Below are 72,089 nucleotides of genomic sequence, written 5' to 3'. Positions count from 1 at the left end.
AATTTTTGTTATTTGGTGATGTAATTTAAAGCTTTGGTTATTTTGTTTTGTTTTGGTTATGAGTGTTAACATTCGACAAGTGTACCGAATCGTATCAAGTAATAATAAAATGGTAAGACCAAGTATCGTTTCCCAAAGGACTCACGGCCTAAACAGTTATGTGATTTGTTGATTAAATTAGACTTGTAAATGAAAATATTGTTGTTGAATTACGAAAAATAAACATGAATGCAAAGTTTTGATCAATGGAATAGAAAGATGAAAAAACGGTTGATGTAGAATATGAATGATTATGTTGTTGGGGTTTCCGATTCATCCTATCCACTCTCATGTATTCAAGAATTCATCTTTCTTCATTAATGTTAATGTCACTTTCTAATTTACCTTAAACTCGATGTCTCGGTGAAGAAAGCCTACTCCTAATCACTAGTTTAATATGTCTTGTCTCCCTAGCAATTATTCATGCATTACATTCGCACAAAAGCTTAAAGGCAACCAATCCTCCTATCCCTATGTCCAGGCAATATTGCTCTTGGGAGAATTTCTTCAGTTCTAGATTTACTTATATGTGTTCATACAAATAACATCAATGATCATGCAATTGAGTGAGTTAAACAAAGTATGCATAGAGTATAGAAGAAAAACCCTAACAATTAATGAAAGAAAGCATATCAATTAAAGAATCATTTCAATACATGAGAGCTTCAAAGGAATACATCAGTTCCCCAACAACAATGAAGGTTTAGTTCACCATAGGCATGGTGAAACTAGATGAAAAACAATGAAAATATGAAAGATAGAACCCTAGAAGTTGAAGAATAGAGCTTGAGCATCCAAAATCCTCCTCCAAGGGGTGAAGAAAGTGTGATTTCGCCTCTTTCTGTCCAAAGATACTAACCCTAATTCGACTAAAACCTTATATCGTTTCCTAAGGATTACAAAAAATAGGCCCAAGCCCAAATTAATACCGCTCAGCGGAACTTTTTCCCCTCAACGGTAACTGCGGGTCTTCATAATTGACGCTCAGCTGCAGTTTTGGCCCTCAACGGTCAGTGCGAGACTTCAGAATGTCGCTCAACGGTAGAATTGCGCTCAACGGTAACTGCGACTGTTCTTTTAACCACTTTCACTTCCTTTCTTGAGTCCAGCTCCTTACTACTTCAACTTCTTTCATCTAATTCATCTCAATTCTTGCAAAACAAGGAAAAACAAGCATAAAACCCATCCAACTCTCTTATCTCCAAAACATAAGCAAATGCATGATTCCAAGCTAGTTTCTAAGTCATAAAGGTTGTTTTTTATGTCAAAATTGAGTATAAAAATAATAGTTTTTCAACTGTTATCAATGAGCACACAACATCTACTGATGGATGCTAGGTGATTGAGTATCTACTGAAGAATACTATGCTACCAGATGATAACAAATTTATGAACACTAAAAAACGGCGCCAAAAACTTGTTTAACTCTCGGCAAGTGTGACCGAATCGTATCAAGTAATAAACTCGGTAAGACCAAGTATCGTTCTCCCAAAGGACTCACGGCCTAGTTAGTTATATGGTTTCTTGATTATTTAAGACTTGTGAACAAATTGTTATAAGTTTCAAATGCAAAACACAGAAAGTAAACATGTATGCATGTGATGATCAATGGGAAAGAGGAACACAAACACTTGGAACGAATTATATGAATGAGTATGTTGTTGGGGTAATCAATTTCATCTTATCCACTCTCATATATTTTAGGAATTCATCATTCTTTTCATCAATGTTAATGCCACTCTCTAAATTACCTTAAACCCGATGTCTCGGCGAAGAAAGCCTAATCATAATCACTAGTTTACAATGTCTTGTCTCCCTAGCAATTAATCATGCCTTCTAGTGAACGAAAGCTTAACGACAACCAACCATCATACTCCTATGTCTAGGTTTATACTACTGTTGGGAGAGTTTCCCCGGATCTAGATTTTACCGTTTGTGTCCATATCAATAAAACCAATGATCATGACATCGAATGAGTTAAACAATGCATGCTTTGAGCAAAGAGGAAAAACCCTAACTAATGATGAAAGAAAGCATGTATCATAAATATGATGTTTAAACACAAAATTCCATATATGAGAGCTTCAAAGGATTACATTGATTCCCCAACAACAAGAAGAGTTTAGTTCACCATACTCATGGTGAAACTAGATGAAATACAATGAAAGAGTGAAAGATAGAACCCTAGAAAGTTGAGTAGGTAGCCTTAGCATCCAAAATCTTCCTCCAAGGGGTGGAAAGGTGTGTGTTTGCTTCGTACTCTACGAAAGATACAAACCCTAGGAAGTCCTAAAGCTTATATACTATTCTAAATATTATAGAAAAGTAGGCCTAGGCCCAAAATAATGGCGCTCAGCGGTAAAATACCGCTCAACGGTAAGTGCGTGTGTTGAATTCTTCCCCTCGGCTGCACTTTCACCCCTCAGCAGTGCCAATGAGTGTTCATTAGTGCCGCTCATCGGTAAAATGGCGCTGAGCGGTACTTGCGGCTTCTCTATCCTTTTTGAGTTCTTTTCTGATTCCATCTCTATCCTTCTTCACTTCTTTCATCAAATTCACCTTAAAACCTGCTTAAAACACTGAAATCAAGCATAAACCTGTCCAACTCTCTTATTTCCAAAAATATAAACAAAAGCATGATTCCAAGCTAGTTTCTAAGTGTTAAAGGTTGCTTTTAGTATCAATTTTAGGCATGAAAATAACAGTTTTTCAACTGTTATCACCAGACACTTACTGATGGGTGTTGATGAGAAGGTTTGCACTTACTGATGGGTGTTGGAAGAGTTATTGGGTCAGGCCCGTGACATTAAACAAGCGCTTACTGGGAGGCAACCCAGCTTTCTAACCTTATTTCTTTTGTTTATGCAATATTTGCTTCTGTTAATAGTATAGGATTTGATGTACTTAGCTTAAAACTTAATCTGTGATGAAATGGTTGATGATGCTATGATGTTTGTGATGAGTGTTGCTTTATGATGCTGATTATATTGATTGATGTTGAGATAAGGCATGATGCTGATATACAGGTGGTTGCTCACAATATTGTGAAACAGATGCATGAGGTAAACTTGTGATTATGTTATTGAGCAGGATGTTTATCTAAATGTTGGAACTTGAATTAGCCTGTGTGAGGATTAAACTCCAAAGTTTTTGTGAATGATTGCTATTACTTTGAAAACAGGAATGATTTTGCCCAGGTTTCTATGATTGAATCACTTGCTTGCATGTGTCATATGATAAAGGCCATATGTTGTTATCCCTTTTTAGCCAATGCATGATTTTAACCCAATAAAAGATAGCACAATGTGTTCTATCCTTTGAACCTTTAGCGTTAAACATGATATGAAAACCCTTTGTGAAAATCTTTACCTTGAGTTAAGTTGAGAATATTTGTGTGGTATTGATAAAGGTTGAAGTTTGGGGTTGTTGGGAAATCTGAAAAGGGAAAATAAAAAGAATAAGCATTGAGCTAAGTGTTGAGAAAATGAAAAACAAAAGAAAAAGAAAACAAAAAGAAAGAAAAGAAAAGCTCAATGCAAGCGAAAGTTGGGTTGAAAAAGAGAGATTGTGTTTAAATAATGAAATTATGAACGATTCTCTTAACTCAAGAATTTTGTGACCTAGAAAAACCAATTTTCTTCTTAGCCGAGCCACATTACAAGCCATAGAAAAGACCTTGTGATGATACTTGCTTGTGAGTATGTTTGATTGTGGTTAAATGAAAGGCAAAGGTTGATTTATGTGACATTGAGATAGTAGAGTGAATGAGCCACCTCTATATACATCTGTGTGTTTAAGATAAACACTTTTTCTTTGGTGAGGAGTAGTTCCATGTCTGCATGATTACATCTTTCCTTGATTGATCGTTCATGAGGATAGCATCTGTTGAATATTCTATGATTATGTCAGCATTGTTAACACTTTGACAAGTGTACCAAATCGTATCAAGTAATAATAAATGGTAAGACAAAGTATCGATTCCCAAAGGACTCACGGCCTAGACAATTATGTGATTTCTTGATTAAATTAGACTTGTAAACAAAATCATTGTGGTTGACTCGTGAAAAATAAACATGAATGCAAGTTTTGATCAATTGGATTGAAAGATGCAAAAGTGATTGATGTAAAATATGGAATGATGATGTTGTTGAGGTTTCCGACTTATCCTATCCACTCTCATGTATTCATGAATTCATCTTTCTTCATTAATGTTAATGCCACTTTCTAATTTACCTTAAACCCGATGTCTCGGTGAAGAAAGCCTACTCCTAATCACTAGTTTACAATGTCTTATCTCTGATGACAAATTTATGAACACCGAAAACGGTGCCACAAACTATTTTAACAATCGGGAAGTGTGACCGAATCATATCAAGTAATAAAACTAGGTAAGACCAAGTATCGTTTTCCCAAAGGACTCACGGCCTAGTTAGTTATCTAATTTGTTGATTATTTAAGACTTGTAAACAATTGATTTTAGGTTTTAAATGCAAAAGACAGTAATTAAACATGTATGCATGAGTTTGATCAATGGAAAAAAGAGTAAAACAAACACGTAATGAATGATATGGATGAGTATGTTGTTGGGGTTATCAATTTCATCTTATCCACTCTGATATATTTTAGGAATTCATCAATCTTTTCATCAATGTTAATGCCACTCTCTAAATTACCTTGTCAAGAAGGCCTATCCTTAATTACGAGTTCATACAATTCCTAGCATTCCTAGTAATTAATTTTGAAGTGCAGGAGCTTAAAGGCAACCAATATGCTATTGGGAGAAATTCCTCGAATCTAGATTTCCCCGTACGTTCCCATATCGACAAAATCAATAATCATAGCAATGAATGAGTTAAACAAAGCAAGCTTTAAGCAAAGAGGAAAAACCCTAACTAAAGATGAAAGAAAGCATGTATCTTAATATAAGATGTTAAAACAAATTCCATATATGAGAGTTTCACAAGACTACATTGATTCCCCAACAACAATACAAAGTTTAGTTCACCATATTCATGGTGAAGCTAGATGAACAATAATGAAAGAATGAAAGAGATAGAAAAACCCTAGAAAGAGAAGAGGAGAGCCGTCACCATCTCCCAATCTACCCCTAAGGGGTGAAAAGTGTGTTTCTGCTTCCTCCCAGCCAAAGATACAAACCCTAGGACGTCCTAAAGCTTATATATTATTCTAAAAATACAGAAAATTAGGCCCAAGCCCATAAACGTAACAGAAAACCGGTCCAAGCCCACTTAGAATGGCGCTCAGCGGTATTTTACCGCTGAGCAGTAATAGCGCATGATCTATTTTGCCCCCAGCTGTTGTTTTTGCCCCTCAGCGGTGATTTTGGCACCTGAAAAGTGCCGCTCAGCGCCACTCGGTCACACTTTTTCTGCGTTCTGGTTGATTTTTCAGCATTCTGGTTGACTGGTTGACTTTTCTGGTTGACTGGTTGACTTTTCTGGTTGACTGGTTGACTTTTCTGGTTTCTAGTTGACTTTTCAGCACTCCAATCATTCGGTACTTCCATTCTTCTTTCAAATCATTCAATTAGCCTACAAAATCAAGGGAATCTTGCACAAAACCATTAAATTCACTTTCAACTCTCTTATTCACAAAAATATGACCAAAAGCATGATTTCAAGTTAGTTTCTAAGTGTTAAAGGTTGCTTTTAGTATCAAATTTAATCATGAAAATAACAATTTTTCAATTGTTATCAGTCTCCCTAGCAATTATTCATGCATTACATTCACACAGAAGCTTAAAGACAACCGATCCTCCTATTCCTATGTCTAGGTAATATTGCTTCCGGGAGAATTTCCCAATTCTAGATTTCCCCGTATGTGTCCATATCGACAAAATCAATAATCATGCAATTGAATGAGTTAAATAAAGCATGCATAGAGTATAGAGGAAAACCCTAACAATTAATGAAGTAAAGCATATATAATCAAGAATCAATTCAATACATAAGAGTTTCAAAGGATTACATCATTTCCCCAACAACAATGGAGGTTTAGTTCACCATAGACATGGTGAAACTAGATGAAAATAATGAAAAGAATGAAAGATAGAACCCTAAAAGTTGAAGATCGGAGCTTCTGCATCCAAAATCCGCCTTCAAGGGGTGAAAGGATTGGAATTTCGCCTCTTTCTATCCAAAGATCCCAACCTTAGGTCGACTAAACCCTTATATAGTTTATTAAAAATACAGAAAAATGGCCCAAGCCCAATTAAACAACGCTCAGCGGTAAAATGGTGCTCAGCGGTAAAATGGCGCTCAGCGGTAAGTTCGACACTCAGAATTAGCCCTCAGCGATGACGCTTAAGCGGGAGACAGTGTACTCAACAAGCAAGCTTGGCGCTCAGCGATGAAATAACGCTGAGCGGTGACTGCGATACTTGAATTATGCATTTTTCCTTCCTTTCCTGAGTCCAACTCCTTGCTACTTCAACTTCTTTCATCCAATTCTTCTAAATTCCTGCCAAAACAAGGAAAACCAAGCATGAAACCCATCCAACTCTCTTATTTCCACAACTTAAGGAAAAAAACACGATTTCAAGCTAGATTCTAAGTCATAAAGGGTGTTTTAGATTTCAAAATTAAGTATAAAAATAACAGTTTATCAACTGTTATCAAGCACCACAATTGAATCAAGGCATTTATGCATCTTGACTGATATTCTCTATAATAAGCTGATAAGAGTGATTACTTGTCTTGAAAGAAAAGATTTTGAAATGTGTTGAAACCATTGTATTGATTGTTTGAAAGCTAAGTTACATTTTGTTTGCTTGAGGACAAGCAATGTTCTAAGTTTGGGGTTGTGATGACGATTGAATTTACCATTATTTGATACTTAATTTTGATACTAAAAATAACCTTTTTGACTTCGAAACTAGCTTGAAATCATAGTTTTGTGTGAATAATAGAGTGTAAGGTAAATTTAATGTATTATGCTAGATTTCCTTGTTTTAAACAGGAATTGAGATGATTTGGAAGAAGAGTTGAAGCAGTAAGGAGTTGGAACTCAGGAAGAGCTGGAAAAGCATCAGAAAGGAGGAACGCAGCAATGCTGAGCGCCATTTTAGGGGCCCTCAGCGCCGGATTACACTGTCTCACGCTTGGCTGCCCTTTTTTTGGGTCCCTCAGCCCAGGAAGTCCTTGTCTCGCGCCTGGGCGCTCTTTTTAGGGCGCTGAGAGCCACTCACTCGAGTCGCACCATGCGTGCTTGCCTTCTGAGCTTACCCTGAGTGTCATATGATCTTGTACGCCGCCTGGGCGCCCAAAGTGGGGCGCTGAGTGTTGATGGATTGGCAAGTGTACCAAATCGCACAAGTAATATAAAATGGTAAGACCAAATATCGTATCCCTGAAGACTCTCAGCACTAGATAGTTGTGTGATAACTCGATTAATTAAGACTTAAATAAAACGAGATTGTTGGTTTCCAATGCAAAGACATAAAATTAAATATGAATGCAAATTGATCAATAGTAGAGTAACACAAAGATGAACGGATGTTGTTTAATATGAGATGAATATGTTGTTGGGGTTTGATTTCACCAAGCTTACTCTCGTGTATATAAGAATTCTTCTTTTTACATTAATGTTAACGTCACTCACTAAATTACTCAGAACCCGATCCCTCGGCGCAATAAGTCTGCCTTAATTCCTAGTTCGTGCAATTCCTAGCGTTCCTAGAAAATTAAGTCTGAAGATCAAGAGATTAAGACGACCAAGTACTTATACCCTCATCCCTGAGAAATATTACCCTTGGGAGAATTCAACAAGAACCTGAATTGTAAGGAACCTCCCAACACTCATGCAATTCATAAATCATTCTACTAAATGAGTTAAATAGAGAAAACATTGAAACAGATGAATTTCCTAACAATTAAGGAAAAAACAAATAAACTAAGAATCAATTCAAATACATGAGAGTTCACAAGGTTACATCATTCCCCAACAACAAATAGAGTTTAGTTAGTTCCCCATAGACATGGAGAAACTAGATGAATAATGGAAAAGCATGAGATAGTGAAACCCTAAGAGTAGAAAAAGAAGCTCCCGCCTCCATATTCGCTTTTAGAGAGTAGAATAGTGTGTTGTTGTGTTGCTCCAGCCAGAGATACAAAACCTAGAGCGCTTGGGTCCTTTAAATAAAGTCGGAAAAGAGTAAAAACAGGGCCCGGTCCAAAAGAGTTGAAACAGAGCAAAAACTGGCCCTAATCCACGACGCTTGGGCGCCCCATTTAGGGCGCCCAGGCGGTGGACGTCGATTTCTGGCGCTTAAGCCTCCAAACAGGACGCCCAAGCCTCGCAGACTGCATTCTGGTTGACTTTTCTGCACTCTAGTTGACTTTTCTGCATTCCAACTATTTGGTACTTTAATTCTTCTTTCAAATCATTTTAATAGCCTACAAAATCAAGGGAATTTAGTAATAAAATCATCAGTTATAACCTCAACTCTCTTATTCATAAAACTAAAGCAAAAACATGATTCCAAGCAAGTTTCTAAGTAGAAAAGGGTGCATTTGGTATCAAAATTACATCACAAATAACCTTATTTTCAACCGTTATCACAACCCCAAACTTAGAACTTTGCTTGTCCTCAAGCAAAACAGAATGTAACTCAGCTTTTCAAAACAATCACTACAATGACTCAACACTTTTCAAAAACTTTTTCTTCCAGGACAAGAGATCACTTTTATCAACTCAGCATACACATGTCAGTCAAGATGTACAAATGCCTTATTCCAATCAAAATCAATGTGATGCTCATATACTTCAACAGATGCTATCCTTAAGAATGATCAATCAACTAGGCAAAGAGTAATCAGAAATTCAAAGAACTATTCCTCACCAAGGTAAGTGTTTCACTCAAGCACTCAAAAGTATATCACTCAAGCACTCAAAAGTGTATCACTCAAACTCACAAGTGTATAGTGGGATCTCTCAATCACTCTGCTATCACAATGTCACACATATTAATTTTGCCTTTCATTTTACCAAAATCAAACATACTCACAAGCAGGTTTTCATCACAAGGGGTTTTCTTGGCTTGTAACTTGGCTGGGCTAAGAAGAAACATGGTATTTTCAGGAATGCAAAATCCTTGAGTTAAGAGAGATATTTATGAAATTAACAATTACACACAGGTTCTCTTTTCAAGAAGATCTTTCCCAACCATTTTCCCTTGCAATGAGCTTTCTTTTCTTTCTTTTTATTTTTCTTTTCTTTGATTTTTCTTTTTCTTTTTGCTCACTACTTATTTTCCAACAACCCCAAACTTTAACCTTTTTCAATACCTCACAAATATTCTCGACTCAACTCAAGGTAAAGAATCTAAAACAGGATTTTCAAAACATGCTTAAGGCTAAAGGTTCAAAGGGTAAAAAAAATGTTTTCTTTTTAGTGGACAAAATCATGTGAAGGCTAAAAGAATAAGGGATAACAAAAGATGGCCTTGATCATATGAAAACTGCAAGCAAGTAGTTCAATCACATAAAATTTGGGCAAAATCATTCATGCTTCTAAAGTAATAGCAATTATTCACAACACCTCTGAAGCCCAAAACTCACACAGGTAAACTCTCAAGTCCCAGAATTCAGAAAAACACCCTGTTGAATTTGACAAAAATTTGTTGATGGATTGACAAGTGTACCAAATCGCACAAGTAATATAAAATGGTAAGACCAAGTATCGTATCCTTGAAGACTCTCGGCACTAGACAGTTGTGTGATAACTCAATTAATTAAGACTTAAATAAAACGAGATTGTTGGTTTCAAATGCAAAGACATAAAATTAAATATGAATGCAAATTGATCAATAGTAGAGTAACACAAAGATGAACGGATGTTGTTTAATATGAGATGAATATGTTGTTGGGGTTTGATTTCACCAAGTTTACTTTCATGTATATAAGAATTCTTCGTTTTACATTAATATTAACGTTACTCACTAAATTACTTAGAACCCGATCCCTCGGTGCAATAAGCTTGCCTTAATTCCTAGTTCGGCAATTTCTAGCGTTCCTAGAAGATTAAGTGTGAAGATCAAGAGCTTAAGACGACCAAGTACTCATACCCTCATCCTTGAGAAATATTACCCTTAGGAGAATTCAACAAGAACCTGAATTAAGGAACCTCCCGACACTCATGCAATTCATAAATCATGCTACTAAATGAGTTAAATAGAGCAAGCATTGAAATAGATGAACTCCCTAACAATTAAGGAAAAAGCATATAAATTAAGAATCAATTCAAATACATGAGAGTTCACAAGGTTACATCATTCCCCAACAACAAATAGAGTTTAGTTAGTTCCCCATAGACATGGAGAAACTAGATGAATAATGGAAAAGCATGAGATGATGAAACCCTAAGAGTAGAAGAGGAAGCTCCCGCCTCCAAATCCTCTTTTAGAGAGTACTATAGTGTGCTGTTGTGTTGCTCCAGCCAGAGATACAAAACCTAGAGCGCTTGGGTCCTTTAAATAAAGTCAAAAAAGAGTAAAAACAGGGCCCGGTCCAAAAGAGTCGAAACAGAGCAAAAATTGCGCCTAATCCACGACGCTCGGGCGCCCCATTTAGGGCGCCCGGGCAGTGGATGTCGATTTCTGGCCCTCAAGCCTCCAAACAGGGTGCCCAAGCCTCGCAGACTGCATTATGGTTGACTTTTCTGCACTCTGTTTGAATTTTCTGCATTCCAACTATTTGGTACTTTAATTCTTCTTTCAAATCATTCTAATGGCCTACAAAATCAAGGGAATTTAGTAATAAAATCATTAAATATAACCTCAACTCTCTTATTCACAAAACTAAAGCAAAAACATGATTCCAAGCAAGTTTCTAAGCAGAAAAGGGTGCATTTGGTATCAAAATTACATCACAAATATCCTTATTTTCAACCGTTATCACTGAGCGCCAGTTTCATTGGCTTTAACCTATTTTCTGTTATTTTTATGTTCTATTTAAGGACTTGGACGTCCTAGGAATTGTATCTTTGGACGAAATAGGCATAGAAACACACTATTTGATCCCTCGGAGGCGGATTTGGATGCGGAAGCTCCTATCTTCAACTTCTACGGTTTTATCTTTCATTCTTTTTCCATTATTCATCTAGTTTCACTATGTCAATGATGAACTAAGTTATATTTGTTGTTGGGGAATGATGTAAACATTTGTAAACTCTCATGTATTGAACTGATTCTTGATTATATATGCTTCTTTCATTAATTGTTAGGGTAATTCTTCTTAGCTCATTGCTTGGTTTATTTAACTCATTCATTAGCATGATGTATGATTTGCATAGTACCGGAAGGTATCTTACAATTCAGGTTTTGGAGAATTATTCCCATAAGCAGTATTGCTCAAGAATAGGGGTATGAGTTCTGGTTGTCTTAAGCTTCTGTTCGTAAGAATTAATTATTAGGGATGAAGAAAGATGTTATGATCTATAAATAAGGATAGACTTTCTTCGCCGAGGAATCAGGTTTTAAGTATTTTAGATAGTGACATTGACATTAATGAAGAAGTAGAATTTGTATATACATGAGAGTAAACTAGGTGAAATCTAACCCCAACAACATATTCATCCCATAATCTCAAATCCGTTCATCTTTGCACTTTTATCCAATTAATCAAATTGCATGCATATTTACTTTTCTGTATTTGCATTTTAAACCAAAAGATCTTGTTTTCAAGTCTTATTTAATCAAGAAATCACATAACTGTTTAGGCCGTGACTCTCTAGGGAAATGATACTTGGTCTTACCATGTTTATTACTTGATACGATTCAGTACACTTGCCGGAGTCTTAACAGTTACATCTTCCCCAACAACAAATGAGTTTAGTTCTCCATAGTCATGGAGAACCTTAGTGTACAATGGAATGAAAGTGAATCATATGTTAGGTAGTGGCAATCCCCACTGATGTTGTCCTTAACAATTTTTCTAGAGGACAAAGCCTCCCACAAACCAACCACATCACTGTTCAATGTCGATGCCACCATAGAGCTAGCCTCACCATCGTTAGTGTAGGGAACGTCGTAGTTGATGGAAGAGGCAATGGTGGCGTTCTCATCGCATGCAACCATAGTCTTATCTCCTTCAAAAGATGTCTCCACCTTTTGTCGTTGGGATTAAGGTCATCGTTGATGAAATCGTTTGGCACTACTTTGTTGTGCGCGACGATGGTGGCAATTCAAGGCTAGAGCTCACAATGAAAGTTCGATTGAACTCGTTATTTGTTATAGTGAAACTATGGTGGTCAACAACGAGGTTTGGCATTATGGTGAAGCTGATGCTGGTGCACGATTATTGTCGATCTACGTCGGCAAGGTGTAGTTAAATGGTAGCTTGATGGTGGCAACATCGATGTAGTGGGTTTGCTGGGAGAATATGGAGATGAAGATGATGATATGACAACCTAACATTGGTCAGATTTGTGAGTAGTGGATAAATTCCATGTGTTAGTCTTTGGTTTTCCAAACTGAGAGAGTTAAGATACTACCATGTGACAACTTCTGATTGGCTAGCTTTATGAGTGGAGATTGCTTAAAAAGTGGAGTGTATAAGTAAATTATGGGGTATGAAATTTTTCTAGAATTTGCTAATTTTGGCCTTATTTTGAAGGTGTTTTATAACTTTAATTTGTTTATTTTCAAACATTAGAATATTGAAGAAAATGTTTTATTCAACTAAAAAGCTATTTTTGAAACATTTTTATTCAACTTTCAAACACTCCTCGCCAATAGCAGAAGAGGTGGGAACGATGTTTGATAGGGTTGATATGTTGCCATCTTCTTATGACTATCCAACATTTGGATCATGATGTTGTTGAACTTGTTTCTTCTTAATGTAACCACCATTGGAACTTACAACATTTATTGAGGAAGACATTATTAAAGCAAAGGGAAAAAGCTTTTTTGACACCTATTATCCAAAAAACTTATAATAAAATCATAATGTATAAATGCTCATGGTAGCATTGGTAGCACGAGTGAGATAATTATCAATAATCATGATCTCATGTAAAGATAATATAAAATGTGGAGGCAAGATCAAATTTTACTTGGGTCCTCAGTGAATGTCAAATGTTCTTATGGTTAGAATTGAATCCCTCGTGTTCCAAAGGAAGAAGATTCACTTATAAAAGACTTTTTGACACTCAAGTTAGTAAGAGAGTTCGAATCTTTATCAGTAAAAAAGAGAGTATGAGATAATTATGTTCATTTTCTAGTGAAATACTGTGTATTTATAAAAATTTTAGGTCTTACAAAGATTTGTTGTAAAAAATGATAATATCAACAAAATATCAAATAATATATTTACCATTTATATGTTAAATTAGTAAAATAAAAACGTGTAATATTATTATAAAAATTTAAGATATAAAATGTTACCAAAATTTTTAAATTATTAAAAAAATATATTAAAATTAAAAATATATGATTATATAAAAAGTTTGAAAATGTTACAAATTTTTAAAATCAATTAATGAAATTATTAAAAAATTAAAATAAAAGGTTATATATATATATATATATATATATATATATATCAAAATTTAGAAAGATGAAAAGGAATTAAAGAAAAAAGGAAAAGAGAAGTCGTGCATAAAGAACATGACATCTATATAAAAGAACATAAAAATAATATAAAAATTAAAAAGTCATCATAACTATGTATAATTTCAGTGTTTTTTATTTACGGAAGAAATCTCATCACTTCTACTACCTAAGTGAAACATAATTTGCCCACCTCTTCCATGATTTTAATTAAATATATTATTAAATATAATTATATTACACGATTTCATCTCCACTTATCTCAAGTTATCTCTATCACTTCTTCCCAATAATATTGTAGCATATAGATACATACATTCACCCATAGATGTAACCTTTTTAAAATTAAACCCAGATCCGTCATTTTAAAATCAAATTAACTGCTATTAAAATTGAAATAAAAAATTATACATGTTCTAAACATAGAATCTGGTACTACAGGAGATAAACCGGCACGTGAAGGAGACACGTAGACGAACACATTGACACAGCGAGGGACACCTCTGAAGAAGAAGGAAAAAAAAAACGCACAAATGGCATTGCATCATATACCATTCTTCTCTCAGACACTTTCTCTCACCTTCACTTCCAAACCCAAACTCAACAACAATAACAAAAACCGTTTCTCCTTCTTCACTCCCTCACTCTCTTCCACTGCTCTCATGGCCACTTCTAACAAGGTCTTGCTTCCAATTGCAGAGGGCACCGAGCCCATGGAGGCTGTCATAATCGCCGACGTCCTCCGCCGCGCTGGCGCCGACGTCATAGTCGCCTCCGTCTCCGCCAGCCTTTCCGTCCTAGCTCGCCACGATGTCAAGATCATCGCAGACGCCCTCGTGTCGGACGTCGTCGGCACCTCGTTTGACCTCGTCGCAATCCCTGTACCTCTCCTTCGATGTGTTTTTCTAGAGATTGTGTTCAACGTTGATAATCGAATTTAAGACGTTTTCCATTAATCGATTAGCTATTAGTTGTGCATTGAATTGTTATTTAACGTCATGGATTGATTGATTTAATTCAGATTAGTCTATCGTTGAGTTCATGAAGAGTGTCATGCATGTGTGTGTCGTTCAATCACAAGTATGATAATGATTTCTCATTAATTGACTGTGTAAAAAAATTTACACTGACAAAGCATCACTATTAAACAGTTTTTAGAAGGTAAGAGGTAAACACTGGCGTTTAAAATCTTAGGGACTAATATGCTGTTTACTAATTATTATTGTTGTGATTTGTGCGTGTAGGGAGGGATACCGGGTGTTGAAAATCTGAGGGACTGTAAGGTTTTGGAAGCGTTGGTGAAGAAGCATGTGGAGGAAGGACGGCTTTATGCTGCGGTGTGTGCTGCTCCTGCGGTAGTGCTTGGGCCTTGGGGTTTGCTGAATGGATTGAAGGTAAGGTTTGCTTTGCAGTCCACTTTGTTATGTTGTGTTGCTGGTGGTGATGGTTGTGGTGACTCTGTGTGTGTGGTGGTTGGACAGGCCACTTGTTTTCCTACATTGATAGAGAAATTGGCCTCTTACGCAGCCACTACTGTCGAGTCTAGGGTGCAGGTGGATGGGAAATTAGTGACCAGTCGAGCGCCGGGAACTACCATGGAGTTTGCTGTTGCGCTGGTTGAGCAGTTAATGGGAAAAGTGAAAGCAGAAGAAGTTGCTGGCCCTCTGGTGAGGATTTCATTCGTGCCTTGACAATTCTACTTGTTTTTTAAATGCAGAAAAATGTAGTATACACGAACCTGTTGCATTTCAGGTGACTGGTGGGTGGAATTAATCTAAACTATATAATTATATGTGGGTTATCAGATTAGGTTGAAATGATATTGATCATCACCAATGTAAAATTAAATGGTCCTGATTAGTTCTTCTCTCCTGTCATGCTATCACCTGATAGCTTGATACCCTTTTTATATCTACAAGGTTGGTGTCTGCTTATAACTGATAATATGCTTAATCTGTCAGTATCCGGGGGAATAATCTGGGAATTAATATGGTTGGAAAATCCTCTCTGACATGTTTTGTGATATTTGGAAAAAGAATAGATATGTGTTTGGTATTTGAAGATAATAATTCGAGGAAAAGAGTTCGATATATGAACATATTTGAGGCTTGGTCTACATGTCAAAGATGAATTTGCTGCTGAAACCAGGCAGAGAAAAATATACTCAACAAAAGCTGTTGTAATTTATGATTAAGGTCTTATTTGTATAAGTTCCTCCATAAATATTAATAGAAGTAAAGAATTAGATGGTGAAATGAATTGAGGTTCTCCCAAGAGCTAAACCAACTCATGCACTTCACTTTGGAAAAATTAAAAGGAGTGCTTCTTTAAAAGTTAAGTGCTTGAGTTTATCCAAACAAGGTCTAATATTGTAAATTTTCCGAGCTGTTGCGATTAATTGCAAAAGATGGATAGCCGTGGAATTCAAACATCGAGTGTTCATAATTGGATGAAGCTAGATGTGCTTTGCTCTGCGCTACCATTGTGTGTTAAAAAAAATGTGACACAAATAATTGGACTCTTCAATTCACTATGGTTATGTTCATTGAACCTTGACACTCTTTAAATAGGTGTAAATAGAGCTTTGAATCAAGTATAAATAATAAAAACTAAAAACAAAATATCAACTGACTCAAAATAAAAATAACTACTTAATCTATTTCTATCATAAATGAACAAAATAAAATAATATTGCACCTAAATAAATGAAAATAAAAACTATCTATCTCTATTTTTTTTCTCTCAAAATCAAACTAAATATTACTAGACTCGAACTAATAAAATAAAACTCAAACAAAATTACTAATAAACCCCTAAAATTTAAGTTTGTCCTAACAAAACACTCCATAAACTTAAACTTTTCATCCTTTATTCGGCTTTTCAGGTGCATCATCCAACATTGAGCTTGTTTCTTTCTATCAAATTTGAGTTATTCTTTTTCCTTTTGGCCCTCCTATCTTTTACCTTGGTTGACCTCTTTAATGCTTTGATTTTCTTCTTGTATACTCACTTCACACTAATTGGTCGAGCTTCTTTGGGTAAATCTGTCACCTCCCACGTTTTGTTGTTTTCAATTGAGCTAATCTCCTCATCCATAACTTTCTTCCATCTTTCATCAAGCACGAATTCTTCAAATTTTACATCTTCTGCACCTATTAACAAACATGCTACATGTACCTCATCAATGGAGTTATCCAAGCTCTTGTTAGTCATATCTTGCTTCAAGCACCTTTTCTGCAAGATCTTCAGCCCCAGTTCATACAACTGGTTTTTCTTCGCTTTTACATGGGCTGCTAGACGACCATGCTTATCCTTTAAATACAATATCTGGTCCTTCACAAAAACTGAATTACCTTTTTCAATTATCTGACCCATTCTTAAAATATTGCTCTTAACTCGGGAACATAGTAAATGTCCCTAATCTCTCCAACTCGTCCATCCTTTTGCATATGCCAGATTGTTCCACGCCCTTTCATGGCCACCTTGGAGTCATCTTCGAAAGACACAAATTCGTCCTTCATCTTGGTGAGTTTATCAAAGTTCTCATCTCAACACATATGGTTGCTAGCTCTAGTATCTAGATACCATACCGAGTTGGTAGAAGTCTACTCAGCCTTTGATTTCAAGCATGGTCCAAGATGAAAAAGATTAGAAATGATATGGATCGGTAATGTTAGGGTTATATTTCATCGACTTCACTCATGCATTTAATCACTCAACTCTTTTCCATTATAATGCCAAAGTTAACCGACAAGTTTACTCAAACCCTAATTCCTTAGTAGAACGAGCGTAGGTTTCTTTATTAAGAATCAATCCCTTGAACCCTAATAAACAAACCTATTTTAGTAACTAGGGCTTAAGACAATTAATGAATCAAGCTCTAGTCCTAAATACAAGCTTCATTAGGTATCTTGTTTTCCAATACCTAATGAACCAAGTATCAAGCCATGGGTGATCGAACCAAAGCATTAAGCACAAAAACAAAAATAGGAACATTCAATGGAAATAAAAAACAAATTCTATCACATATAAGATACGCTTATTGGTAATGTATGAGCGAACTGTTGCACATGGGTGCATTGGGTCTTCTACTACTGAATGTTTAAGATGCAATAGAAGTGCTATTTTTTAATGCTTTATTACATCAGATCCTTGCTATGATGTAAATTATTTTCCTTTCTCTCATCAGGTTTGTGGGTAATTGAATGTTCAGGTCATGCGTTCCAAACATGATGAGGAACATACTTTCAAGGAGTTTAACCCAGTGCAGTGGACATTCGACAATCCACCCAGGGTGAGGTGTTGACATTTTTGCTGTAGAATTTCTGTGTATTGACAAGAATATCTCTGAACGGAAGCTGATCTATCATTATTTTGAATTTCGTTGGAAGGAGTTTGTATACACCCTTCAAATTTAAATTTTATCATTGGTATTTGCACTCATCTTCTTTTCAGATTCTTGTACCAATTGCTTATGGTTTTGAGGAAATGGAAGCTGTGATTATCATTGATATTTTGCGAAGAGCAAAGGCAAATGTTGTGGTTGCTTCTGTTGAGGATTATCTAGAGATTGTGGCATCACGAAATGTTAAACTGGTGGCAGACATGCTCCTTGACGAAGCAGCCAAACTTTCATATGAACTTATTGTCTTACCTGTAAGATGTCTTCTTATTTTTGTCCAAGTACTGAATTAGTACATAACATTTAGTTTACGTATATATTCAACTTTCTACAGGGTGGACTTGGTGGTGCCCAAGCATTTGGAAACTCAGAAACCTTGGTGAAATTGCTGGAAAAACAAAGAGAATCAAACAAATATTATGGAGCAATTTGTGCATCGCCCGCCTTAGTCTTAGAGCGCCATGGTTTGCTCAAGGTATCTGTTTTCTGGGTCAATCCATGATCCTAAGCATGATTTAGTAAAATGACAATATACGTGCAATTCTCTTAGTTGCATGTAACTTGATATAAGTGCATTTGGTTTGGTTTTCTGTAATCAATTTTGTCACTTGGCCTGCAACAATCAGCAGGGTTTAGAAAAACATGCCTGACAAACTGCACATGATGTTCACGTTCATTTAGATACTCTCTGTTGCTAATTCCCCTGTGGAGTCTTCATTCTAATTATTTTGTGGTTATAAAATGCTTGCTTGCCCTAAATATTTCCTTAAACTTTATTTCAAATGTATGCTTGTCCGATTGTTCCATGGTGTTAATTCGAGATATGGTTCTTTATTTTCTTCAATACAGGGTAAAAAGGCCACTGCCTATCCTGCAATGTGCGACAGGTTATCTGATCAGAGTGAAGTAGAAAACAGAGTGGTAGTTGATGGGAATCTCATTACCAGTAGAGGCCCAGGAACCTCCATTGAGTTTGCATTAGCTATTGTGGAGAAGCTGTTTGGACGCCAGTTAGCTCTAGAACTTGCAAAGGCAGTAGTGTTCGCGCGCCCGTAGGATTTATGAATGCGAAGCCTTTTGTACCGACGCATTATTATATATTTGTGTATGAATAATTGAGTATTTGTCCTTGGCTGGTTCCCTGAGTTGTAAAAGAAATCGAAGAAAGTAGTTGTTGGTAACCTTGATTTCTCTTTGGTAGTTGCTTTTCATATGTTGTGGAATCTAAATTACTTAAAAGAAAAATATATTTCACTCACAACCCTTATTAGATAACCTTATTATAATAATATTAATATATATGTCACATTAGACTTGTCAAGATAGGATAGGTAATTTATCACTATTCTTGCTTAAGTGGAAGGGGAGAGTTCCACTGGATCTAAGCTGTGGTTATAAAACTGGTTTAGACAGGGAGATGTTAATTTTCTTTATTGTTTTTGGTTGAATCTATACGTTTTACCTTATAAATTAAAATATGCAACTTAGGGCTAGGCTCAGAGTTATATTGCATTTACTTTTTTGGTTGTTTTTGTTATTTACTTTGCAATTCCAAAAATACTGTCAAGACACCTGATATTCTCTGTTTCTAAAGTTTTGTGCTAGAGTTTGAGAAAAAGTTTCTATCTGTTTATAAAGTTTTGTACTAGAGTTTGAGAACAAAATGTTTTCAAATTTTTCTGAACAAACATTTGAAATCAGGAAACAATTTGAAAGTAGGCGATTTTGTTGTAAAGTTAGTAATAAAATGAAAACATGAAATAAAAATGCATAGTTTTAATGAGACTGCAGGAATAACACACCCGAGGGAAAAAATTGCCCATTCTGTTCATGGTATACACTGGAGTTTTGAGGTAGCAAAGGTGAGGTAGCACTGTAGTTTTGAGGTAGCAAAGGTGAGTTTGTGTTAGGGTTGGAAGGTATACGAGAGAAAAAGGTTTAGGAGAGAAGGAGAAGACCGAAGGGGAGTAGCAAAGACCATGAACCTATTGAACCTATTGGTTGAAGAGTGACTATCCGGAAGAAGGGGAGTAGCAAAGACCATTAACCTATTGAACCTATTGGTTGAAGAGTGACTATCCGGAAGAACAGTTAGGATAGACGAGAAATATTTAGTAGTAATTACAATAATTAAAGCTATATCCTAGAAAAATATTCAGTATAAGTTAATTACAGTAATATATCCTAGAAAGATATTCAGTATAAATTAATTATAGTAAAGAGAATTATATTATATTATATAAATTAATTATAGTAAAGAGAATTATATTATATTATTGAATATAAGTTAATTATAGCAAATAAAATTATATTCTATTATTCAGTATAACTTAATTATAGTAAATATAATTATATCTTAAGAAAATATTTAATATAAATAAAGTCTAATGTTATGATAGAAGGCAGACTTTTCATTATTAAGTTTGTAGACAGGTAACTATAATGGGAGGTTATACTCCCAACTATATTTGTTAGTTTTGTTTATTCAATTAACTTCGATTTAATGTGAGAGTCGAGTGTTATCTTTTTATCTACGTGGTTAGTTACGTCTTCTATTCGGATACGTAACAGTTTGTGACTTGTATTTGTGTTACCAGATTTCCACCCGTCATAATCTGAACTGACATTGAATATTCAATCCGTCCATGATGTTTATGTTCTGTTTATAGTGGTCTGCAACTACATTTTCGGAATGCATTGGTTACTTTCCGGTTGTTGGTAAGTGTACTCGTTTCTGCAGTGAAGAAAAGAAACTGAATGATCATTTTTAGTTTCTATCGTTCTCTTTCTTGAGTTAATAGTTTAAGTATACACTGTTTGGCTTCGAATAGAAAGCACTGTAAATATTGCGTGCAAATATGAGGCATTCATAGCAGTATGGAAAATTCAGAAGAATCAGAAAAAATATTGATAGCCTTTTTTTTATTGGTACAAATAGTGATAGAGTTTTGCTGCATGTAAATATGAGCTATGCACTATCATTGGTTAAAAAACAATAAAATCCATGGAAGGACTGTAACGAGTACCTAATACTATTTTCTTGTCCTGTAGCATCTGAACCAAAGAATAAAAAAGTTAAGCACTCTGTATCCCACTATGAAACTCAACATTACAGGCAAATTGCTCCATTTTTGTGAATCTTTCAGACCCTGTTGTCTTAAGAATTCAACTCCATGTAGTATGCATTTTCCATTTCTAATTTCTAAGCACTTCGTCTTCCCTCTCTCCCCACCATACTCATTAATCATAAGGCACTCAAATGGATACTTGAATAGGCTCAAATAGTGCATAAAAATCCAATAACTTGGTATTTTTTCCTCTGATATGAAATACCCTGAGAATAGAAAGAAAGACCCCATTAGACCTGCAATCACTGAGGTTCCCAGGATGAAATTTGGCACCAGAGCGCTGAAACAAGCCACGAGAGAATTTGACATGAGTAGAACCAACCAAACCACTAAGGAGAAGTAAAGGAAACCATCGATATCTTTCCTTAACCCTACAAGCCAATAAACTGGAGTAGAGTACAGAAGACCAACCAATAGAAGGAAGGGAAGGAACACAAGGGCATTAGCTAAAACATAGGAAGAAACTCTATAAGCTCCTCCAGAGGTCTCTCTCATAAAAGTTCTTCTCTCCTCCAAGAAAATAGGCAAGCCTTCTGTTGTAGATGATAACAAAAAGGTAAGGCTGAAAGCAAAGAAGCCACTTCTTGTTTGCAATGCTACATGACTTTGTTGATTGCCAACATTGAAAAAAATGCTCCCCAGAACAAAACCAGCTACTATGGCCTGTATGATTCTGGTGACAAACAATTGCTTGGTTCTGAATATGTTGCAGCAAAATCTTTGTCCCAGGATTGCAATCTCCTCCGTAGGAGAATTTGAATATGAAATTGCCTTTACTTTGACAAGCTTAGAATGCTGCATTCTCATTTTATGATCTTGGTTCTCTTTGAACAGAAACTGGTTGTCCCCAGATTCTGAAGTATGTATAACCAAGCTTTCCATGACATCAAGAGCAAACTCAAGGACATTGACATGGTCGGGAATGTGGTGTCCAGCTAACTTGAGTCTAGCTTCAAGAAGATTCAATGATCCATTATGCATCACAAATCCATCGGCCAGCAAAACGAGGCCATCAAACAGCTCTAAGATTCGGAAACCAGGTTGGTGGATAGTTAAGATAATTGTCTTACCTTGATTAAACGCCACAAGTCTAAGCAATGCGACTACATTAAGAGCTGATGCTGAATCCAACCCCGAAGTTGGTTCATCAATCAAAATAACAGCAGGGTCATGAACCAAGTCCACACCAATGGAAACTCTACGCCTTTCTCCTCCGGATATACCATGGTCTGTTCCACCTCCAATTCTTGAATCTGCAATATGGTCCAACCCAAGCTCCTTCATCAACTCTTCTACTCTGACGGCAGCAACTTTTCTTCCCCCAGGAAGCCTCAGCATGGCACTATACATTAGTGTCTCTCTAACAGTCAGTGAAGGGAATAAAGCATCATCTTGTGTCACATACCCTGATGTTCTTCTAAACCAGTTCACATCCATAGGCCTATGATTGACAAGCACATGACCAGAAACTTTATTACATGGGGGTATTCTCCCTGCAAGAATCTCAAGCAGTGTGGTTTTTCCAGCTCCACTAGGACCAGCAATAGCAGTCAGCTCCCCTGGCCTTGCCTCACAATTCACATCCTTCAAAATGAACTTGGCACCTCTCCCTGGACTGGAACCAAAACAAAGACTTCTATACTCATCAAGTTGGCTGCACAACTTGTATGACAAGTTTCTGGTTTCTATTCTGTATGGAGTTTTTCTGGTGCATGAGATTGGTCTGAATGGTGACCCCATTGTGCGTTTGATTGCATGCAAAGTGGTAGAAGAAATGCATGTATTGGCTATGTTATGTGAAGAAGAGGAGACCAGAGAGCAAGATAGGGAGATGAACTAACACACCAAACTGTGTGCCAGTTATAGGTTTTGTAATGCAAATGGGGTTTGACTCTTTGCACAAGGGGCTTGACTTGGTGTTCTCTTGTACTTCAATTGGTGTGTGGTATTTGGAAATAGTTTGGTTGAGTTACAGTGATTCAAGAAAGCCAAAGAAAGATAGAAAGTAAACGTAGAAAGGTTTTTTCTGGTGAACTGAACATTGACTGTTCTGTGTGTGTGTTTGGTTGCCCCACCATCTTCCCCACATGCTGAAGCAAGCAACTCACAGTTTAGTTGGTGGAAGATCAAAATTATCAAATTCAGCTTTACAAGTTAACTGCAATTCTCTTCACATGATTCACCATTTTCTGTTTAAGTGTTGATAATTCTGCTATGTCAAGAATGGTAAACTTCACTTTTTAAGAAAAAAAATTGTATATTTTCTGTTCTAAACTTTATTTTTATCTCAATTATTACTTAAACTTTATCCTTTTGAATGTTAATTTATCTGCCTCGGAAAAATGTACTCCCTTTGACAACTTCAGCACCTGATTATAGATAAACTTAATTAAATGCCTCTTTACGTGCACGTAATGTAAGAAGCTACTTTGTTTTACCCTAACCCTATATTTTAAATTGAGTTGGTATGAACAAAGTATAGTTTAGATCCCTTCAAACATAGAAAAATATTCCACGAGAAATACATGTCATTTTACATTAAAAAGTTGGGAATTAGAAAAAGATAAATAAAAGACTAAAAAGCCCATAACATTGAATATTAAAATTATCCTTGTTATAAATTAGAAAAATAGTTTTTTAACAATTTCTTTTACAACATTTTTAGAACGCTCACACGTGTTAATTTGTGATTGATTCATTTCTTTTTTCTAATAAATTCAAAACAGACTAATAAAATTGCGACAGGAAATTTATTTCTACAAAGTTATAAAAAAAGTTGTCAAATGTTAATCTATTTTTTTTTTCATTTTATCTCTCAAATTAGATCAAATAATTATTTTGTTTTCATAATATTTCTTTTTGATATGATAATATGAATTATAAGGGGAGATATTTAGAAAGAAAAGAATTGAGAGTCACTTTTATATTTTTAAATTATGAGAGTTTTGTGTTATTTTCAAAAGCAAAATAACGAGAAAACAACTCTTAATACATCATTTTATATCTTATATTATTAATATCATTAAAATGAGTTAAAAATATTTATGTAAAATGAAAATCTTTCTCAGTTCTTTTTCACATCTTAACATACTTTCAAGTATTTACTTTAAATTTCCTTTACTTTGACTTAAAAACATTTTTTATATGACCATGCAAAAATTTATTTGCTTAAAAATAATTAAATAGTATTTTTTATTTTTGAAATAAGGATAAATTGGAGAATTATAAAATACGTAAATTTTATTTCCTTAACAAAATCAAATAGTTTTTTTTAAAAAAAAAGGATAAATTAGAGAATTATAAAATAAGTAAACAACTATTCAAGACATGAGAAATCAAAGGGAATAAATTATCACCATTTATAGGTTAAACATATAATTTAGCTTCTTAAATTATCAATTTAACCTCTTTAAGTATTTTTTTTATCAAATTACTTTTATAGATAAATATTATGAAATTGAAATATGGAGTTATGAATGAATTACTTCAAACACTTTTAATTTGATTTATGCATATGCCATATATTCTTAATTTGATCCTTCTATGTGTAATGTATTTTTAATTTTGTTCATTATGTGTCGCAACCGGAATCGCGACGGGACGACGATCCGTATCCGTAAAAAGAGAAACAACGAAAGTTTGAAAAAGAGATTTGGAGTCGCCACCATAGTTTATTCTGGAAAATTACGGAAAAACCATAAAATGATAAGGCATGGTCTATTAGAACCAGATTCTTGGTTCGGGAGTCGGTTACGTGTAGGAAAGGTATTAGCACCCTACAACGCCTGCCTTAAGGCAGTACCTTTAACTAAATCCGCGAATATGATGTGGTTTTCAAAATGTTTAACTTTCCCTTAAAATAAAACTCTAAAGAAGCAAACGATATTTTTTAGTTTTTTGAGCCCGACAAGGATTGACCTTGCTCCTACGTATTCCCATTCAGAATGAGAAATCAGGGTTCCGTAGTTCTTTTGAAACTGCTTGAAAATTTTGTTTAAGGATTTGTTGAGAAATTTGTTTGGAAATGATTTTGGATTTTTGGGAAGTGAACCTGACAAGGTCTAGCCTTGCTCCTACGTATCTCCACACTTTTGATGGAGAATCAAGGATCACGTAGTTCTGGCAAGGCGATATTGTTTGTAATTTTGAAAAAGTGAATGTTTTTACTTTTCGAAGATTATATATATATTTTTTTATATTATATTTTATGAGAAAGGAAAAAGGTTTTTAGCACAAGGACGATGCGAGCGATCACACGTGTGCTTAACCTTTAAAACGTGTTTTTGTGTTTTTTTGTTTAAGAAAGAGAAAATGTTTTTAGCACAAGGACGATGCGAGCGATCACACGTGTGCTTAACCTCTAAAATGTATTTCTGTGTTTTTTGTTTAAGAAAGAGAAAAGGTTTTTAGCACAAGGACGATGCGAGCGATCACACGTGTGCTTAACCTTTAAAACGTATTTCTGTGTTTTTTTGTTTAAGAAAGAGAAAAAGTTTTTAGCACAAGGACGATGCGAGCGATCACACGTGTGCTTAATCTTTAAAATGTATTTTTTGTATTTTTATGTAATATTTTTTATTGTTTTGCGTAATGAGCACTAGGCTGATGCGTACGATCGCACGAGCACTCACACGGCTTTTTCCTTATTATTTTTTGTAATTTTTATGCAAAACAAAGCAAACAAATCTAATAGATATAAATAACAAAGGGATGGGGGTAACTGTACAAGGGGTGTTACATGCAATAAAAACCAACTAATAAAAAAAAGCAAAAGGCATAAAAATAAAAGAAAACCAAACAGAAATAGGGGTACATAGATAAAAAATACAGAGGTGCCTGCGGAGTAAAATTGGAGCTCCCTTAGTTTGGGCAAAAATTCCTCTTTTTTGTCTTTGTATCTGCCTCCAGAATTCTTCCCCTCTTTCCCTCCACTCACGCACCCGCCCATCGCCAGCCACAAGCCAAGACGTTGTCCAGCCAGTGCTGCCGCTCTCTGTCCATCCGGCCACTGCAACCGCAACCGCTGCCGACAGCGGGTTACTGCCTTCTCTCTTTCTCGTGTCCGCGCCGTGGGTGATGGTGTTGGGGATGAAAGTGAAGAAGGAAGATGCAGATGATAGGTGCTGGTTCAGTGTGCTGGTGATTGGGGTCGTGATAGAGATACGCGGCGGTAGAAGATGGTGGTTCGGTGGTCTCCAATGGATCTTCTGTAAGACCTATAGAAAAATAAAAGTAATTTTATGTATGTTGTGGTTTTGAATAATTAATTATGGTGTGCATTAGTATGTAGAAAGTATGAAAAATAATAATAATAAATAAATAAATTTTTGGTTAGTGTAATTAGTTTCAAACATATTTTGCATATGTAAGATAAAGATAAAGATTATTGTTTGTATTTTTTTTTACCATTTTGTTTAGCTTGGTTTTTCTTGTATTAATTATTTGAATTTGATGCAATTTGTGTTGGCAATCTTTGGTTAAAAGGAGGGACATAATTATAAGTTAAATAATAAAAATTAATACTAATATGAAAAATAAGAAAAAGCATGGAGTTGATGTTTTGTTTCCCGTAAAACATGGGTGCATGTTTTGGTAAAGGGGACTCATCCCTTTCATTTGTTTGTTTTTCTTTCCATTGTGTTACGGCAACCATCTTCCAAGAGGCTTTATTCTCTTGATATAAGCTTCTTAAGGCCAAAAGAGAGGAGGAGAAGAGAAGAGGGATTTAAGTTAGAATTTTCTTTGAATTTGAGAGTGAAAACAAGCAAAGGTGGTGGTCTAGGAGTATCAAGAGTGAAGAATTTCTTGCAAGGAGAAGAGGTAGGGGAGCTAATCCTTTCTTGTTATGATCATGAATATGAGTATGAATGTGTTAAAATTTGGTAATGGTAGTTATCTATTGACTTGTGTAAAATTTGGTTTTCATGATTATAATTTTTTATTTTCGAGTTACTATGGTGACAAATTTCTATTAATTGTTTTCACCGTTGGATTTAGTTAAAATTTTAATATGTGAATCCTAAGACATATTACTAAACTTTGACCGTTCGGATTTGTAATTAGAAGTCTGTATTTGGAGAAATAAATACTTCAAGTTTGAGTAAATTAGTTACCCTTGTAGTTCTGTTACTAAGTTGTCTCGGTAAAATACAGATTCTGACATATTTGACCGTTCGATCAACCTCAAAATTTGATATATGATCCCTAGGACATATTAATACAATTTGACCAATCGGATTTGTAATTGAAGGTCTATGTTTAGAGAAAGAAATTTCGAAAGTTTGAAATATTTGATGAACACTGCAATTCTGTTCTTAAGTTATAATGGTAAATATTTCATATATATTGCATTTACCGTTAGATTAAGCCCAAACTTTAGTATGTAGTTCATAAGACATATTAGGTTATCTTGACCGTTCGGATTTGGAATTTGATGTCTGTGCTTAGAGGAATTCATTCCGCATTTTGAGTTTAACCGAGAACCACTTAAACTTCTATCTCTGAGTTACCTCGGTAAAACCTCCATATCGGCTTAGTTAACTGTTAGATTACCCTGAAATTTTAATATGTTGTTTCTAAAAGATAGTGACATACTTTGACCGTTCAGATTTTAAATCGGAGATACAGATTTATAGATATTAGTTTTGTATCTTCTCAGGGATCTCAATACTGCTTAATTTATGTTTTTGGATCATTTATACATAAATTATGATTTTCGACTCATTAACCGTTAGATTGGACTGAAAATTTTACCATATGATTTAAATATATTGTTTGTTAGTCTGATTGGTTCAGATTTTAATTATTGTTATGAGTGAAGAGTAATCTTTCCACGAAATAGTAAATTTACTTGTATTGGATAAATTCTTGAATAATTATATTCTTAAATTGGATGTATAGTTGTATTTTGAAAATTTGAAGATAAGTAATATAATATATTCTATATTAGAATATAAAATTATATTGAATATTACTGAGTTGGTAATAATTATTTGAGTTAAATCATGAATTGTAAATAAGTTTATGGTAAAATTTGATGGGTAGTATAAGAATTATTGTCATAATTGTAAATTCGAAATTTATTTATTTTCCTATGACTTTGGTAAGTCGGGAGGGAAGATGTTTGAAGTCGGACGCTACTTTGGTAAGTAGGTGAGATAATGAGAGATTAATTTGGCATAAACCGTACTACTTTGGTAAGTAGGTGGAATATTATCTTGTTGTGCTACTTTGGTAAGTAGACAATATTACCTTATTGTGCTACTTTGGTAAGTAGACAATATCACCTTATTGTACTACTTTGGTAAGTAGACGATATCACCTTATTGTGATACTTTGGTAAGTAGACAATATCACCTTGTTGTACTACTTTGGTAAGTAGATCACCTCGTTAGATTACTTTGGTAAGTAGTCAGTATCACATGGTTATACTACTTTGGTAAGTAGACAGAAGGATTGTTGACTGCTTTGCTTTGGTAAGTAGGCAGGTTAATAATATGTTGCATTAACTCTAGTAAATGTATTGTTGGTTCTGACTTGAGAAATATTATATAGTATCAATGTAATAGTCTGTTCTTGAGTATGTTCGAGATGCATGTATTGGACTGATTCCCACACTTGTGATATTAGTAAGATTGTGGATAATGTATATTTCTTGATTTGGTTAGCTCACCCTACTGTTTGTGTATGTGAATGCAATGATCGTATAATGTGTGGTATTATACGGGAGCAGAAACTATTTCAGATGAATTAGCAGATGGTTCTGGACTTGCTTAGAAGATGAGAGATCTGTTGGAAAAAGGAGACATGGGGAATTTCTAAAATAAATCTATGTTTGAATTTCCGAACTGTGTGAAATTTTAAATTTCAGAAGTTTATGAACTGTGTGGAATTTTATTTTCAGAAGACTTATGTTGTAATAAAGAACGTAATATTTTGTTGGTGTTAAAAAAAATTATATATGTATTTTATGGAACATAAATTGTAACGCCTAATTCGGGGTGTTACATCTTCCCCTTTCCTTTGGCTGACTTCCTTTCCCAATAACGTCTCTCCTTTTTTCAGTAACGCCTCCCCTCTTTTTTGGCTCCCTCTTTCCTTTAATTTTTGTGATCTCTGGTGAATGAAGATTAAGATGATGGGCGTTGGCTATGAGGTTAAGATGTTGGATATGGTGATGGGCGTTGGCCGTGAAAACGAAAAGGGAAGGGTGTATGGTCGTGAGTGTGAATATGGCTATGGTGACTGGTGCATATGGATGAAGACGATGACTGGGTGAGGATAGGTGGTGGCCTCGAGGTGAATATGCAGAAGTGATGATGCTGGAGGTTGAGTATGGTTTGGTGAGGATGATAGGTGTAGTGAGTGATGATTGTGTAGTTATGAGGTGTTCGAGGGTGGCTGTGACAGTGGGTGAATATGGATGGAGATGATAACTGGGTGAGGGAATAAGGATGAAAATGATGGTGAGGTCCCCGTCGGTATGAGATGTTGGAGATGGGAGGTTATTGATGATAGATGTTGAGAGGGAAAGCCTCACTCCCCTCTCCAGCCTATGAGTATTGTAGTGGTGTAGCAGGCTTTACAGAAGTGCAAGATGGGCACCGTACAGAGGTGCCAGATGGGCGCTCGTGGAAGACAAACTCAGGTGGAAGTCCAGCAAATTGATTCTCTTCCTCTTTTTAAATGCCAGAAACCCATACTGTGAGTGGCTCTCACTTTGTCCGCGTGTTTGCTTCACCATGTGCCTCCAACAATTGCTCTGCCGTGTTGGTGTGCTTCCCTTCCAGCGGGGCCGTGAATATGGAGCTGCCCATGCTGCTGCCAGCATGTTGCTCCCCATGCTTCCAATCGTGTCTGCTTCCAGCCATGCATCTACCTTTCTCCAAATTAAAATCCAAAAGTGAAAGCTAGCCCCCATACTGTCAATAGCTTTTCAGATGGTTAATGGCGGACAGCGGCAGCTGAAGGTGGGAATCCTCGATGTAATGCTCAGACAAATTTAAAAACAAATTTAAAAACGCAGCCACCACTACTTTTGGATGCTCGGGCAATACGGGATCTGCTACCGAACGCTGTATGACGAACGACCATACACAAACCTCTGATCCAGGTCGAACGCTTAAGAGTTACCAAAACGCCAAAACCTAGCGTTAAAATCACTAGTATATCAAAATGCCAAAACCGAACGCTCGCCACCTAAAAACAAATATGATCAAACATTATTAAACCGGATACCACTAGGACGAACGTTTTGCACCCTGGCCGCAAGATCACAACACATGACCGATCGGTATCACATCAGCACATAACCGAACAGTATCAAATCAAAGCCTGACCGAACGGTTGAAGCTGAGAATTGCCGAACGTCCTAAAGGAATGAATGGACGAACGGTCGAATAAGGCAAAGGACGAACAGTGGAGGACGAACGCTCTTTTTTTATTTTTATGTTTTAATTTTATTTTTATTTTATTTTTTATTTTTATTTTACACTCATGAATAAAACAAATCTATTAGTCAATCCGGACGAAATTGGGTGTTGACAATATGCATTATCAATTATTACATGAATTAAGAATGCTTTATTTTTATAAGCAAAACTAAAAAAGTATTTATGCATACATGGACCTCTTGAAAAAAACACTGTATATATAGAGATTAAATTACGAACAAACAATAGTATGAAATTAAAAATGCATATATGATAATATTAATACCTGTAAGAGCCAATCCAATATTCTTTTTACATATAATTTAAATTTAAAGTCTACATCAATTATAAAAACTAAATTATGTGTTTGACTACTTCAATTAACATACTAATTACATTTTTAAAGTAAAAAACAAATGAGTGTTTTTGTTCTTTTCAATATCCTACTTTTTATCACACAATTATAAATTACTAATGCTATGTTCGTTTCAAGTGAATTTACTGTTTATAGAGATTTGCAAGCGAGGAATTAAGGTTTCGTACGCGTTCGTTTGCGTGGATTAAAGACGACGGAAAGCGATGGATTTGCAGGATTGCACGATTTGGACTTCTTCGCTGAAGTGAGATGATTTGCGCTGATTCAAATCACAATGACATATTTGCCGTGATACATTTTTAAAATACCTTGTACATAATAACATAAAATAATATAGCTACAGGATTTCCATACCCATTAACTTAAACAAATGTATAGTACAACGATATGCACATGAGGAGTAAATTTTTACTGTTGGTCAAAGCCCATGCATCACGAGTTCACTGTGTTTACTTTGGCAGCCATGGCTGGGTTATGCAGAGATAAGATTCTGTGGTTGACACAACCCTACACTGAAGTGCTACAAAGATTCCTGCCAAACAGTGATGGTGAGCTGGTGAGCTTTTGAATTTTGAAGTTGACGAAGACCCATTAAATGGGTAGGCACATTTGTTTTGTGTGTGTAAGAGTGTGGGAAATAATTAGGTATTAAGTTGGGAGTGTGTTGTATGAGGTTGAGCTGAACTTTTCTGGCTTGAGAGGAGAAGTTCATATCAGGTAATGTGCAGTTGTGAAATGTTGATATGTTGTTGCAGGTTGGAGGCATGTGTGTGGTCGTCTGGCAGTGTTGAAGACGAAGAATGGTGGTCTGTTTTGAAGGGAAGCAAATGGCTGGGTGAAGATGAAGCATGTGGTTGAAGAGGAAGAAGGAAGCTGGGTGTATTCGGTTAGGGTTCGGAGTATTGGATTCCGGTGAACGAAGTGAAATTTCAGCGTGCTGTATTCGATTATTGGTGGTTGTATCCGGTTCCGGTGAAGCATGTGAAAAGCAAGGTTGTTGTATTCGGTTACGCAGGGAGTATTCGGTTCCCATGAGTTGTTGATTTCGTTTCCAACCATGATATTCCATTCGAAACTTCTTCTTCTTCTTCTTGACAGACCTGCATGAAGGTGAGGAAGGTGGAGGATGGTGGAGGGTGGACGATGCAGACTGGATGGGATGCAACTTCTTCTTCTTGACAGACCCACATGAAGGTGACGAAGGTGGAGGATGGTGGAGGGTGGACGATGCATAGTGGATGAGATGTAGAGTGAACCATGCAGTACGCGTGACGAAGTTTAGGATGCACCATCATGCAGCAGCCTAACCCGTTTGTTTTGTTTGTGTTGCAGGTGAAGGAGTTGTGAAGAAAGTGGAGGTACTTGAAGGTCTTGTGAACGTTGTGCAGGTGAAGCTTCGTCTAGTTGGTGTAATTCGTGGACTTTGGTGAAGGTGCAGTTGAAGAAGTTTGGTAAAGCATCCTGGAGCTAGTGTTGTGAACCTTGTGGGAGGGGGGTAGTGGACCTTTGTGCTGTAGAGGTAGCCAAGGTTGATGAAGTGTGAAGGTGTTTAGCTAACTGATTTTGGTAGTGGGGGAAAACTTGTTAACAATTTTGTATTGTGTTGCAGGTGGTAGCAAAGAGCACGGTGGGTGGTGGATACTGAAGGTTGTGAAAGTGTGTTAAGGAAAAATTTATTTCTTTGCATTGGAATTTTTGGTGGTTGTTTTGCTTTTTATCACTTAAAGGCAGCCAAGTTTTTTGTGGTTCTTGATTCAGTTGAATTTCATTGAAGGTATATCATGTTTAACAAACTTTTTATTATAGTATTGTATAATATATTGATATATTCGTAATTATGTTGCCATGTTTGGTTTATTAGGGTGACACTTTCAAGTTTAACATTTCAAGGGGTCAATCTTGTGGACAAATTTTCAGTGACATTGCATTGGAGGATCACTAAAATTGTGTTTGCTCAATCTTCATTAAATTTTGATAAGTCTTCAAGAGGTATTTCTTAATCTATCTTTGAACTAATTATTTATAATGAATATATGAATGCGTGTTATTTTATTTGCTTTTTTTTATAAGTGATTATGTGAATATAATAATGTATTATATTTATTTAATGTAATAATGTATTATGTTTATTTAATGTATAATATTTATTTAATGTATTGATGTATAATATTTATTTAATATATGAAGATATGATATATGAATGTATGAATGAATAAATGAATGAATGAACTATGTTTAATGAATATATGAATGCATGATTTTATTAATTGTATGTAAATTTGTAATAATGTATTATGTTTATTTAATGTATAATATTTATTTAATGTATTGATGTATAATATTTATTTAATATATGAAGATATGATATATGAATGTATGAATGAATAAATGAATGAATGAACTATGTTTAATGAACATATGAATGCATTATTTTATTAATTGTATGTAAATTTGTTTAAGTAAATATAGATGGAAGAATATATAGATTTATCATATTTGGACCGTGAAGATATAGATGATGATGTGGTTGGTGTAGACTTCAATATTATCGCAATGATACGTCAACAATTACACATAACCACTTCATTGGGTGCACTGACAATGTTATGCATTATTGCACACGCGTTGAATATCTTGAATATGTACTCGAGTAATTCGAGTAGTGTAAGCAATTACCTACCAGACAGAGACCGTCGTAGGGAGTAATTAATGTCATATCTTGTGCATACTAATCGGTGCCGCGACATTATTAGGATGGGTCCAGAGGCATTTATTAATCTTTGTCAGACAGAAAGATCAACTAGGTTAGTTAAGGACGCCATTCGGTCCATAGTGGACCAACAAGTTGCTCAATTTCTTCATATAATTGGCCATAATGTTAAGAATCGAAGTGTCACATTTTTCTTTCATCGATCTGGTTCGACGGTTAGCAAACACTTTCACAATGTCTTGGATGCTATCTTAACTTTGGAATCTGAATTTCTAATTCAACCCTCAGGAAATGAGGTTCATCCATATGTCTTGAACAACAATCAATTTTACCCGTACTTTAAGGTATTCATTTGAACATATTTCTAGATGTTCTTTGATCAAAGGATGATAACACACTAGTGGAAAAAATACCTTTAACGTCACCCTTTAGACGTTTTACCCTCGAATATCCAATGTAAAAAATGACCGGTGGCATTTTTCGTAAATAAAACAACTATTCAGACGTCGGTTATGGAAGGGTCTGATGTCTAAATACTCATATACATCAGCTCCCCCGAATAGACGCCAAAACTAAACGAAAAAGTTAAAGAAAAATAATTTTTTATTCTATTTAGACGTCTGTTATGGAGGGAACCGACTTCTGAAGCACTTTAGACGTCTGTTAATTGGGGAATCGACGTCTAAACCCTAAACCCAGAAATTTAAAAAGTCACTTTTTGACTCCATTTAGACGTCTGATCCCGCCACTCCGACTTCTGAAGCACTTTAGACGTCTGTTAATTGGGGGAACCGACGTCTAAATCCTAAATCCAGAAATTTAAAAAGTCACTTTTTGACTCCGTTTAGACGTCTGATCTCGCCACTCCGACTTCTAAAGCACTTTAGATGTCTGTTAATTGGGGGAATCGACGTCTAAATTTTGGTATTAAAACACCTTGAACGCGAGACAGTCGTTACGCACACTCATTATTCATCATCTTCGTTGCGTTTTCTCTCTACGGGTTATGCTTTTCAGGTTCGTTTTCTCACTTTTGCACCATTTTAAATTAATTTTACTCCGATTACATCACTCTTTGATGCATTATCTTTCATTTGAACCGATTAAAATGCGTTTTTGTTGGGTTTTGGTGCAGTTATTCTCGTGTCTTTAGGCGGCGTTCTATGGCGGCGATTTCTTGCGTTTTGTACTCCTCTAATTCCCTCCACTACGTTTTTAAAACCATCCAATAAAAAAATGTACAATGCATTCTCTTTAACTAAAATATAAAGTTGTAAACTCGAATCACCATGAGTCAGGAGCAACCTCAGAGACGTCTAACATGTATGGATTGGACGTCTATATAAACGTCGGACCTATATAGGTCCGACGTCTATAGAAACATCTAACTTAAAGGGTTTGACGTCTCCTTAACGTCACCCATATAGACGTCAGACAGAGATCAGACGTTAAAAGCCCAAAATAACAGACGTCTAAAGTCCTTTTTGCACTAGTGACAAATTTTGAGTTTTATGATGACTTCTTATTTGCATGTTTAGGATTGTTTAGGGGCCATAGACGGTACTCATGTTCGTTTTAAGGTGCTAACATGTGATGCTCCGAGATTTCGAGGAAGAAAAGATTGGCCAACTCAAAATGTGTTTGCGGCGTGTGATTTTGACATGAAATTAACATACGTTCTTGCTGGGTGGGAAGGCACTGCATCTGATTCAAGAATTTTAAAAAATGTTGTTGATCGAGATGATTCGTTGATTATCCCCCAAGGTGAGTGTCTACATTGCGATGTTGACTGTTTTATGAAGTAGTGACTAATTACTTGTATATGTGCAAAATTGTAGGAAAATACTACCTAGGTGATGCTGGATTTATGTTGAAAAGCACAATTTTGACTTCATATAGAGGCGTAAGATATCACCTTAAAGAATATACACGTAGAGGACCACAAAATGCACGCGAGTTGTTTAATCATCGACATTCATCGTTGAGAAATGTTATTGAAAGAACTTTTGGTGTGTTGAAGAAACGATTCCCTATCATTGGAAGTGGCACTGAACCACACTATGGATTGGAGACAATGACAAACATTATATTAGCTTGTTGTATCTTACACAACTTCCTTCGTGGCGTGGATAACGATGACTCATTACTTGATGAAGTTGATAATGAGTTGAATGAAATGGAAGAGCATAATGTTTCATCATCTCAATTTAGAGAAGAGGACCATAGGATTGGAAGTAGTATCAGGGATTCTATAGCAGATCATATGTGGAAAGATTATCAAAAGTCTTAGTTATTGTATTTTATTGTGTTGTATGACTATTTGATGTTATTATAATGACAAGAACCAGTGTAATATGAATGTTTAATCTTAACTTCTTACCATTTTGTTTATGAAATAGGTATAAAATGAACAGAGGTAAGGCAACCACCATTGAGTCCTCTGGTCCAACTAGAGAGTTCATGAAGTGGACAACTATGATTAAGGAATCACGAATCGGTAACAGGGTTGACGGAAGCTGGACATCCCAAGCATATAGTAACATAGTTGATCATCTTCATAGCTCTAGGTATGTCGTAATTACGAAAAATAATGTTAAAAATTGTCAGAAAGTCTTGAAAGATAAATGGCATGAGGTACATGACCTATTTTTTGGATTGAGTGGATTTGCGTGGAACTCGGTAAGTATGAGATTTCAAGCTGAGGACGAAGTTTGGATGGACCTGATTCAGGCATTTTATAATAAATACTAAGATTTTGTGGATCCTTATAATACATAATATGAACCACTGTCTTTGTAATGTTTGTTGTTTCAATCGAGGCCAAGTGCGGCAAAGTGGAGAGTTAATAATATTAAACACTACGATTTAATGGTGGAGTTATGGGTGGCTGATCGAGCTACTGGGAGTGGTGTTCGGACCGCTTGTCAAGCACGTCGACAGCGGGTTGGGCCTCGTGTGAGTGTTGATTTGAATCAAAATATTGAGTACATTCCAGAACAGCCTGAGTGGACGGGGTATAGAGACCCAACTCCACCATCACCTCCTCCATCTGTGGATGAATATAGTCCAGGGCAGACTCAATCTGTGCCTTCCGTCCCATCCGGTGGAACTTCATCCTCACGAGGTTCCAAAAAGGAAGGCACCTATGTTAGATGTCATTGATTCTCAATTTGATAAGTTGACAACCAGCCTGGATGGTTTCACAAATGTTTTTAGCTCATCAAATCATTTGCCGGTTCGGGGTTATTTTTCCAACATCATCTTCTATTTCAAGGAGTCGTCGAATTTCTGACATTACAAGGACCCTTATATCCGGATTTAATCCAAGTTTTTTATTCAAATCTAAAGATATCTGGAAATGGATATTTGGTCACCGAGGTCAACAAAAGAAGAATTAGATTGAAACCTGTTGATTGGCTAAATGTTGCTAATATGAAGTATGAGGGTCAAAAGTTGTCTTTATCAAATATCCCAGAAGAGTTTCTGTATGATCGGGAGATGACATTAGCTACTATGGTCAGACCAGAAATGCATGGTCAACGTCTTAAAACAGTTGGGTGTTTGAATATTAATGATAGACTTCTGCATTATGTTATTGTGCACATGTTGAGTCCACGACCTGGGAATTTTGCTAGGTTATTGCAGGAAGATATGTTTATGATATGGGTGCTTAAAAATAATATAGCTATCAATTGGCCTCATCACATCATGCAACATATGCTTAAATGCAAGGTCGGTGACACACCCCTATCATACGGTGTCCTTATCACACAAATCATGTAATATTGTGGAGTTCATGTTGATGCCGATGCCAGCACTCATATTGGGACCTGACATCATTTTTCAATTAATTCTTTGAAGAGGTTGAATATTGTTAATGTCAACGGTGTTTGACAACACGATGTCGGTGATGATGAAGAAGAAGAGCAACCAGACCATCATGACAACCCTGTGCAACCTCCTCCACCTCTTTCAAATCCTAATATAATGACTCAAATGTGGGAAGGGGTACAAAACTTGCAACACAGAATGCAGGGTATGGAACAAATGCAGGTTAATCAGGGTACAAGACTTTCAAATCCTAATATGATAACTTGGCAAACATTTCCCTCGACATGAACCGCTAATTTGCTCACCTTAATCAGAATGTTAACTTGATTCTTCACCATTTAGATGACTAAGTTCATTTTTATTTCGATAATGTATTACATGACTTTGTTTTCCTTAAATTGACTTATGTGTTTGAAATATTACATTACCTATTTTTCAATGTTATTATCTTTCACATCATGTTTGCTAGTTTTATTTATTGTCAACCTGCTGATTTGCAAATTAGATGGACTCTCCAATCATTGATGAACTGCAAAAACAAATTAATCAATCAAGAAGACTATGTGTTGCTCTTCAACGACATACATAGGCCATGGAGCGTCGAATATCTCTGGTAAATGCTAGGATTCAATCATCTAATCCAAGTACAGAAGAAATTGAAAACTTATTACGGACTATGAACATCGAAGATCATAATTTATTCAAACAATGCTTCGACTTTTGATCTGCGCATCCATCCCATACAAGACGTCTAATAGGTGCCAATACAATATTGTTTCAATACATTGTAACGATACCTTACTGAAGCAACGTCATCATGAACTATTACAAATATATTTGTATGTTTAAATGTTGCCACTTTTTTTTAGGTCATGTAATATTATAACTTCGTTTAATTATTTGTTTGTTTAAAATTAATCAATCTCACTTCCGTAATAAATACATTTATACTACTTGGTAGTAAATTATATTACAAACAAATACTACATTTAAAAATAAATTCATTTTACTACATTATAATTTTTATAATTTTTAAAAATTAATATTAAAAATTATTTATACTTTTTTTCTCTTTATAAACATTTTTACAATTAAATATAACATTAATAAATAACATTTTATATTACTTTAATAACTAGGGGCATTTTGGTAATATTTAATTTATACCAATTAAACTAATTTTTAAAATCTGTCATATCAATCAAATCCTATATTAATTCTCACAAACTTTACTTCAAATCCACTCTCAATTATTCATAAATCTACTCCAAAAAACAACAAATAAATTACCCTCATATCCACTTAAATCTATTCAAATCATCTCCCAAAATCATCTCTCCCAAATCCCTATAAAAAAAAGAACAAAGCCTTAGATAAGTGTATATTTACTATGAGGTATAAATTAAATAAAGTAGCAAATTTCACAATCATTACCTTCATGGAATGTTCATTGGTGAAGTGTAAGAGATTAACTAATGAAAATGAAGAAAAATAAATAAATATAGAGATAAGATATTTTACGGTGTTTGGTTGTGCAACACATTCTAGAACCATCCCTCTATAAGGCTGAAACAAACAGAGAAAACCCTAAACCCTTTCATTTCACTATCTTCTTCTCAAACCCATAGAAACTCTTCAACCATGGCTACTCAGATCCTCTCTCGCGTCTTTCCCAAAACCCTAACCCTAGCCCCCTTTCTCTCTCGCTCCTTCACCTCCCCTCCGCCCCCCACTCTCTCCGCCCTCTCCTTCCTCCGTCGCATCTCCGTCGCTGCCAATCCCTCTTTCTGCCGCCTCCTCCTCCCCTCTACCCCATCCTTGCGCGCCCTCTCCACCCGCGCCACTACCTCCTCCCTCAACGACCCCAACCCTAACTGGTCCAACCGCCCCCCGAAAGAAACCATATTGCTCGATGGGTGCGACTTCGAACACTGGCTCGTCGTCATGGAGAAGCCTGAAGGTGATCCCACTCGCGACGAAATCATCGATAGCTACATCAAAACCTTGGCCAAGGTTATCGGAAGGTAACGACAACATAATTCGATTGTGCTCTTAATTTTATTCATGTTTTATCTATATTTCGTGTGTTTTATCACTCGGTGCAATTTTTGGTATTATGTTGGATTGTCCCAATATAATAGGAACAGAGAAAAGGCACCTGTTTGATTTGTGGGTATGGTAAATAACTTGATTAAGTTTTTATTTGTTTATTTTTATAATTACCAGAATGTTTTCTGTTTTTATGATAATATGAATCTTTATTTTTATAAGAAATGGTAAGATGAACATAAATGAGCTATGTAGAAGTTGTCAAGGTCGAAGATGTGCACATCGTACTTGGTTTCGTGTTTCTGGGCTGATTATTTTGAGTGTTTGATTTTGGTTTTTATAGTGAAGAGGAAGCTAGGATGAAGATATATTCAGTTTCCACTAGGCATTACTTTGCGTTTGGGGCGCTTGTATCGGAAGAGCTTTCTTACAAGATTAAAGGTATCTGTGTTTTTGAACCTTCAGGATTTTGTTTGTATTTTATGCTGATTAGGATTTCTGATGCATGGTTTTTTTTGGTATTGCAGAATTGGAAGGTGTCCGGTGGGTGCTTCCTGATTCGTATTTGAATGTTAAGGAAAAGGATTATGGAGGTAAGCTCTGTTGTTCTGTTGTCTGCATTTGTTTGCGTATTTGATGTTTTAAGTATGGTTGTTGTGACCGTGCCTTTATTTACATAAATGTTTTTGGATAACATGAGCATAGTATGGCATGTTATGATTGTTAGAATATTTCGTAGTGAGTTAGGATGTTATGTTATGATTGATAGGATGTTTCATGTTGGGTTAGGACGTGAATTCTGCCTTGGAGCAACAAATGGCATAACTATGTGCCCTAAACTTTTCTCTTTCCCTGATCAGGTGAGCCCTTTATTAATGGGCAAGCAGTTCCTTATGATCCCAAGTATCATGAAGAGTGGGTTAGAAACAATGCCAGGGCAAATGAGAGAAACAGGCGCAACGACAGGCCCCGCAATGCTGATAGGTCAAGGAACTTTGAGAGGAGGAGGGAGAATGTTGTGAACAGAGACATGCAGGGTAGGCCTCCTATGCCAAATAGTGGTGCTCCACCAAGCAATGCAGGTGGATATGCAGCTCCCAGCAACCAGGGGGGATATGCACCTCCCAGCAACCAGGGAGGATATGCACCTCCCAGCAACCAGGGAGGATATGCACCTCCCAGCAACCAGGGAGGATATGCACCTCCCAGCAACCAGGGAGGATATGCTCCTCCCAGCAACCAAGGTGGATATGCTCCTCCCAGCAACCAAGGTGGATATCCTCCTAACAATGCCGGTGGGTACGCCCCACCAAATGCAGGTGGATATGCTCCACCCAATGCTGGAGGTGGTTACCCTCCTCCTACTCCTAACATGGGTGGTGGCTATGGTCCTGGAGGTGGTTCGCCTCAGAGTAACTACACTGGTAACATGGGAGGGGTATCCCCCAACCAGAACACAGGAGGTTTTCAACCGAATGCAGGATGGTCAAACAATGCTCCCAGTAGAGACGTGCCAAGCAGGGATATGGGAGGAGCACCTGGTGGAAACCCATACACAGCGTGAGATCACTGTTGATTTTTCTAGCCTATGTAGATAATGAAGAATTGTGCCAAGACAACATAGAGTTTATGCCATGTTTCTCAACGAATTAAAATTTATTTTTCTTAATTGTTACTCCTATTTCCTAATGAACCTGCATGTTGTGTATCTCAAGTTCACAATTTTTGATGGCTAGATTCGATCTATTGGCTTATGACTGTCTAACTTATGTATGATTGACGTTGCTTTACAAACCTATGTAACGGTTGGCAGTAATATATCTTTAGCGTCTTAGTTTCTTGAGAAGCTTGACTCTTTTAGGAGAGCACTATTAAGAATATTTAAGTTGAGTAAAACTAAGATGATATGAAGATTGGTCTGCAATACCCAAATAAGAATGCTGAGAATAGGCATGTCAAGGCACTCCCGGAGAGGCACTCCCAAGTATTCGGAGGTATAGTCTGACTTTATGTAAAGGAATATACTTTTTTTTAAACAAAAATTAAATGACTTACAGCATAATCTCTATCAGAAGTAATTATATACTTTATTTTAAAATGATCATTTTATATAAGGTTTTTTTTAGCTGGTATATTTTAACAAAGTGTAACAAATTTTAGGTTACAAAAATATCTTCATTAAAGAAAACATACTTTAAATCCAAGAATATTTTAATAATTTTAAAATTTAATTTAAAATAAAAAAAATAAAAAATAGTTATTTATCATTTATAACTTTATAGATGTTGGATGTGTTAGTTGTTTTTCAAAATAAAAAAGTAATTATTTATCATCTGATTTTAGGATTATTTTTAATTATAATATTTTAGAAATATATAATTTTTAGAAATGAATGTATTGCATAAAATAAATAAGATTTTTTATTATAATTTTTCACCAATAGCATTCTTGTAATATATATGATTTAATGTAACTTGTAATAGATGATTTAATGTATAATTTTGTTAAAATGTGAGATTTGTATACTATTTTCTTCCTAATAAAACAAAGTTGATATTTATATACTTTTGAATAAATTATTATTCATAAGAGTTTAAAAATTAGTTGAAATAATCATAAATAATATAATAGAAATTTATTCTCCTATCAACATTTGTATAATGCACTTCGTTTAAAACAATAACTAAATATCATTAAGTGTATATCTTTTTATTAATATTGTAGATTTTATTTTATGCAATTACATTCATTTTAAAAATTATATATTTCTAAAAATATTATAATTAAAAATATTCCTAAAATTATTATAATTAAAAGTATTCTTAAAATGTTTTTTATTTTCTTTTATTTTAAAAAAATAATTAATATATGACAACAATTATAAAATCATGATAATAAATAATTATCTTTTATTTTAAATTAAATTTTAAAATTATTTAATGAAGATACTTTTGTAACTTAAAACCTGATATACTTTATTAAAATATACTAACTAAAATACGTAAATTAACAAATATATATATATATATATATATATATATATATATATATATTTAATTTTGTTATAAAAATTTCTTAAATTTATAATGATTCTATTAACAAATTATTAATGACATATATTAAATATTGAAAAGTTATAAAAGATTATATTTTGTAATTAAAAATGTTATAGAAATTTTGAAAACTTTAAAAGTAAATAAAAAAATAAAGATGATGCTAAAACTAATTTTAATTGATACAAAAACTTTAATATATATATATATATATTTATATATATATATATATATATATTTATGAACTATTTTCACATATAAGACTTATTAAAATTTCACAACTTTATCTTCAAAATTTTGTAAAGAAGAACTTCAAGTAGAAACTCTAAATAATAATATGCGAACATAAATATGAATAAAATAATCAGTAATATTATTATTTATTTTGAAAAAATTCTTTACTACTTTCCCTTGTAAATTAGAATTTGTAACTCTAAACTCGGGTAAATTAAAAGTAACAATGAGCTAAACAATATATCTGTTATCCAGTCTTAATATACCTCGGTTTGAACTTGACACGCTTCACTCCCACTGCAACTTCGACCATGATTAAAAATGGAGTCTGCACTCTCCGCACCTGCTTCCGTTTTCCGGGGAGGTCGCTATTCCCACCATTGCAGCGCTCGTTCACTTTCCGGCGGCGGTTTCTGGTGACTGCATCCCAAAGGAAGAAGAAAGAGAAGGTTATTGTCATTTCTGGACCCACCGGTTCGGGCAAGAGCCGCCTCGCATTGGAACTCGCTAAGAGCCTCAACGGCGAAATCGTCAGTGCAGACTCTGTCCAGGTAATATTATATTTGAACACAAACAACCATTTTCCTCAATCGTGTTTTTGCACTGCGTATGAGGTGGTGGTAGTGATGCTCGTAGGGTTTTGGGGATTTTAAGTTCAAAAGTTAGCAATCTCCATGGAAATTGACATTCAGCAAATCATGTATAATAAGTTTGTTTAGCTGCTGAATTAGTATTACTACTACTATTATAATTTCATGAGATGAAATACTATTGATTTAAATTGTTGCAGCACATTATTTTGTAAAAGGAGAAGTTATGATTATGGGACAAAATTGATTTTTCATGAAGATGCTATGGATGGAAACGATATTTATTTGAGTTTGGAAATATGTATGTGTATTGTAATTGAACAATTGAACGAGTTTTGTTGTTTTTGTTGAGTTTAGTTCGGATAAATTCGGTGTAAACTTTACATTGTCTTTCCCTTTAAAGAATGTTGATTTCTGGAATAATTACTTTAAAAGTTATGTCGAAGGTGATACGTAATTCGTTTTATGATGTATGAAATAATGCTCTTTCTTTATTCATGTGGCTTAATTGGCTTGTATTGTACCACAGGTATATCGGGGGCTTGATGTTGGATCTGCAAAGCCTTCCCCAGATGAAAGAAAGGTGTGCGATTGTGACATAACGCATGGTTTACCCAGATTGTTATAAGCTTTTTGAATTTCTTCTTTGCTTGAACAATCATTTTTGGAACCTTTGTTTTAGTTCGTTTACTTTTGTTTTGTTTGCTTCTCTTGTTAGGAGGTGCCACATCATCTGGTTGACATACTGCTCCCATCTGAAGGTGTGTTTTATGTTGGACTGAGTATAATTTTTCCTGTGTCTTCTATGAAGCATGTTCTTTGATCTGGACACCAAATACTCCTGCTAATGTCTAAAATATAGCACACTGAGATGCTACATAACAAATGAAATGAAATATGGGAAACATTAGAGCGTAACAAAATATCTATATTAATAAACAATATTTATTTATTCTAGTATGTTCACCTTTCGTCCATGGTGATGACCCTCACAAGAGATTATTGGGATACATTAATTTATTTTGCAATGTCAGCACTTAATCTCTTTACAAAAAAGTCCCAAAGTGAGATGCATTACACCTTTCCACAAAGGTATATTAAACTTTTCAAATCAGCATGTTAAGTTTTATAATTTTTCTATGATAATGACTCTAACAAACAAAAGTTGAGAAATGTTTTAAATATTTTAAATATTTTAAATTGACTTTTCTAAAAGTTAAAATATGATTTTTCTAAACACTTTTGTCTCCATTCATACTGAGGTGTTGGCTCAAGTGTTTGAGAAGACAATATATTTTTAATTGAAGCTATTGAGATTTGTCTGAAAATGTGTTCGTGACACTTCATATACAGGAGGTGTTTGTGCTGCATAGCTCATGTTGATTTTTGTTATTGAAACTTTGAAGGACTTCTATTTTGACTAATTAAAACTAATCATTATTTATCAGACTATTCTGTTGGGCAGTTTTTTGAGGATGCAAGGCAAGCTACAAGATGTATTCTTGACAATGGCCGTGTTCCCATAGTTGTTGGAGGCACTGGATTGTATTTAAGATGGTATGTCTTTTACAATTACCTATTTTGTTGATGTTAACTACTTTTTACTCCTTATTGAATTCTCTAATTGTTGCATAGTGGTTGTATTATATATCTGTAAACTTCTGTCAAATGGAGGAAGCGGTATGGGCATTCACTGTATGGATTGTCAATGTTATATCTCATTGTTATTGAGTTTATTTTCTATATGTAGCTGTTGATGTGCTAATGCGGGACACTATACCTGAGTTATGTTTGAATTTTTAAATATAAGGTTCATATATGGAAAGCCAGATGTACCTAAATCTTCTTCAGTGATTACATCTGAAGTAAATCAAGAATTAGCTGAACTACAGAGGAATGAAGACTGGGATACAGCTGTACAGTTGGTGGTAAAAGCAGGAGACCCAAAGGCTCAATTTCTAGCAGTGAATGATTGGTATCGACTACGGCGTAGCCTAGAGATTACTAAGGTATGCTTGCCAAGTTACGGATAGTCTCATGCAACTCTAAATTCTATCCTGGCTACTAATCTTATCGGAAGATTGAAGAAAACTCTCTTTCATATGCTGCACATGTGTGCTGATATTGAATACCAACCACAGTGAAAATATCCATTTTTTTTGGAGTAAAATGGTTGTTGTGCGATTATCTCTTTTAAATGAACTACATTGTAGTCGACTTATCACGTACATGCCTGTATGTTTCTGTGGATATATATGTCAAATTCATGATTTCCATGGTTTACTGAATTGTGTGAAATATGTTTATGAATTCACCATTTATGTATATTTCTTTCGAATGGCAGTCTAGTGGATCACCTCCTTCTGCATTTCGGGTACCATATGATTCTTTCAGGGAACAGGGTGAATGTAGTGTTGATGATTCTGAGTCATCTGATATGAACACCTACGGTGATGGAATGGAAGAAACCAGCTCATCAGAGTTAGACTATGAGTTTATGTGCTTTTTCCTTTCTAGTCATAGACTTGACCTCTATAGATCAATTGATTATCGGTGTGAAGATATGCTTTTAGGTATACCCCGAACAGGAAAACACTCAATTAGTATATGAATCCCCTACATTTTGTAGAGCATTCTTCTCTACCTGTATGCATGCATGGGCACAGTGCATACCTTGCTGTTATAACAATACATGCAAGCTCTCTGTCAATAATATATGAATATTTGATTGCAACAAGTCTCTTAGCTTTCTTCAACTGCAGGAAGGGATGGGATTTTGTCCGAGGCTCAGTGGCTTCTTGATACGGGTCTTCATCCAAACTCCAATTCTGCAACTAAAGCAATTGGTTACAGACAAGTATATCTTACATTTTCTCTATCACATTTTAATGTTACAATCTTAAAATTTCAAATGATGAAATATATTTGTATATTGTGTACCTCAAGAAGTTCTTTATACAATAAAACAGTGTTGGTTGAAATTGAAGTAGAAAATGACTCCAACTTTTGCCTTTTGAATGGCGTGCTTAATATAAAATTACAGTACTATATGAAGCATTAATGATGTAAAGTAGTTGATGGCCCATAGAACATGTGTATTATGTTGATCATTTTATTTTCTACTGAAATAGTTGTGATGAATTTATTCATTTTGTATACGTGATTCACCAATTTAAGGCCATGGAGTACTTACAAAGATGCAGAGAGCAAGGGGGTCAGAGTTCTGCTGCAGAGTTTTACAAATTCTTGTTTGAATTTCAAAAAGCATCACGGTAATGCATTTTTGTTGTTTTATAAGATAAAAGTAGCATAGTACTTTTGTTTTTCTTTTCAGTTAAAATATTCTGTATATATTAAAAATTAATTCTTTTCCTTTAAATGATTTTGGTTTGAGTAAATCTTTGTTCACTGAATGTTTTTACTGTTAAAATATTACAGCTTTGTTATAAAATTTAATTAAATGAGAAATTTAGAATACAGACTACAGAACATGCTCTTTCATTGTGTTTGAGAACTTTTAAGACCATGCGAGGATCCTCTATCTCTTTCTTGTGTCTAATAACCATTTGAGATTACTTGGATCAACAAGTGAAATGTGCAAGAGGAAGCACTGCTTCAATTCTGAATGCTGCCTCTTCTAGGAATTTTTCCATGCTAGTTCATTCCAAATCTCTATTGGTAAAATTCTCCAAAACTTTGTTTGGGCTTTTCTGTTAGTGTTGGTTTTGTAGTTGTTGTTTTCTTAAATGGTATCACTATTACTTTAGGCTGCCTTCACATACTAAAAAACGAAATGTATATAAAGAAGAAAAGAAAAGTGCTACTATGATAAGTTATTCTCCAGTTCAAACAGGCAAGATATAAATATGTGAGCTTGACTTATGTTTTCTCTTGCCATTGAATTCAAGGGTAATGTTTTCATGTATAGTGTAGTGACAAGGTGCTAAATTGATCGCGTAGAACATATATCCCTATCCCAGGATGATCTCTTTTATGTTTTAATTCCAAAGTGAGCACTAGGGGTTTGTATAATTAAATGTCAAGTTCGGCAACATGCTCAGTGGATGTTATACCATGTACCCATGATATTAACTAAAAAGGTGTTCAGCTTAAAATAAGTTCAGTAACAAAACCCAATTATGATTCATGAATTTTCAATCTTTTGTAGTATCTAAATCAGATAACAATTTTTGAGCAAGTTGTTTGTTTGCTTATTTTGATGTTCTACTTGCTTGTCCTGTTTCAAAAACTGGTGTATGCTGTTAATTAGTATTCTGTACACTTGACTGTTTTAATAAAGATTTCCTTGGTCGGCTTCAATCTATCATATGTCGAGGATGGTGGCTTGTGCTTTCACATCTTGTTTATGTCGAAAGTGTTTCTATTCTTAGCCTATTACTATGATGTGGTTCAAGTAGATCATTACCATCATTTATACCCACCCATATAATACATGCTGGTATGTTGAAATATTTCATCAGGAAAAAAGCCTATAGTACCTTAGTTCTATCTCGCCAATGCACCACAATGTTTATCCTCTGCTGTTGTTTGGTATTTTGTTTCCACTGGATTTCATATTTATTTGATCTTTAGATGCTTGCATGTTTTGTTGCTACAGAGCAGCAGCGTAATTCAGTTATTTAACAAGTTATTTCTTATACTTTCTACAGGAATTTTGCAAAAAGGCAGTTGACATGGTTTCGCAATGAAAAGATATACCAGTGGCTTGATGGTTCTAAACCTCTGGTATAACAATCGCATCTTTCGCCACTGGGTGTTACCTCGTTAATACATGTTTCTCTTTTTATTTCACATTAACACTACTCTAAAGCCAACAAACTTGTGTTCTCATCAATTTTGAATTCATAGAAAACTACTAAAGTTATGTCTCCCTAAGATTGAAGATGTAATTGCTAGTAGTACCTTTTTCAAGTTTTAGGGGGTTGGAACTTGGAAGCAGCTGTTAACTTTCGTATTCCATTAAACCTTATGGAAAATGTTTGTTTTACTGTTGGGTAATCCGTTCTTTTGTTTATTTCTCTCTTGTATGCTTTATCTTGAAATGAACTACTCATGCCAGGAAACCATTCTCAGTTTCATTAATGACGCATACCATGACTGGAATGGAAGTCTTCCTGTGCCTGAACACTTAAAAATGTCGAGAGATATTTCTAATCGCCGAGAAGAAAAACATCTAAAGTCTTACCGCACCAGAAATAGGTACCTTTATTTGTTTTGAGCAAAGTATAATATTAACTTATGCTAAACTATATTTCTTGCAACATACGATTTAATTTAAGTGTTGTTTTCTTATGAAGGCATTTTGTGAAGGGGGAAGATTGTTCTCATATTCTTAATTGGATAAGCAAGACTCAAAGGTGAAGTGATGGATATTATTTTCCTTTTGCATTCTTGAACTGACTTTGAATTTCAAATTCTAGAGTTTCCCGGTCAGAGAGAAAGTTTTGTTTTCATTAACTTTTCTTCATTACATCCTTTTGTCATCTGTAATGTAATATTGTTTTCTGGAATATTATAATGACAGCTGAACTTGGAAGTTTAAGTTCTTTCCATCCTTTCACTTGTGAACCAATGTGTGCGAGAGAGAAGAATAAAATTTTACCTTAAATATTACATCATTAATAATTTAGTATAAATTGAGAATTTTATTTATTCCATCAATCAATATAGCTTCATAAACTATTACTCTATCAATAATTGTATACGTAATATTGATTTAAGCATTGATTATAATTATGTATTATTTTGATTGTTTGTTCCATTTTTTTTTCAAAATTTTACAAATATGATATTTTTAATTTACATGATTTCTTTTTTTAATTTACAAGACTGATAAAATTTTAAACATGATTTAATATAGGAAATTTAAAAATGATCTAATAATAATGAATGGTTTGACAATACGTGAGTTTTATATAAGTATAATTTCTTTTCTCTCTTTATTATGAATTTGTAAGAACGTAGTATATTATAGTTTGAACACGTGTTTTCTTATATAATTTCTTTTCTCACTTTATTATGTATTTATAAGAACATATTATGCGTGTCTTCTTATTCATTCGAAATGGGTATAAATAGTGAAGTTAAATGACTACATTCAACTCTCTAATTTATGCATAGCATAATTAATAGGAGCTATTGACTTAATTGTAAGAAATCAATTAATAGGAGGATAATTTTGAGCCTAATAACACAATCAATTGGCTTAATTACATAAGAATAATTCATATTTCATAACCATCGATGCACAAATGTTAGATGGGGCTGGAAATTTTCAAAAGAATCCAAGGTAATAGGCCTTTGGTGAAGATATAAGATATTTGGTGATGAAAAAGTATACGAAGAACTCGTGCTTGTTTGTATGCTACTTTTTCTCAAACAAAATAAATATCTATCTCAATATGTTTTGTATGTTGATATTGCATAGGATTATTGGATATATAAATGACACTAACATTATCGCAATATACCAAAGTAACCTAAGGGAGAGGAAAATGAAGCTTTAAGAGAAGATTACAGGGCCAACAAGATTCTGAAACAACATTGGCAAGAGATGAAGTTGTCACCAAAAGACATATGGTAACCAAATGTGGAGCGTTTGGTGTCAGGACATCCACCCTAATCAACTTCAATATAAGAAATAAGTTTCTCAATCACAAATAGAGTTGCAAATCATACTATAAGGTACCTTGAACATATTATAGATTGAGTTTTAATGCTAGTATGTGCCCGGTGTAAAGGGCATGCATGTAAAGACAGACTTGTTGAACAACATATGAAATATTAGGGTAAGTGAAGGTGATATACTATAGGGTGCCGACAAGATTCTAGTACATAGTGTGATTCTCATATGGTGTGCTAAAGGATGTATTGAGCTTTTGCTTGGTATCAACTAGAGTAGTAGAAGGATTACAAGAAGTCATGCCGATGCATGCAATGATGTCACAAACATAGGTACTCTGACCGAGGAACAAGTTACTCGCATGTCTTGTCATAAAAATGCTAAGAAAATAACTCAAAGGACCACGATCCTTCATAGAAAATTCAGAGGCAAGGAATGTCATGATATATTTGTACTAGTTATGGGATGAGGTGATGAGAATGATGTCATCAACATAAAGAAGGATGTATACCATGTCAGAACCACATTGGTAGATGAAGAGGGAGTGATCTGAAACGCTATGCTGGAACCCAATGGTAGAAACAGCAAAGTGTTGATACCAAGCTTGAGGCGCTTACTTCAAACCATAAAGAGATTCCCTCAGACGATAAACGTGATTAGGGTAAAAGAGATAACGAAAACCAAACGATTGGTGCATGTATACACTCTTATGTAGATTACCATGGAGAAATCCATTCTAAACATCTAACTGATGAATGAGTGATAATAGTTGAAAAACTATTATTTTTATACTTAAAATTGACTTCAATTACAACCTTTATGACTTAGAAATTAGCTTGAACTCATGATTTTGTTGAATTATTCAAAATAACAGAGTTGGACAAGTTTTATGCTTGATTTCCTTGTTTTTGCAGGTTTAAAGATGAAATTGATGAAAGAAGTGAAGTAGGAAAGAGATGGAGACAGAAAAGAACACAAAAAGAGCAAAAGAAGAGAATCAGCAAGTACCGCTCAACGCCAACTACCGTTGAGCGACACTTTTCAGTACCCGTTGGCACCGTTGAGGGGAAAACTGGCGCTGAGGGGAAGAAGTGAAACGCGCTACTACCGCTGAGCAGCACTTTTTTGGGCTTGGGCCTACTTTTCTGTATTTTTTAGAATAATATATAAGCTTTAGGACGTCCTAGGGTTTGGATCTTTGGCTGGAACGAAGCAAGAACACACTCTTTCACCCCTTGGAGGAGGATTTTGGATGCTAAGGCTCCCTTCTCAACTTTCTAGGGTTCTATCTTTCATTCTTTCATTGTATTTCATCTAGTTTCACCATGAATATGGTGAAGTAAACTTATTTTGTTATTGGGGAATCAATGTAAATCCTTAGAAACTCTCTTGTATGGAATTTGTTCTTCAAAATCATCTTTATGATACATGTTTTCTTTCATTAATAGTTAGGTTTTTTCCTCTTTGCTCAAAGCATGCATTGTTTAACTCATTCGATGTCATGATTATTGGTTTTGTCGATATGGACACATACAGGGAAACCTAGATCTGGGGAATCTCTTCCAAAAGTATATTACCAACCTAGACATAGGAGTATGATAGTTGGTTGCCTTTAAGCTTCTGTTCATTATAATGCATGATTAATTGCTAGGGAGATAAGACATTGTAAACTAGTGATTATGATTAGGCTTTCTTCGTTGAGACATCGGGTTTTAAGTAATTTAGAAAGTGGCATTAACATTAATGAAAAGATTGATGAATTCCTAAATACAAGAGAGCGGATAGGATGAAATTGACAAACCCCAACAACATATTCATCCATATAATTCAAATCAAGTGTTTCGTTTCTTCTTGCCCATTGATCAATACATGCATACATATTTACTTTTGAGTATTTGCATTAAAAATCTTAATCAATTGGTTTTGCAAGTCTTAGCTAATCAACAAGCCACACAACTGACTAGGCCGTGAGTCCTTTGGGAAAATGATACTTGGTCTTACCATGTTATTACTTCATACGATTCGGTTACACTTGCCGAGGGTTAACAAGTCTTTGACTCCGTTTTTGGGGCTTTAAGATTTGTTCATCAAGTTTTTGGCACCGTTGCCGGGACTCGTGGTTTAACTAGTCTATTTGTGTGATTTTTGATTATTTTTGACTTGTTGTGAATTTTGTTTTCTGTTTTTATTTTTCGGTTATTATTTTATTTTATTTTGTTTTCTGTTTTTATTTTCTTTTTTTATTTTCTTTTTTTATTTTTCGGTTATTATTTTATTTTCTATTTTTATTTTCTGTTTTTGTTTTCTATTTTTATTTTCTGTTTTTATTTTCTATCTTCTTATCTTCTCAATTATTTCTTATCTTTCTATCTTTTTGTGCTAACAAAATTTTTCTAGGGTTTTGTTTCCTTGTGTATGTAGGGTAATATTCGGACTAGAAGAAAAAAGATTTCTGAACCTCTTCTTGAAGGCCTGGACGAAAGTAGAAGGAGGAGGAGAGTTCGAACTTCAAGAGAACTATTCCTTTCTCCTGAAACACTCTTACAACCTTCACCACAAAGGTCTTACCGTAGCACTGAAAATATGGCAGAGGAGAATAATGGTAGACAGACTCTTGCAGATTACACCACTTTTGTTGGCCCTCAACATTTTAACAGTATAGCAAGGCTGAGGGTCAATGCTACAAACATGGAGGTGAAAGCAGCGTTGATACAGTTGGTGAAAAGCAATCAGTTTAATGGGCTATCACATGAAAGCTCGTATGAACATCTTACCACCTTCAATGAAATCTGTAACACCGTGAAGATAAATGGAGTGCCAGATGAAGCAATCAAGCTTAGCTTGTTTCCTTTCTCATTGGGAGGCAATGCTAAGTTATGGTTGAATTCTTATCCAGAAGGTAGTTTTACAGAATAAGAAGCTGTGGTTGCAAAGTTTTTAAACAAATACTTCCCACAATCTAAAGTCAACAAAGGGAAGCAAGAGATCTCTTCTTTCAGACAAGGCATGGAGGAGACATTAGGTCAAGCATGGGAAAGGTACAAAAGCTTTTTGAGAAAAACTCCCATGCACGATTTTGATGAAGCAACAATAGTTCTACTTTTCCTTGGAGGTCTTGGTTCATAAACCAAGTTGATGTTAGATGCCTCAGCTGGAGGTAATATTAAATGTAAGACTCCAGAGGAAGCAACAAAATTGATAGAGAACATGGCTGCAAATGACAATGAAATGCATAGTGAAAGAGGAGCCTCTGTTCAACCAAAAGGGGTTCTACAATTGCAGTCAAATGATGCCTTGCTTGCTCAGAATAAAGTTATAACTCAACAGTTGGAAAATCTAGCAAAGACACTTGCTCAATTGCCGAAGGAATTAAAAGCTGTTGCTCAAGTTCAACAACAGATGTGTGAACTATGTGGTGGTGACCATATCAATGGTTAATGTGCTTTTCCAGTGGAGGGCCTAGAAGATGTAAATTTCACGAACAATCAATTTCCATACCGCCAAGGTAATTTCAACCAAGGGTGGAAACCTCACCCAAGCATGGGTCAAGGTCAGGGACAATCTGGACAAACTGGGCAATCAGGACAATTTAATAGGCCACAACAACAACCATCATTATGTCAACAAATGTCTACACTCACTGAAAAACATACAAAGTTGGAAGAAACTCTTAACCAGTTTATGCAGGTAACCATCTCCAATCATAACAGCACTCAAGCAACCCTTAGAAGTATGGAGATGCAAATCAGATAGTTAACTAAGAAGTTGGAAGAAAGGCCTGATAAGAGTTTTGGGGCTAATATTGAGGTTAACCCTAAAGAAGAGTGTAAGTGTAGATGTTGAAAGAGTTGAGTTAGAGAGAAAAGAAGAAAAAGAAGAGAGAAAAGAAGAGAAAGAAAAGAGAGTTGAAGAAAAAGAAGAGAGAATGAAGAGAAAAGAAAAAAGAGTAGAGAGAAATGAAAAAGAAGAGAGAGAAGAGATAAAAATTGAAGATATTCTTCCTTTTCCAACAAATTATGAGAGATTAGAGAAAGAGGACAGTTTGGGCATTTTACAGAAATATTCAAACAATTGGAGGGTGATTTACCTTTGAAGGAGATATTGCAACAAATTACAAATTATACAAAGCCCATGGAACAAGTCTCCACAAAGAAAAGACATAGAGAAGAGGAGACAAATGATTACAAAGCGGTCAAGAAAAAGCTACTCCCTCCAAAAGAGAAAGATCCAGGAAGTTTCACCATTCCATGTATCATAGAAAAGAAAAAGGTAAATAAAGCCCTACTTGATTTAGGGTCAAGCGTTAATTTAATGCCTTATTCTTTACTTGAACAAATGGGTGATCTTAAAGTCAAGCCTATAAAGATGAATCTGTTAATGGCGGATGGCTCTTCAAAGAATCTGTATGGTATAGTAGAGGATGTTATGGTTTGTGTTGGAGAACTAAAATTCTTGGTGGACTTTGTGGTGATGGAGATAAAGGATGAAAGGGTTCCTATTATTCTTGGAAGGCCGTTTATGAAAACGGCTAAAGTCATCATTGATGTAGATGAAGGAATAATGGTGTTTCAAGACCGAGATAAAAATGTGGTTATTGATGTCTTCAAAGAGGAACAACAGACATAAATAAGTTATAAAGCTACATATCAAGATGTACTCATGACTAGTCCTCAAGATGCAAAGCCAAGCTTCAAAGGTAAATTTTTTTTCTTGTTTAAGGATAGGGAAGAAGATCAAGATAGCAAAGGAAGGACGGTTCATGATGTTTCAAGGCAAGCACAACCCAACCTTGGTAAACATGTGAAATTCAAAAACAGGTTGTGGATTGTTAAAGACTATAAGCAAGATGGAGTGATAGAAATTGAATCTCCATATTTGATAACTTTTTGGCAAGTATACCAAATCATTCCAAGTAATATAGAGTAAGTTCAAAGTATCATTCTCCCAAGGGACTTGTGCAACACATGGCAATTCTTCCTTTTATAACTCAATTAGACATCAAAGTGTACAAAAAACACAAGAAACTCTTTTTGGTATTTTTATCAAACAGTTGGTGTGCAAGGAATTATATTTAAAAGAAACTTTGTTGGAATTGGGTTTCATGAATCATATGAAGATAAAACTCTGTACAATATATCATTATTTCATTCAAACATTCACATCAAGGCATACTAGTCCTAATCCCTTAGCAACTAGTTCTAAATTTATATATCAAAATGCTAATCCCTTAGTCCATTTAACATACAATTTGCATTAAGTCCGATGCTAAAAATGACCAAGTTATTGAGTCTATCCCTAGATCCCAAATCACTTAGGTGCTCTATCTATGTTCATGTTCAAAATTACTTTTCGGTAATCAGAGACATTCAAATAACATTATATTTTCATACAATGATAGTAAATTCAAGAAAGAACATATGAACGCACAACGATATATTGAACAGGAAAATTACATCACAGTGAGTTCATTACATCCAATTCCAACAAAAGAAAAATTACTCCTAGTCATCTAAACGTACACATTTGAAGCAATCCCTTGCAAAATGGTGTCTTGATGCCTTGAAGTAGTCTCCGGAAGTTCCTGAGATGTTTTCGTTTCTTTCTTTTGTCCGGAACTTCTGTCAGAAGAATGTTTCTGTCTTTCTGTCATGTCTTTTAAAGCCACTTAACTTCATTAATTCGCTCAGTGCACATGTACTGGTCCGCTATGCGAATTTTCTTAACTGCTGCACTTTAACTCATGTTAATCGCTCAGCGTATAGGTACTGGTGCGCTATGCGAATTTCCTTCTTCTGGCAGTGCGAATTTTGGCTTTTGCTTTGCGAAAAATGGCTGACAGAGTCTAAATAATACACCCTTTCCTGTACAATACTTTACATAACAATCTACTACCTATTACAACTTTTCAATGAGGAACAACATGAATAATTACAAGATTGAGCTCATTTATAAGTGTAAAAACAACTCTTTTTCACACTTATCAATATTCAAGAAGAGTAAAAAAGGTGGACCAGAAGCAGCTGATGAGTTGGTGTGATGACAGAAAGATGAACACCAACATTGAAGATGGAACTTGAACTTTATTGGGTCAAGCTAATGACGTTAAAAGAGCGCTTACTGGGAGGCACCCCAGTGATTTCAGAACAATAATTTTGATTTTGGTTATGTAATTTTATAAACTGTGGACAATACTTTTATGATTGAAAATTTTTGGGTTAGCATCTACTGATGGATGCTAGGTGGTTAAGTATCTACTGAAGGATACTAGGTTTATTAACAGGTTTGTTACACCTACTAGTGGGTGTTGGTAAGGCAAAATTGCACCTACTGATGGGTGTTGGTGGATTTTGAGTGAGGCTCGTGACGTTAAACAAGCGCTACCTAGGAGGCAACCCAGTTGATTTACTATTTTTTGTTTGTTTGTTTTGATTTTGCTTTAGTTGCATGTTAGGGATTAAATGTATGAGTGATTTGAGAACTTAAATGCATGGAGTGAGTGAGAGGCATGAGTATTAGGCACCTAGGGCAAGCTAGGAAGAAAGAGAGCAATTCACGCAAGTTCCGCTCAGCCCCAATTACCGCTGAGCGGTACTTATGCAAAATGTTTTTTTTTGGGTTGCCCTTAGCGGGACCCGAGCCCATTAGGGTATTTTTATACCCTAGGGTGCGATTTTGGGTTCATTTTCAGATTGCTTTCCTCTCACACACTTCTGAACACTTTTCTAAGAGTTCTCTACATCTTTCCCTTCATTCCCCTTTACAAAATCCCTCTTCCACTCACTTTCTCACTAGTTTTCCACCTAAGTTTGGTGTTTGAAGAGAGCATTGTTGTTGGGGCTGAGTTCTTCATATTTGTTAAGCATTTTCTACTCATCTAGTATCTCCACCCAAGTAAGTAAAGCATTTTTCATTCTAGGGTTCTTGAAAGCATGAATTGGTATGAAATTGGATGTTCAAAGCATGATTCTTTAGGGATTTTGATTTCTATGCATGATTTGATGAATTAATTGATATTTGAACCGATTAAAATGCTTGATTTTGGTCTGGAAGTATGAAAATTGCTTGTGGTCTGGAAGTGGTAATTACCCCTGAGCGCGACTCTGCCATACTTGGTTTTTGGCTTCTTTTTCTTGCTGGCTTGGTGCACTAGTTGCGCTGAGGGGCTTTTGTGACCCTCAGTAGTGGTTTAGCATGGATTTGGGATGTTGTTTATGGTTTACTAATGATTAACAACATGTTTTGTGGTTTTGTAATTTGTGTTGATGTAGGGATGACATCCTCTTCAGGCAAAATATTGAAGACCACAACCTTCGAGAGGAAAGACAAGGAACCTGAACAACCTCATTCTAGTAGGTTCCTCTGTCGCAAACATGAGAATCATTTTAAGATTGTTCAAGATAGGAGACTCCTGATGGAGAGGAAAGCTGGAATGATACCTAACTTTGCTCCTCAGTTTGGAGAGCAACTGATGGGAAGAAACTAGACGAGATTGGCCACATACCCTGCACCAGCCAACATAGCAGTGGTGAAGGAATTCTTCACCAATGCAAGAAAGTTGGGTGATTATTCGGCTGAGGAGTACCTAAGCTATGTTAGAGGCCATACTATTAGGTATGATCCTAACTCTATCAACAACTTTTTGGGTACTGAATGGGTTGGAGAGCAGTGCCAGTTTTCCCTTTGTATGGAGGAAGGCACTGATTTTAATGATGTGGAGAGTGTTCTATGTGTACCTGGAGGACACTTCCAGAGGAACAGAAACGATGCAATGGTGAATATCAGGAGGACTGATTTGACTCCTCTTTCTAAGTATTGGATGACATTCTCCCATGCCAACATTCAGCCGTGTTCGCATGTTTCAGACATCACTCTCAGCAGGGCACTTCTCCTCTACTGTGTGCTCAGAAATATGAGCATTAACATTGGCTAAGTGATTGCCAATGAAATACAAATGTGTGCGAACACAATGAACAACAAGGCACCTTTAGGGCATCCTTCCTTGATTACACACCTGTGCAAGATAGTTGGGGTGGATACTTCTGCTCCACCATTGGAGAGGTCGAGGAAATCCATTGATGAGGCCTATTATAGGTAGTATTGTGGAGGAGAGGAGGCAGCTCAGCTAGTGCCACCATAAAAATCTCCATTCTCACTTTCCAAAAAGCATAGTTATCACCAGTAAACAATGGAGGTCTGTTAATGGAAGCACCCTCAGCATATACATGGTTTTTATTGTGACCGGCCATTTTCGCAAATAACTTTTTTTTTGACAAACTATCAAAGCAAGCTCTGATACCAATTGTTGGTATCTGAGGGGGTATTTTTTGAAGAGTATAGCGCAGCGGAATTAAAACTTAGAGAGCGGAAATGGTGTTCGATCACAATTAAAATTAATTTGGTCCTTTTAGTAAAAATAATTTTTCTTTCAGAAAATTAATCAAACAGTTGATATAGGTAAAATAATAAAAAGTGTAAGGAATAGAAAAGTTGACACACTGGATTTTTATCCTGGTTCGATTCAACAGAATCTACGTCCAGTCGTTAATCACTATAAATAGTGATTAACAGTTCCACTAAAAATGGTTTAACAGATTACAATCAAATGAACAGGAATAAAACGAAAAGAACCACTCTACCAACTTGAAGAGAACCGCTCCGGCAATCGACCAACGATTCGCAAGCTTCTCCTTTCACAAGACCAGGCAGAGTACCTTGCTAACTTGAAGAGAGTCTGCTCCGACTATCGACACACGATACGCAAGCCTCTCCTTTCATAAGACCAAGCAAGGGAACAATGAACACAAAGCTCTCTAAGAATGTTCCTTTGACACACAATGTTCTAAGCTTTCTCAGTTCAAGAAAAACGTTACCTTCTGATTTCTCCAAATCAAATTATATAGCCAAGTACACTGAATGCCAAAGGTCAGCTCCCAACTGCCATGAATAATCGATTATTGTAAGTGATAATCGATTATTCAAGTCCATTACAGAGTTTTCAAAAAAGTGATAATCGATTATATGAAGTGATAATCGATTATTCAAGTATGACTTGTGAGAATCGATTATTGCTTAACCATAATCGATTATACTAGTAAAAATTACAATGTTAACATTTTCCTACTACATTCAAAATCTACAAGTTGCTTTTTTAAATATTTTCCTACTACATCCAAAATCTATAAGTTGCAGCATCATCAAAACACATCTTCAGGTTTTACCAATACTCCTTATTGGTAACAATCTCCCCCTTTTTGATGATGATCAAAAACTCTCTTTTTAAAAGCAACTCAGGTTTACCTGCAACATATATAAATTAATGGACAACCACAGAGTTAGCAGTACCTGTACAATTAAACAAGTGCTACTTGGGAGGCAACCCAGTTGATTGATTATATTTTTGTTTGTTTTGTTTCAGTTGCATGATAGGGCTTTGGATGCATGAGTGACATGAGAGTTTTATTGCAGGAAGCAAGTGAGGGCCATGAGTAAGAGGCACCTAGGTTAAGCTAGGAAGAAGAAGACCACTTCACGAAAGTGCCGCTGAGCGGTAGTGTCGCAGATGGGCTTAGGTTGCCCCTTAGCGGAACCCGAGCCCATTAGGGTATTTTTATACCCTAAGCCGCGCCTTGGCCTCTATTTTCAGATTCTTCTTTGCACACACACTCATTCATACTTTTCCAAAGGTTCTCTACAATCTTCCCTTCTATCCTCTTTAAAAATTTCTCCTTTCCACCCACTTTCTCACTAGTTTTCCATCTAAGTTTGGGGTTGGGAGAGAGCATCAATATTTCTTCACAAGTTGAAAGCATTCTCTACTAATTTAGCATCTCCACCCAAGTAAGTCAAGCATTTTTCATTCTAGGGTTCTTGAGCATGAATTTGATTATTGAAGCATGAATTTTTAGGGGTTTTGATTCCTATGCATGATTTGATGAATTAATTGATGTTTGAACCGATTGAACTGTTTGATTTTAAGCTGGAAACATGAAAATTGTATTTGGGTGGAGTTAGGATAAGTCAAAAGAAGTTTTTCAAAATTCTGCAGATTTACCGCTCAGGGGTAAATTGCCGCTGAGCGGCACTCTGACAGACTTGTGATTTTTGCTGCATTGTGTAATGGATTCATGCACTGGTGGCGTTGAGGGGTGATTTTCACCCTCAGCGGTGGTTTAGCTTGGAAATAGGGTGTTGTATATGGTTTACTAATGATTAACAATATGTCTTGTGGTTTTGTAATCTGTGTTTGATGTAGGAATGACATCTTCTTCAGGCAAAAGAGTGAAGACCATGGCATCAAAAAGGAAAGAAAAGGAACCAGAGCAACCCCATTCTAGTAGGTTCCTATCTCGCAAACATGAGAAACACTTTAAGGTGGTACAAGATAGGAGGCTTCTTATGGAGAGGAAAGTTGGAATGATACCTAACTTTGCTCCTCAATTTGGAGAGCAACTGTTGGGAAGGAATTGGGGAAAGCTAGCCACATACCCAGCACCAGCCAATATAGCTGTGGTAAAAGAATTCTACACCAATGCAAGGAAGATTGGTGATTATCCAGCTGAGGAGTACCTAGGCTATGTCAGAGGCCACACTATTAGGTATGATCCTGACTCTATCAACAACTTCTTGGGTACGGTATGGACTGGTGAGCAGTGTCAGTTTGCTCTATGTATGGAAGAGGGCAGTGATTTTGATGATGTGGAGAGTGTTCTATGCATACTTGGAGGACATTTTCAGAGAAACAGAACTGGTTGTGTGGTAAACATTAGGAGGACTGACTTGAATCCTCTTGCAAAGTATTGGATGTCATTTTCTCATGCCAACATTCAGCCATGTTCTCATGTTTCAGACATCACTCTTAGCAGAGCAGTCCTCCTTTACTGTGCGATCAGGAATTTGAATGTCAATATTGGGCAGGTAATAACTAATGAGATAAGTATGTGTGCTAACACAACAAACAACAAAGCACCATTAGGACATCCTTCTTTGATCACACACTTATGCAAAATAGCTAGGGTGGATACTTCTGCTCCACCATTTGAGAGGCCAAGGAAAGCAAATGATGAGGCCTATTACAGACAATACTGTGGAGGTGAGGAAGCAGCTCAGCCAGTTCCACCACGCCGTACTCAAAGAGAAAGAGGACAAGCATAGAGTCAGGCATCTATAGAGGCATATGAAGCAGAGCCTTTCCAAATGAGGGACATGTATATGTCTCTTATAGGTGCACAATTGCAGGCTATCCACAGAGGGCAGGTGGCCACTGTTGAGATGATTGTTGGAATGTATGATACACCTCCTCCACACAGGTGGACTATGGAGGAGTTCCATAATGTAGTAGCTTGGCCAGAGGAGCAGGCCCAAGGCGGCACAACTGGAGCAGCTGAAGCTTCAGCTATGGAGATGGATGAAGAGGATGACACATTTGAGGATGCTGAAGATAAGGAAGAAGAGAAGGATACAAATGACAGCTCAGACTGATGTGGAGCTGAGATAACATTTACTGATGAATGCTATAAGCACTGGAGCAGGATTTATGCTTTTGTTGGTTTTATGTTCTGAACTTCTCTGTTTTTGTTTTTAGAATAGGGTTTGATGTACTCAATTTGAACTTGGTCTGTTATGATGGTTTGCTTATGATTGTTGTTTGATAAGTAATGCTTGATGATACTTTGATGATGATGGATGTTGAGATGTGCACATTATATGCTTATACAGGTGATTCACAAGCTTTGTGAACAAATGCTTGATGTTGTGATTGTGATTATGATGCTAAGCAGGATGTGTACAAGTGGAATGTGAATGAGCTTATATGTTAGGTTTTGAGCTCCAGATTTGTTTGTGATTGAATGCTATTACTTTGAAAGCATGAATGATTTTGCCCAGGTTTTCTATGATTGAATCAATTGCCTGTTTGCATCATATGATCAAGGCCATTTGTTGGTAACCCTTTTGTTAGCCAAATGCAAGAATTTAGCCCACTAAAAGAGAGCACTATGTGTTCTATCCTTTGAACCCTTAGCCTTGAACATGACTTGAAAACCCCTTGTGAAAAGCTTTACCTTGAGTTAAGTAGATAATATCTGATGGTATTGATAAATTTTAAAGTTTGGGGTTGTTGGGAAGTTATGAAAGGGGAAATTGAAAGCATTGAACTAAGAGCTAAGAACTAAGTATGTGAAAAGAAAAAGAAAAAGAGAAAGAAAAGAGAAGAAAAAGCAAAGCTCAATGCAAAGGAAAGTTGGGAATAAGTAAGAATGATTGTGTTTATATGGTTCTCTTAACTCAAGGGTTTTGTGATCTAGAAAAACCAATTTTCTTGTTAGCCCAGCCACATTATAAGCCATTGAAAAGTCCTTTTGATGATGCATGCTTGTGAATGTATTTGATTATGGTTAAATGAAAGGAAAAATCAATTCTTGTGACATTGTGATAGAAGAGTGAATGAGTGATTACCTCTTATACATTTGTGTGTTTGAGTGAAACACTTTATCTAGTGAGGAAAGATTCCATGAGCACATGAGCATCCATGCTTAGTTGATTGATCATTCATGAAAAGTAGCATTTGTTAGTTATTAGGTGATTGTGTGAACACTAAAGCATGTGCATGTCTTGATTGAAGTCTTTGTCATTTGCTTGATTGAGTAATGACTTATCTTGAAAAGAGGATTTTTGAATGAAGTGAACCATTGTATTGATTGGTAGAAGATTGAGTTACATCTTGTTTGCTTGAGGACAAGCAAAATTCTAAGTTTGGGGTTGTGATAACAGTTGAAAAACTGTTATTTTCATGCTTAAAATTGATACTAAAAGCAACCTTTAACACTTAGAAACTAGCTTAGAATCATTCTTTTGTTCATATTTTTAGAAATAAGAGAGTTGGACATGTTTATGCTTGATTTCAGTGTTTTATGCAGGTTTTAAGATGAATTTGATGAAAGAAGTGAAGAAGGATAGAGATGGAATCAGAAAAGAACTCAAAAAGGGCAAAAGAAGAGAAACCGTAAGTACCACTCAGCACTAGTTTACCGCTGAGCAGCACTCAGGAATACACATTGGCTCCGGTGAGGGGTGAAAGTGCAGCTGAGGAGAGATTGGACTTTGCGCTAGTATCAAGTAAGAAACTCGGTAAAATGACGCCAAAAACTTGTTTAACCCTCGGCAAATGTGACCGAATCGTATCAAGTAAGAAACTCGGTAAGACCAAGTATCGTTCTCCCAAAGGACTCACGACCTAGTTAGTTATATGATTTGTTGATTATTTAAGACTTGTGAACAAACTCTTGTGGTTTCAAATGCAAAAGATAATAAGTAAACATGAATGCATGAGTTTGATCAGTGGAAAAGAGGAACACAAACACGGAACAAATTATATGGATGAGTATGTTGTTGGGGAAATCAATTTCATCTTATCCACTCTAATATATTTTTGGAATTCATCATTCTTTTCATTAATGTTAATGCCACTCTCTAAATCACCTTGCGAAGAAAGCCTATCCTTAATTACGAGTTGATACAATTCCTAGCATCTCTAATAATTAATTCTGAAGCATAGAAGCTTAAAGGCAACCAACCCTCATATCCCTATGTCTAGGCGATATTACTTTTGGGAGAAATTCCCCGGATCTAGATTTTACCGTATGTGTACATATCAACAAAACCAAAAATCATGACATCGAATGAGTTAAACAATGCATGCTTTGAGCAAAGAGGAAAAACCCTAACTAGTGATGAAAGAAAGCATGTACCATAAATATGATGTTTAAACACAAAAGTCCATATATGAGAGCTTCAAAAGATTACATTGATTCCCCAACAACAAGAAGAGTTTAATTCACCATATTCATGATAAAACTAGATGAACAATAATGAAAGAATGGAAGAGATAGAAAAACCCTAGAAAGAGAAGAGGAGAGCCGTCACCATCTCTAATTCTACCCCCAAGGGGTGAAAAGTGTGTTTTGCGTCTTCTCCAACCAAAGATATAAACCCTAGGACGTCCTAAAGCTTATATACTATTCTAAAAAAATACAGGAAATTAGGCCCAAACTCATAAAAGTAATAGAAAACCGGTCCAAGCCCATTTAGAATGGCGCTTAACGGTATTTTACCGCTGAGCGGTACTAGCGCATGATCCACTTTGCCCCCCAGCTGCTAGTTTGCCCCTCAGTGGTGATTTCGGCACCTGAAAACTTCCGCTCAGCGCCACTCGGTCGCACTTTTTCTGCATTCAGGTTGACTTTTCAGCATTCTGGTTGACTAGTTGACTTTTCTGGTTAACTGGTTGACTTTTCTGGTTGACTGGTTGACTTTTCTGGTTGACTATTGACTTTTATGGTTTCTGGTTGACTGTTGACTTTTCTGGTTTCTGATTGACTTTTCAGCATTCCAATCATTCGGTACTTCAATTCTTCTTTCAAATCATTCAATTAGCCTACAAAATCAAGGGAATCTTGCAAAAAACTATTAAATTCACCTTTAACTCTCTTATTCACAAAACTAAAGCAAAAATATGAGTTCAAGCTAGTTTCTAAGTCTTAAAGGTTGCTTTTGGTATCAATTTTAAGCATAAAAATAACGGTTTTTCAACCGTTATCACAACCCCAAACTTAAAACTTTGCTTGTCCTCAAGCAAACAAGATGTAACTCAATCTTCCATCAATCCATTTAATGGTTCACCACATTCAAAACTTCGTTTTCAATATAAGTAAGTACTCAATTAAGCTCATTGCAGAGATTTCAATTAAGACATGCACATGCTTTAGTGTTCACACAATCACATACTATCCAACAAATGCTACTTTTCATGAATGACCAATCAACTAAGCAAAGATGTTCTTATGTGTTCATGGAATCTTTCCTCACTAGATAAAGTGTTTCACTCAAACACACAAGTGTATAAGAGGTATTCACTCATTCACTCTACTATCACAATATCACATGAATTGACTTTGCCTTTCATTTAACCATAATCAAATACATTCACAAGCATGCATCATCACAAGGACTTTTCAATGGCTTATAATGTGGCTGGGCTAACAAGAAAAAATGGTTTTTCTAGATCACAAAACCCTTGAGTTAAGAGAATCATCTAACACAATCATTCTTACTTATTCCCAACTTTCCTTTGCATTGAGCTTTGCTTTTTCTTCTTCTTTTTTTCTCTTTTTCTTTTTCTTTTCACATACTTAGTTCTTAGCTCAATGCTTTCAATTTCCCTTTCATAACTTCCCAACAACCCCAAACTTGAACATTTGTCAATACCACAAAATATTTTCTACTTAACTCAAGGTAAAGCTTTTCACAAGGGGTTTTCAAATTATGTTCAAGGTTGAGGGTTCAAAGGATAGAACACATAGTGCTCTCTCTTAGTGGGCTAAATTCATGCATTTGGCTAACAAAAGGGTTACCAACAAATGGCCTTGATCATATGATGGAAACAAGCAATTGATTCAATCATAGAAAACCTGGGCAAAATCATTAATGCTTTCAAAGTAATAACATTCAATCACAACAACTCTGGAGCTCAAGACCTCACATATAAGCTCATTCACATTCCACATGTACAAATCCTACTTAGCATCATAATCACAGTCACAACATCATGCATTTGTTCACAAAACTTTTGACTCACCTGTTTAAGCATATAATGTGCACATCTCAACATCAATCAATATCAAAGCATCATCAAACATTACTTATCAAACAACAATCATAAGCAAATCATCATAACAGACAAAGTTTCCAATTGAGTACATCAAACCCTATTATAAAAATATAAGCAAATAAGTTCAAAACTTAAAACAGAAGATAAAACAAATCCTGCTTTAGTGCTGATAGCATCCATCAGTAAATGCTATCTCAACTCCTCATCAGTCTCTGCTGTCATCTGCATCCTTCAGTAGATGCAAATCTTTCTTACCAACACCCATCAGTAGGTGTATACAAACATAGTATCCTTCAGTAGATACTCTTCCGCCTAACATCCATCAGTAGATGTAAACCCTGTAACAAACTTATAACAAAAACAAAAATACCCAATAATTCAAAATTACATCACCAAACCAAAATTAAAAGTTCTTAAATCACTGGGTTGCCTCCCAGCAAGCGCTCTTTTAACGTCACTAGCTTAACCCAATAAAGCTCAAGTTCCATCTTCTTTTTCTTCTTCTTTCTACTGAACTTCTTCAGAAATTTGATCAAACCAGGAACCTGTTGCAATGTCTCAATCATAGGAACTTTAATCTCCAATTTCTTGAAGATTTCCATGAAGCACTTAAATTTCTTTTCCTTCCTATGATACTTCTTTGGATGACGAAAGGGTTTTTCATATGATTCTCTCTCTCTTCCTCTCGTCCTCTTTCTCTTTTCTCTCACTTTCTTATTCCTCTCTTTCTTTTCTCTTACTCTCTTTTTTTCTTTTCTTTTTCCACTCACTTTCTCAATCTTCAAACAAATTTTCTCTTCTTCTTTCTCTTCTCTCTCTTTTCTCTCTTCTTTTTCCAACTCATCTTTTTCAACAATTACACTCACTAGCACTTTACACTCTTCCCTGGGGTTAACCTCAGTATTAACCCCAAAATTCTTGTCAGGCCTTTCTTCCAACAGCTTAGTAATTTGACCCATTTGCATCTCCAAGTTCTTAATAGCAGTTTCAGTGCTCTTTTGAGTGGATTCAGTTGCGTGTATGAATTGCTGGGGACCGAACCCGGGTCGTTGTAGTATAATGGTAAGTATTTCCGCCTGTCACACGGATGACCCGGGTTCGATCCCCTACAACGGCACCAAAAACTTGATGACAAATTTATGAACACCGAAAAACGGCGCCAAAAACTTGTTTAACCCTCGGCAAGTGTGACCGAATCGTATCAAGTAATAAACTCGGTAAGACCAACTATCATTCTCCCAAAGGACTCACGGCCTAGTTAGTTATATGATTTGTTGATTATTTAAGACTTGTGAACAAATTCTTGTGGTTTCAAATGCAAAAGATAATAAGTAAACATGTATGCATGAGTTTGATCAATGGAAAAGAGGAACACAAACACGGAATGAATTATATGGATGAGTATGTTGTTGGGGAAATCAATTTCATCTTATCTACTCTCATATATTTTTGGAATTCATCATTCTTTTCATCAATGTTAATGCCACTCTCTAAATCACCTTGCGAAGAAAGCCTATCATTAATTACGAGTTGATACAATTCCTAGCATCCCTAATAATTAATTCTGAAGCACAGAAGCTTAAAGGCAACCAACCCTCATATCCCTATGTCTAGGCGATATTACTTTTGGGAGAAATTCCCCGGATCTAGATTTTACCGTATGTGTCCATATCAACAAAACCAAAAATCATGACATCGAATGAGTTAAACAATGCATGCTTTGAGCAAAGAGGAAAAACCCTAACTAATGATGAAAGAAAGCATGTATCATAAATATGATGTTTAAACACAAAATTCCATATATGAGAGCTTCAAAAGATTACATTGATTCCCCAACAACAAGGAGAATTTAATTCACTATATTAATGATGAAACTAGATGAACAATAATGAAAGAATGGAAGAGATAGAAAAACCCTAGAAAGAGAAGAGGAGAGCCGTCACCATCTTCAATTCTACCCCCAAGGGGTGAAAAGTGTGTTTTGCGTCTTCTCCAACCAAAGATACAAACCCTAAGACGTCCTAAAGCTTATATACTATTCTAAAAAAATATAGAAAATTAGGCCCAAGCCCATAAAAGTAATAGAAAACCGGTCCAAGCCCATTTAGAATGGCGCTCAGCGGTATTTTACCGTTGAGCGGTACTAGCGCATGATCCATTTTGCCCCCCAGCTGCTTTTTTGCCCCTCAGTGTTGATTTCGGCACTTGAAAACTGCCGCTCAGCGCCAAATTACCGCTCAACGTCACTCGGTCGCACTTTTTCTGCATTCAAATTGACTTTTCAACATTCTGGTTGACTGTTGACTTTTTTGGTTGACTAGTTGACTTTTCTTGTTGACTTTTGACTTTTCTGGTTTCTGGTTGACTTTTAAGCATTCCAATCATTCGGTACTTCAATTTTTCTTTCAAATCATTAAATTAGCCTACAAAATCAAGGGAATCTTGCAAAAAACCATTAAATTCACCTTTAAATCTCTTATTCACAAAACTAAAGCAAAAATATGAGTTCAAGCTAGTTTCTAAGTCTTAAAGGTTGCTTTTGGTATCAATTTTAAGTATAAAAATAACGGTTTTTCAACCATTATCAACAGGTAAACTCAAATGGAGTAAGATGAGACAATAGTTCAAAGAAAGCCAAGAATGACAAGCAAAAAATTAAGGCTATCAATTAGGTAAGTACTAAAAAGGAATCCCTAGGGAAATGTGCTAGAATAGATGAATAAAATCAAAATAAAACTAAGAATACAAGACCAAACAACTTAGCCAAGTTAAAAATACTTGCTTGAAAATGCAAACTATACTAAAATTCAAGTCCAAAATGAGTTTACAAGTTGTTGTTGTGTCCTTTTTCTTTTGGTAATTTTTTCTAGTTCTTTTGTCCCTTTTCTTTTCTTCTTTTGCTTTGTTTTGATTGAGGGAACTTTTGTTTTCTCAATATATTTTCCAGAACACAACAATCATCATATTTCTTTCACAACTCATACTCAAAATCAAGGATAAAGCAACTAGTGTATATATAAGGTTAGAACTTTGAAGGAAATTTCAAAACTTAGTAAAAATGGGGAACAAAAATTTCAAAACGTTAATATCTTGAGCCTAGAACTCCGATTGGGGTGTTTCCAAAACGAGGCGAAAGCTCACATTCCGAAGTTCAATTTTGGCTCAATAAATACTCAATTTGGACACGTAAAACATAAATTATGACTATGAGATAAACTGGACAAAATTGAATTTCTGTAAATGAAGAGGAAGAAAGAAAAACAAAGTGACAAAGAAAATTGAAAGGAAATAATCACTCTTTCTAAGGGAGGAAACACATAAGGATGGAAAGTCCTTTGATACAACCAAGGGTTCTTGAATCACTCATGAACTTAGGAGAATCACTCTCACAAAGATAAAAGAGTAAGAAACTCTAATATTTTGCACAAAAGCTTCACTCTTATTCTTTTATGAAAACGGTTAAGCTTTTAAAATTTTTCGCCATGAGAATTACAAAAGAGTTAATGATTGATGGTAACTACAATTTGTGGCAACCAAAAGTCACCAAAATAACAATCAACTTTGCATCCTTTTAGTTTTCCAAAGGTTGATGACTAAGTGGTCAATTGAGCCTTTATTAAAATTTAAAATAAAAACAAAATAAAGTCCATTAATAGATTAATCCAATACATAATTTGGTCAACCAACATACAAAGTATTGGACCATTATTTAAATAAAGTAATAACTTAAAATAAAAGAAAAAGCAACCAAGAGATTTTTTAGTCTTCCTCCAATTGGGCCATGATACAATTAACCACCTTGGTATTTTTTCCTTGAACCTTGGGCTCTTATTCCATTAATATGTGTTAAGACAAAATCGTATATACGACTAAAATGTCTAAACGCTCTCATATGTTTTGAAGTTTAACAAAACAACATTCAAAAAAATGAGAATATCAAGATGTCAGTGTTGATGGATCTGCAAGTGTACCAAATCACACAAGTAATATAAAATGGTAAGACCAAGTATCATGTCCGAAGAGACTCTCGACACTAGACACTCGTGTGATAACTTGATTAATTAAGACTTAAAGAAAACGAGATCATTGGTTTCATATGCAAAGACAGAAAATTAAATATGAATGCAGTTTGATCAATAGCAGAATAGCACAATGATGAACATATGTTGTTTTTAATATGAGATGAGTAGGTTGTTGGGGTTAGATTTCACCAAGTTCACTCTCATGTATGTAAGAATTCTTATTTATGCATTAATGTTAACATCACTCGCTAAATCACTTAAACCCGATCCCTCGATGAAATAAGCCTGTCGTTAATCACTAGTTCATGCAATTCCTAGCATTCCTAGTAATTAAATGTGAAGATCAAGAGCTTTAAGACGACCAAGACTCATACCCTCAACCCTAAGAAATATTACTCTTGGGAGTAATTCAACAAGAACCTGAATTGTAAGGAACCTCTCGACACTCATGCAATTGATAAATCATGGTATTGAATGACTTAAACAAAGCAAGCGTTGTAACAGATGAATTACTCTAACAATTAATGAAAAAACATATATTATTAAGAATCAATTCAAATACATGAGAGTTCATAAGGATACATCATCCCCCAACAACAAATAGTGTTTAGTTCACCATAGACACGGTGAAACTAGATGAATAATGGAGAAGAATGAGAAAGAAAAACCCTAAAGGTAGAAGATGGAAGCTCCCGCATCCAAATCCGCCTCTAGAGACTGAAAGAGTGTGCTACTGCGCTCCCTCTGCCAAAGATACAAAAGAAAGGACGTCTGGGTCCTTTAAATAGAGCGAAAACATAACAAAAACAAAGTCCAACCCATGTCGCTGGCGCTCAAGCGCCCTGTCAGAGCGGCCGCAGCGGAATGGTTAGCGTGGAATAACAAACCAAGAGGGGGGGGTGAATTGGTTCTTATTAAAAATGTGTGCCTTAAAAATTTCTACTCAATTAAACTTACTTAGCAAATAATAAAGACAATAAAATAGAGTAAGGTTGAGAGAAATTTGCACAGATGATTTTATCCTGGTTCGGATCTTACCAATCCTACGTCCAGTCGCTTATCTCAAAACAAGATAAACACTTCACTAATCACAAAACAATTACAAACTACAATCACACAGATACAATTTGTAAGAGTTTAGAAAACACCTCTCTTGATGCCACAAGAGATGAAACAACACCTCCTTTGAATCTTCACAAAGGATGAAACACTTCCTCCGAATACTTCACGAAGGATGACTTCCTCTTCCGAACACTTCCTTAGACACACCAAGGATGAACCAGCTATTCCTCTATCACCGTAGCAGTATTTCACCAACTCTACAGACAGAGTTTCCTTAGCTGAGCAAGAGCACACAATTCTCAAGAGTTTCTGAGTATTTGAGCACAAGGGAAGAGTTGTAGTTAATCACCTTGAGAGGAAATGAGAGTCTATTTATAGACTCATCCAAAGGCTCTTCCATTCTTCGAAAATGAGCCATCTGACTGTTTTAATCGATTAACTTAAGTATTAATCGATTAAAATAAGTACAACGGCTAGTTCTTCAAATCTGAAACCCCCAACGGCTAGTGTTAATCGATTATTCTCAGGTTTAATCAATTAACTAATCGATTATTTTAGGCTTTAATCGATTATTCCAGTGCAACGACTAGTCTTCAACTCTGGAACCTCCAACGACTCTATTTAATCGATTATTCTCAGGATTAATCGATTATGTAATCGATTAAAACAAGCTTTAATCGATTATTCCAAAGGCAATTTGGTTTTCAGTGTCAGCCTCGTTTTAATCGATTAATACCCATTTTAATCGATTAAAACAGTGCACTTTGGACTCTGGTTTTTGATTATATAGTATGGAATTACATGGAATCAAAAACACTAAATGTCTAAGTCCTAGACACTAAATTACAATTATTACAAAAGCTTTCCATAGCAATACAAGTCTTCATAACATCTTGAATCTTGATTTCTTCTTGACTTGATTTTGGACATCATCAAAACTTCATGTGCATTATTTTGCTAACAATCTCCCCCTTTTTGATGATGATCAAAAACTCCTTGATTTAAAGCTTTTGGAATAATCTGTATTTAAAACACAACTTATGGAAGAAAGAGTGCATTAGTGAAGAAACACAAATAAGCAAATAAGCTTTAAACATTTTCTCCCCCTTTTTGATCATAATTAAAAAGTTGTGTTGAAGTTCTCCCCCTAAATTTATTAGGAATTATACTCCCCCTTAATAAAAGCAGATATGCATAGAAATATTAAGGAAAAACATACAATTTATTGAATTTAAAGAGACAAGCATACAATTATAAAGATAACTAAGAAATAAAATCTAGAACTCAT

At 35.4% G+C, this 72,089-nt stretch overlaps 4 protein-coding genes across 8 annotated transcripts; 3 read left to right on the top strand and 1 right to left on the bottom strand.

The window, feature by feature from the left end:
* The first annotated feature begins 14,077 nt into the window (after positions 1–14,077).
* LOC108334340 (protein DJ-1 homolog B) lies at positions 14,078–19,219 on the top strand. Its single transcript, XM_017570125.2, has 7 exons — positions 14,078–14,487; positions 14,851–15,000; positions 15,088–15,273; positions 17,820–17,900; positions 18,062–18,262; positions 18,343–18,483; positions 18,858–19,219. Exons 1-7 carry the CDS (start codon positions 14,140–14,142, stop codon positions 19,062–19,064), a joined length of 1,314 nt encoding a protein of 437 aa, XP_017425614.2. The 5' UTR covers positions 14,078–14,139; the 3' UTR covers positions 19,065–19,219.
* Positions 19,220–21,040: 1,821 nt separating this feature from the next.
* Positions 21,041–22,961, bottom strand: LOC108333301 (ABC transporter G family member 10). Its single transcript, XM_017568705.2, has one exon. The coding sequence runs from the start codon at positions 22,874–22,876 to the stop codon at positions 21,041–21,043; it is 1,836 nt and encodes a 611-aa protein (XP_017424194.1). The 5' UTR covers positions 22,877–22,961.
* A 16,083-nt stretch (positions 22,962–39,044) lies between these two features.
* On the top strand, positions 39,045–41,331 carry LOC108334090 (multiple organellar RNA editing factor 8, chloroplastic/mitochondrial-like). The gene is made up of 4 exons (XM_052870650.1): positions 39,045–39,508; positions 39,877–39,974; positions 40,061–40,126; positions 40,394–41,331. Exons 1-4 carry the CDS (start codon positions 39,126–39,128, stop codon positions 41,095–41,097), a joined length of 1,251 nt encoding a protein of 416 aa, XP_052726610.1. The 5' UTR covers positions 39,045–39,125; the 3' UTR covers positions 41,098–41,331.
* Positions 41,332–43,071: 1,740 nt separating this feature from the next.
* On the top strand, positions 43,072–48,973 carry LOC108334089 (tRNA dimethylallyltransferase 9). Of its 5 annotated transcripts, none has more exons than XM_052871097.1 (11): positions 43,075–43,371; positions 43,940–43,993; positions 44,129–44,171; positions 44,859–44,967; positions 45,221–45,419; positions 45,755–45,891; positions 46,177–46,267; positions 46,588–46,682; positions 48,081–48,156; positions 48,491–48,630; positions 48,729–48,973. In XM_052871097.1, exons 1-11 carry the CDS (start codon positions 43,132–43,134, stop codon positions 48,790–48,792), a joined length of 1,248 nt encoding a protein of 415 aa, XP_052727057.1. In that variant the 5' UTR covers positions 43,075–43,131; the 3' UTR covers positions 48,793–48,973. The 5 variants fall into 5 exon arrangements, 3 of the variants coding, with proteins under 3 accessions (XP_052727058.1, XP_052727057.1, XP_052727056.1); XM_052871096.1 differs by having other exon boundaries at positions 45,755–45,983; positions 46,173–46,267; XR_008246210.1 differs by lacking the exon at positions 48,729–48,973 and having other exon boundaries at positions 43,072–43,371; positions 45,755–45,983; positions 48,505–48,629.
* Positions 48,974–72,089: the final 23,116 nt, after the last annotated feature.

Source organism: Vigna angularis, chromosome 11 (genome assembly GCF_016808095.1).
Source record: "Vigna angularis cultivar LongXiaoDou No.4 chromosome 11, ASM1680809v1, whole genome shotgun sequence".
Lineage (NCBI taxonomy): Eukaryota > Viridiplantae > Streptophyta > Magnoliopsida > Fabales > Fabaceae > Vigna > Vigna angularis.
The sequence above is the reverse complement of the archived record's forward strand: the minus strand, read 5'-3'. Positions and strand labels throughout refer to the sequence as shown.

Excerpts from the sequence above, each read along its gene's own strand:
- LOC108334090 (XM_052870650.1), top strand. The coding sequence starts at position 39,126 with ATGGCTACTCAGATCCTCTCTCGCGTCTTTCCCAAAACCCTAACCCTA. Across the intron at positions 39,509-39,876 it reads TTGGCCAAGGTTATCGGAAG|TGAAGAGGAAGCTAGGATGA; the intron begins GTAACGACAACA and ends TGGTTTTTATAG. Across the intron at positions 40,127-40,393 it reads TAAGGAAAAGGATTATGGAG|GTGAGCCCTTTATTAATGGG; the intron begins GTAAGCTCTGTT and ends TTCCCTGATCAG.
- LOC108333301 (XM_017568705.2), bottom strand. The coding sequence starts at position 22,876 with ATGGGGTCACCATTCAGACCAATCTCATGCACCAGAAAAACTCCATAC.
- LOC108334089 (XM_052871096.1), top strand. The coding sequence starts at position 43,132 with ATGATTAAAAATGGAGTCTGCACTCTCCGCACCTGCTTCCGTTTTCCG. Across the intron at positions 46,268-46,587 it reads AAGCAATTGGTTACAGACAA|GCCATGGAGTACTTACAAAG; the intron begins GTATATCTTACA and ends CACCAATTTAAG. Across the intron at positions 48,157-48,490 it reads TTGATGGTTCTAAACCTCTG|GAAACCATTCTCAGTTTCAT; the intron begins GTATAACAATCG and ends TACTCATGCCAG.
- LOC108334340 (XM_017570125.2), top strand. The coding sequence starts at position 14,140 with ATGGCATTGCATCATATACCATTCTTCTCTCAGACACTTTCTCTCACC. Across the intron at positions 14,488-14,850 it reads TTGACCTCGTCGCAATCCCT|GGAGGGATACCGGGTGTTGA; the intron begins GTACCTCTCCTT and ends TTGTGCGTGTAG. Across the intron at positions 18,263-18,342 it reads ATGAACTTATTGTCTTACCT|GGTGGACTTGGTGGTGCCCA; the intron begins GTAAGATGTCTT and ends AACTTTCTACAG.